Source organism: Peromyscus leucopus, chromosome 19 (assembly GCF_004664715.2).
Source record: "Peromyscus leucopus breed LL Stock chromosome 19, UCI_PerLeu_2.1, whole genome shotgun sequence".
Taxonomy (NCBI): Eukaryota; Metazoa; Chordata; class Mammalia; order Rodentia; family Cricetidae; genus Peromyscus; species Peromyscus leucopus.
This window is the reverse complement of record NC_051079.1, coordinates 67,180,740-67,252,828: the sequence shown is the minus strand read 5'-3', so window position 1 is coordinate 67,252,828 and position 72,089 is coordinate 67,180,740. Positions and strand designations below refer to the sequence as shown.

Genomic DNA, 72,089 nt, shown 5'->3' with positions numbered 1-72,089 from the left:
AAGTTACGTGAACAGATACTTTCAAAACAGAAAAGGAAACAGAAGAAAAGTACTTGAAAACACAATGAATAAAATACTCAAGAATCTTGGAGCCTTTTGGGCAACTATAAAGAATTAGTCGATTGTCAAATATGTAATGACAATACTGAGAATAGAGAGGTGGGGCATCAGGAAGAGCGATGACTGAGAGTTTACTCACCTTACTATCAGACATCAAACTCCAACTCTGACCACACAGAGAACACCATGTGACATAGATCTCCAAGCAACAATAATAGCAAAATAATAAAAATACCTCAAATTAAACACTCATGTATAAATGCTTCAAAATTTGTACAAAATAAGAAAACTACAAAAGTACAATAGATGAAATCAAGGAAAATTTAGATAAATGAGGTGTTTTATGCTCATGAGTAGTATAAAGACTCAACTTGTTAAGATTTTGGTTCTCCCTGGTATAATCCACAATTTTAAAGCAATAAATGTTTTTATGACCATCAGCAAAATTAATTTAAGCTCTACATAAGGAAACAGAAGAAGCAGACTAATAAAAATAACGTGGAAAGATATCAAATGGGAGGCCTGGCATCAATCAGCCTTCATACTTAGAATAAGCTGTAGACTTGAAGCCAGTAGTTGAGAATAAAGAGCCCCAAACAAGCAAGCACAAATGTAAGCAACTGGTAGTAGAGGGTAAGACAAGACACAGTGAGTGAACAATAGCACCTCTACCTTCAAATGAATGAATCTAGGCACAGTTCTTACACTTCTTACAAAATTGCATCACAGCAAAATTACACAGCCCCAAGATGATGCACAGGACACATTCAGAATTCTTTAGATATGGTGAAAACTTATATTCATTTACTACCAAAGGCTCATTCCATTAAAGGAAAGAGTTGATAAAATGGGATCTATTACAATGTCAAATTTTCTACTCTGTCAAAGATAATGTCAAATGAGAAGACAGAATAAGAGAGAAAAGCGTTCTTTAAAGTCATAGGCAGTAAGTACTATCTAAATACAGAAACAATTCATAATAGTTCAACAGTAGGAAACACTAAAGTCAAATATAAAGGAGAAAAGGCCTTACTAGAGAATTTGCCATTGATGACAGATAAAAATATAAACATGAAAAATGCTCAACATCATACAGTATTCCCTTAAATTCAGACAGGACAGGAAGGTACAGATACACCAGAACAGCCAACTATCCAAAACACAACAAATACTGGCAAAGACATGAAACAATGGGACTTTTATTTCATTGCTGAGTAAATGCAAAGTGGTACAACCACTTTGGAAGGCTGTGTGGTCCTTTCTTACAAAACAAACTTATGATCGCCAGTTGACTGAGGAATCGACCTGCTTGGTAGTTATACAAATGGGTTGAAAAGTCACATAGCACAGGCCTTGACACACACAGAGCTGGGGAGGCGGCTCAGTGAATCAAGTACTTGCTGCGTATGAGTGAGAACCTGAATGTGGACCCCCAGAACACATAGAAAGCTGGTGCCAGCTGCACATGTCTGTAATTACAGCACTCCTGTAGTGAGAATCACTGGGTGCTTTCTGGTCAGCAAGTCTGGAGCATGGAGCAGTGAACAACGGAAGATCCTGCTCCAGAAAGGTAGCAAGCAAGGATCAACATCTGAAGTTGTTCTGTGAATTTCACACATGCACTGTGGCAGAGGCACACCACACACACACACACCCACACACACACACACACACTCGCATGCACACACAAGCACACAGGCATATGCACACAGAGAGCAGAATTTTTAAAAAGAGTTTTTCTATAGATGCTTATGGCAGTATTATCCATAACGACCTATACTTGGAGCAAGGAAGACACTTTTCTTTAGGTGAATGTTTAACATGGGGCACACACAGACAGTACTCAGTGCTGAAAGAGATGCAATAGTGAGCTATGAAAAGATGTGAAAGAACTCTAAAAGCATACAACCAAGTAAGGTGAGCCCGTCAGGAAGAGGCACAGTTTGTGATTCAGACTTTCGACATTCTGAAAGTTACAGCTATGGAAACAGTCGATTGTTCACTGGTTTCCACGAAAGGCAGCACTGGGAAGGATGTGGAGGTAGAGCATAAGAGCATGTGAGGTACTGAAAGTGTCCTGTGGGGTGCCATTCATGTACGCAGACATCAGCATACATTTCCAAGCCATACAGGTCAAAGGTGAACCAGGGGTGACAATGGAGTGTCTGTATAGGTTCTCTAATATCAATTAACATTTCAGTTTGTTGTGGAGTGTTCACTGTGGGGGAAATTGAAAGGGAAACACTGAAAAATTCATGCGCTTTCTGCTTGATTTCACCGTGAACCTAAAACTTCTCTGAAAACTATTATCTATTGCTGTGGGATGGTCTGTATGTCAAATTACTCTGACTGGTCAATAAATAAAACACTGATTGGCCAGTGGCTAGGCAGGAAGTATAGGCAGGACTAATAGAGAGGATTAAAAAAAGAACAGGAAGGTGGAAGGAGTCACTGCCAGCTGCCACCATGACAAGCAGCATGTTAAGACGCCGGTAAGCCACGAGCCACATGGCAAGGTATAGATTTGTGGAAATGGATTAATTTAAGATATAAGAACAGTTAGCAAGAAGCCTGCCATGGCCATACAGTTTGTAAGCAATATGGGTCTCTGTATTTACTTGGTTGGGTCTGAGCGGCTGTGGGACTGGTGGGTGACAAAGATTTGTCCTGACTGTGGGCAAGGCAGGAAAACTCCAGCTACAATCTATTTTCAAATATATTTAGAAAGGAGGACTGGGGTTTGGAAATATTTAAGACAAACACTACTCTAACTTAGCTCTCTTGTCATGAGAATTTAGTCTCCATACACTGGCCACTAAGTGTTTCCCCTTAATCTCCCCATCTCCTCCCTAGAATTGTGATTCCCACCTGATATGATCCTCCAAACTTTCTCCCCAGAGAGCCTATGCCCATTCTGCAGCTCACTGGACCCTGCACCTGTCTGTTACTGCTATGTATTATTACCGATTTCTTTTTCTCCTCTGGAGTTCATATTCTTGAGGACAAGAATCATGTCTTCTTTTCTTTTACTTTGCTTTTCATCCTATTCCATTAAGCCAACATAGTGTACTGATACACTAAAAACAATACAAATTGTTTAGATTTGCATCTCAGTTCATACATTGGCTGATGGAATGACACAGGGCAAACCACTTGTGTCTTATTACTTGTTTCTTCCTCTATTACATGAGGACAATAATTAGACCTACTCCAGAGAGCTGCTGAGGAAAGTAGGAGTGATGATGATGATGATGGTGGTGATGATGATGATGATGTAATTAAAAGATTATCTGGGAAATGAATAAGCCACAAGTTATCAAAATATATACATGGCCAACATTACTTTCCCCAGACAGACTTAGATTGTCATTTTCTCTTATAAAGGAAGGGTCCTGTCCTCTCTTAAAAAGATTATATACATGTGATGAGGAGAATTTGTCCATAGAAGGGCTTTCCCTGAAGCCTTGAAATCATATTACCAGGAAGATTTTTTTCTCCGAACTCTATGACTCTGCCCTGGCCTGAAGATTTGAAAGGAGATTAAATTCCTCACAGCCTAGTATTCTCCTCTGCCCAACTCAAAGTCTAAATTACTCATAATGGTCTGCTCTTGTAGAAAAGAAATCACTTCATACGTTCAGATTTCATCAAGTGGAGAGCTGTGGTTGCTCCCAGCTGTGATTGATAGGAGCAAGAAAATAGGACCTGGAGAGAGGGTTTCGAAAAGTCATAGAGAAACAGAGTCTTCATATAAAAGATCACGTGCTGGCTGTGTTCAAACCCCAGGGCTGTAATTCAGGACACAGGTGGCTGTGGGCAGATGTGGTCAGGAGAAATATGACCCTGATACAGACTGAGCAGAGTCAAGACCAGGGGTCAGAGATTTAATCTTTAGTTTACGTTATGCTGCCTTTTAGCTGGCAAGTTTTGCTAATTCCTCAAATCAGAGACATATCAGGTGCATGATAAATTTCTGAAAAGATTAACTAATACATAATTTGTTGAAATGATTTAAAACCCATAAAGAAAAAAATTAGTTTACAATGATATTAGATTTCTCATTGACTCATTTGATTTCCCAGTGCATATCAAGTTGTGTTTATACTCTGCAGTTTTCTAGAAGGATGCAGCAACACTATGACCAGACAACAATATGCATATATTAATGTGAGAATGCATTTTTTTTTGCTAAAAGTGCTAATGTCCCGCTGATTTTTTAGGAAAACAATTCCAATAGATTTACTCAGCATAGCAGTCTGTGCCTTTAACTCACACAAAGCACAAATGGCAGTGTGATACTGCTACAACAGAATGTCGTCTATCAGAATACTGATAATATGCCTCTACTAGGTGCGTGCTCCTGACAGGAGACATTTTGAAACAGTTGAACATTGAGACTGCAATAGTAAAATATCATTGTCTTAGTATCTTGAAATATTCCAGTTCCATTCAATTACTGAAAATCTACAGAGCAAAAAGGCAACTGGAAGGAACTCTCCTATGGAACACAAATAAATAAAACACATTTGAAGTCTATAATTGCTTGATAATGTAAAACGAAGAGCAAATTTTCATTATTTATGGATCTCTAAGTTCACAAAGCCAGCAAGCAAAAGACACTAGCTTAAATGTCAAATTCCTGTATCCTTGTTACTTCACAACAGACTAGAATTTATCAAACATCAGCTTTTCATTCCTGAAGGTCTGCGTAATGTCAAACACCTACCTATACTTAGTATTCATTAAACTGATGTGAGTGAAGAATTCATTTACTACAAGAGGTTTTTAAAAAGAAAACAATAGGTCTTCAATTCTGTTCCATTGATCAACATGTATGTTGAAATTTTTGTCTCTTAATTCTTTGTCTGGACATGTTTTCTCAACCCTATAGGTCTTTTGCTTATATAGTTATGGATTCTGATGTGTCTGTATAGGATTTCTGTCTCTCTCTCTCCCTCCCCCCTCTATGTATATATTTTATTTCCAATACTTGGGAGTCATTCTGTATGTTAAATGTGTTGCTCTGATTGGTTAATAAATAAAACACTGATTGGCCAGTAGCCAGGCAGGAAGTATAGGTGGGATAAGGAGAAATATATATATATATATATATATATATATATATATATATATATTTCTTGTGCTTTTTTGACTCTTTTTTTCATGTTCATTTGTTTTGTTCTATTCAGGTTTGTTTTATTTTATTTTATTTTCAAAAGATGTCTGTTTTTTCATAAGAGAGAGCAAGAAAGGGTATAGATTTGGATGAGTGGGAAGCTGGGAAAGATCTGGGAGAAGTTGGAGGAGAACCATAATCAGAATGTATTGTATTAAAAAACTATTTTCAATTAAAAACTGACACATTATGAAGTCTAAAATATAAAAAAAGAAAAATTTTGTAGTTGGAACTAAGCTGGTAATTGACAGGTTGTGGTAATATAGTATGTACCCTAATAAAATTTGCGTGAAGATCAGAGGAGGACAGAACAAGCCACTAGATTAAACATAGATGCCAGGCAGTGGTTGCATGTAGACAAATTTCTAATCAGTCTTATTAAATAAGAAACACAGAGCCAAATACAGGGGTACTAGCCAAAGAGATCAGAGAACTAGCGAAGAGCCAAGACTACCTTGCCGCCGTTGCTTTCCCAGAGAGAGCTTCTTCCTGTGTAACCTGTATTTTTATTGCCTTTCTGTTCTGCTTTCTCATTGGCTCTAAGCCCAGCCACATGACTTCCTCGTCATTGCCTGTCTATACAGACCTCCAGGTCTCTATGGTTGGTACTGGGATTAAAGGCTTGTGTTACCACACTTGGCTGTGTCCTTGACCACACAGAGACTCTGCCTGCCATGTGATTGGATTAAGGGCATGTGCTACCATTGCCTAATTCCTGTTTATGGCTATATGACCTTGCTATGTGACCTCTGATCTCCAGGCAAACTTTATTTATTAACATACAAATAAAATCACATTTCAGCACAATTAAAATATCACCATAGTTGCACACAACTTTAATACTAGCACTTGGGAAGCAGAGTTTCATCTGGATCTTTCTAAGTTCAAAGTCACACTGGACAACATGAGATTGACTCAGTCTAGGAGACAAACAGAGCCAGGCAGTGGTGGCACACACACTTTTATTTCCAATACTTGGGAGTCATTCTGTATGTTAAATGTGTTGCTCTGATTGGTTAATAAATAAAACACTGATTGGCCAGTAGCCAGGCAGGAAGTATAGGTGGGATAAGGAGAGAAGAGAATTCTGGGAAGTGGAAGGCTGAGGCAGAGAGACACTGCCAACCACTGCCATGAGAAGATATTAAGATACTGGTAAGCCATGAGCCATGTGGCAACTTATAGATTAATAGAAATGGGTTAATTTAAGGTATAAGAACAGCTAGCTAAAAGCCTGCCATGGCTATACAGTTTATAAATAAGTTTCTGTGTGTTTACTTAGTTGGGTCTGAGCAGCTATGGGACTGGCAGGTGAGAGAAATTTGTCCTGACTGTGGGCCAGGCAGGACCAGGAAAACTGTAGCTACAAGTCACATGCTTTCAATCCCAGCACTTGAGATTTCATGCTTTTTCTTGGAAGCACACACGTCTTTAATCCCAGGAAGTGATGCCTGGGCAGAGAAAGGTACATAAGTTGCAAGGAGACAGGAACTGAAGTTTTTTCAGGCTGAGGATTCCTACGGTTAAGATGTGGCAGTGGCTTGTTCCTTTGTCTCTCTGATCTTTCAGCATTTACCCTAACATTTAGCTCTGGGATTTTTATTACAAGGCATTTAGAAATTCATGTTACAGATGTAGATTTGGGTAGATGAGAAGGTGGGAAGGATCTGGGAGGAGTTGGAGGAAGGGAACCATAATTAGAATGCATTGTATTAAAAACTGTTTTCAATTTAAAAACATTGACACATTATAAAGTCTAAAATATATATAAAAAAAAAAGAAAAGTGGATTTTTGGGACTAATTTGGTATTTGGGTGATTGGCAGATGGCTGACATTTTTGTAACCAGGAACTTTATCAGTTGCAAACCATTGAACAAGATGACAAATAAATATAAAAATTATGTTTTTAATAATCATAAGGCAGTTGTCATCTATGTCTGCATTTCCAATATATAAAACAATTAAGTGTAAGTCCAATTTGAGAATGAGATAATAATGTTTCTTTTCCCTTGTCATTATACATCCATGTAGCTCAGCTGTAGCATGAATTTTAGAGAGTCTTATTAATAAAATCAAACCCAGGGCCAGTTATTGGGGTGAAATGCTGGATGGTCAGAGAGACAGAACAAGCCATAGCTAACCTCACCTGGCCAACTTCTCAGCTGGTCTTGTTTCCTCAGACTGGAAGCCTCTGTGTCCTCACATCCGAATGGCTCTCAGCTGAATTGTGCTGCTAGAAGCCTGAAAGCTTAACCAGCCAAATGCTTCTACTTTCTGGTCCTCACGCCTTATATACTTTTCTGCTTTCTACCACCAACCACTCCCTGGGATTGAAGGCTCACTTTCTGGGATTAAAGTCATGAGTCACAATGCCTAGCTGTTTCCATTGTGGCCATGAACTCACAGAGATCCAGAGGTATTTCTGCCTCTGGAATGCTAGGATTAAAGGTGTGAGTGCCACCATTTTCTAGCCTTTGTATCTAGTGGCTGTCTGTTCTCTGACCCCAGATAAATTTATCAGGGTACACAATATTTTGGGGAACACAATACCACCACATTTCCCCTTTTTTGTCTAAAATTAAAAAAGGCTTATAACTAATACAAGAAAAGTTATATCCAATAAGTATATGCAATATACACAGTCAAGATTACATTAATGATGTCTAGTCCATAAACATTTGCCAGATTCAGATAAAAAACTCCATTATATATATTAACAATGTCCAGTCCAGTAACATTTGACAAATTCAGACAAAAATTTTCATTACTTATCTTATCTAGAACAAGTAATTCCTTTTTTAAATTATTTTTTCTTTTCATAGTAGATTCAGTAGTCTACCTTTTGTCATTTTTATATCTTCCTCTTTTTCTTTTTAGTGTAGATTCAGTGATCTACCCATTTATCCTGTTATTCTTTATCTTTTTTTTTCAGAATAGATTCAGTGATCTATCTCATATCTATATTCTTTTCTCTGTTTTCTTTCTTTTTTAAACAAAACCTCTGAATCTAATCTCCATATTAAGCTTTTTTCCTGACAATTAACAATTAATAACTTATAACCAACCGTCATAAACAATAACAATATCCATAACTCATTAAACCTCCCATCCTACCTCTTGGGAATGTGAGCGTCATTTCTAAAATTACTTCCTCTTTCTAGGGGATCCTGAAAAGAAAATTTTTGGGTTAATTGTCAAGTCCTGTATCATTTGTCCAGTCTCTGCATAATAGGAAAGTTCAGGGCTTGTCACAAGTCCTTGTTCGAGTAGTCTGTCAGACTGGATCATCTCAGCTAGTCCTCTCGAAATTGTCCTGAGTAGTTTGTAGTCCAAAGCAGATCTTTCCGTGGTGTTGATCAGCTTAATGGCTTTATCAAAGTCTATGTGGAATCAGCTTTCCACAACTGACTTTATAATATGTTAACTTGGCTAATCAGTATAATGATATAATAAACTCCAACTTAGATAACATTATCTTACTATTTAAACTATATGTTATCTTGTCAACTACTGACACATATGCTACTACCCTCCTTCACCACTGGGTTTCTTTCTTTCTTCCATATAGCTGGCCCTCTTTCATGTTATCATTCCCTTTATCATTTTACATTTCATTTTTAAAAATTTATAGCATATGCTTACTTTAGACAAAATGCCATGCTGTATATGATATTTTTGGAGATGATTGGCCAATTAATACTTTGTTGTGAGCTTTGTCTTTTATTATGACACGTTGCTCATTTGCTTGGCATAGTTATATTCAGATCAGACAAAGTAGACTTTGGAGTAAGTTATGAATATAATATTTTCTAACAAGAGATGGAAACACTCCTTACAAGGGAGACAGAGGAAGAGTGGATTTGGGAAAAAGTGGAGCCGAGAACTAGGAAGAGTGGAGGGAAGGGAAACTGCAGTCCAGATGTATAAGAGAAAAATAATGGAAGGAAAAAAAAAACCTCGCAAAATATTCCAATCACACACAGACAGGAACAAGCACACATTTAGAGCCACCAAATAATTGAGCTCAAATTCATGAAACAAAACTAATAGAACTAAGGTGATCCAAAAATTCATAACCATACTTGTATATTTAACATCTTTCTCTCAGTAGTTAATAGAAAAGGGACCAAAATCAAGTAGAGACAGATATGATATGACTTCATGGTTTTCTTGTGTCTTATTCTCACATCATAACAGTCGGGGCGTCTCCTATGCACCACAGTGGCTCTGCCAGGCCGTCTGACTCCTCGTCAGGCAAAAGAACCCCACCCTACACCTGAGACCCCTGCCTACTCTACACCTTTTCAAAAGCTCCTTCCCATAGAGCCTCCAGCCCAGGCCCTAGAGAGGAACCCTGCTCCTGCTGTGGCCCCAACCTGCTCTTTCCTTGGGCCCACATGCCACAGGTGCTCCATGTAGATCCTGGTGAATAACCCCATCACTGCTCAGAACCCCAATCAACTACACCTTTGGTTTAGCACACCGTAGAGGCTCAATGTGCCTCTTAGGCTCAAGCCTGGTGCTCTGTGCCTCCAGACCCACCTGCCAAAATCATTCCACATAGTATTCACTCCAATCTAACTGAAGAATTAGTTAAGAGAATACCACCCATCCTGGATCCTGGTCTGGACTGCTTTCAGACCAGCCCCAAGTCACAGCATCTCCATGCAGATTTTCTATTCCTGATCAGAGATTCCTCTCTATTCCCCATTGCCTCTCAATCCCTGGCTTCCTGACCCATTCTGCCTCTGTAGATTCTCTCAAGCCACCAGACCCACCAACTTGCTTTGGGATTCTGGCTGGGTACTCTGAAAACAAATATCCTAAATTCAGATGCTTAAATCAATTACAAAATCACAAAAGATATGAAAAACAAAGACAATGATTCTACTCCAAACATCACCAGCTCCACAATATTCCTCAAGGGCAGCTAGATAAAATGAAGGATACAATTCAAAAGATCTATTACAAACATGTTTAGTGAGTTCAGGGCATTAAAAGAGGACATAAATACCTAAATGACTTGAAGAGCACAGGAATAAAATAATTGAAACCCAAGAACACACAGACAAATGGTTGAATAACAAGGACAATTCAAGATATGAAAATGTAATCAAATAAAGAGAGAGAAATTCAGAACGAAATGAAGCCAGGAATGCCTAGTAGTGGAAAGGTCCACTGGCAGCATGGAGGATGTAGAAGATACAATATCAAGGCTTGAAGACAAGGTGAAAAAACCATCACTCGATCAAAGAAAGTGATTTAAAAATAAAGAGAATATGAAGGAGTTTTGGGACACCATGGGGGCTCAAATTTATGTATTATGGACATTGAAGAGGAGAACTCCAAAGAAAAAGGTAATATTTATAGTGCACTCATCAAAGAAAATTTTCAAAATCTGGAGAAAGAGATATCCACAAGAGATCTAAAAAAATACCAAATATAAAGGACTAAAAAAGAAATCCCTATGACATGCAAGTTACAGTTAAAACACTAAAAACACAGAATAGAGAAAATGTTTTGAAAGCTGTGTGAGGGCATAATGAATTCATATGAAAGCAGGACCATCAGAGTGACAGCTGAACATTTGTTTAACTTTGGAGTTCCTTTCTTCGCATACAGAACACACATATCAGCACCTACTGGAAAGATAGGTGGCAGATTATGGATTACAAGCAATGAAGGTGCACCAAGAATTCAGTAAAGAGTAAAGTGTAGGACTGGAGAATGGCTCATTCTGTAAAGTTCTGGCCAGACAAACATGATCCTTTCATTATTAGTTTCTGGCACACGCCTTTAATCCCAGCACTCGGGAGGCAGAGGTAGGCGGATGTCTGTGAGTTTGAGGCCAGCCTGAACTACTACAGAGTGAGTTCCAGGAAAGGCGCAAAGCTACACAGAGAAACCCTGTCTCAAAAAACAACAAACAAACAAAATTGTCCTTTTATTGGAAATAGATTTCTTTCTCACATAATCTATACTGATTATGATTTCCCTCCCACCACTCCTCTCGGCTCCTCCCCACCTTCCCTCCCACCCAAGTATATACACACTTTATCTCTCATGAGGAGGTAAACAGGCTTCTAAGTGATAATAATAAAACAAAAACTAACACATCGGAAAAACAAACAAAAACAGACAGAAGGAAAAGAGCTCAAGAAAAGGCACAAGAAACAAATATGGACATAAAAACCCACTTGTTTACACATTCAGGAGTCCCATAAAAATACTAAACTGGAAACCACAATATATTTGCAAAGGACCTGTAGGATTAAAAAAAAAAAGAGGGAAAATATATATACATCTATAATATAGAAATAAAATAAAATAAAAAACACAAAAGAGTAATTTTTTTTTTTTTTTTTTTGGTTTTTCAAGACAGGGTTTCTCTGTGTAGCTTTGCGCCTTTCCTGGAACTCGCTTTGGAGACCAGGTTGGCCTCGAACTCACAGAGATCTGCCTGCCTCTGCCTCCCGAGTGCTGGGATTAAAGGCGAACGCCACCACCGCCCGGCTAAAAGTAATTTTTTTAAAGCCCTGACATGACATTATGAGACAAGGAACCTCTAAAGATGCCCTTAAGTTTGTTTTCTGTTGGCCATCTCCTGCTAGACATGCAGCCTATCCTTAAGTGCAGCTTGTTACCCCCAATGAAACTACCTTGGAAAAGAACCCCAAATATTCATTTGCAAGTGGATATCAATTGGAGATAGCTTCTGGGTTAGTGTGTGTGTGTGTGTGTGTGTGTGTGTGTGTGTGTGTGTGTGTGTGTGTGTGTGTCCACTTCTCCTCTCAGTTCTAGAACTCCAACTGGAACTGACCTGTGCAGGTCCCGTGCATGCTGCCTCAGTCTTGAGTTCATATGTGCATTGATCCTATTGATTTAGAAGGCCTTGTTTCCTTGGTGCCCTCCATATCCTTTGGATCTTATACTCTTTCTGTTTCCTCTTCCCCATGGGGTTTCCCGGGTCCTGGGGGAGGGATTTGATGGAGACATCCCATCTAGGGCTAAGAATTCTCAAGTCCTCTCATTCTCTTCATAATGTTTAGCTGTGGGCCTTTATATTCGCTCCCATTTGCTACAGGAGAATGCTTTTCTGATGATAGCTGAGCAAGACACTAATCATATTTGTCCTTCTGGGTCTGGGTTACCTCACTTGGTATGATTTTTCTAGTTCCATCCATTTATCTGTGAATTTCATGATTTAATTGTTTTAACGTTTGAGTAATACTCCATTGTGTAAATGTACTACATTTCTTTATCCATTCTTCTGTTAAGGGACATCTAGGTGGTTTACAATTTCTGGATATTGTGAATACAGCAGCAATGAACATGGTTGAGCAAGTTTCCTGGTGGTAGGATGAAGTGTCCTTTGGGTATGTGCCCAGGAGCAGTATAGCTGGGTTTTGAGGTAGATTAATTCCCATCTTCCCAAGGAACCACCTCTCTTAGGGATTCTGTTGCTGTGGAGAGATACCACCATGCATGGCAACTCTTATAAAGAAAAACATTTAATTGTGGTGGCTTGCTTTACAGTTCAGAGGTTTAGTTCATTATTGTCATGGTTGGAATCAATGCAGGATACAGGCAGATGGTGCTGGAGAAGTAGCTGAGAGCTCTTACATCTTGACTCACAGGCAAAAGGAAGTGGTCTGAGACACTGGGCATGACTTGAGCATATATGAGACCTCAAAGCCTGCCTCCAAAATGACACACTTCTTCCAACAAAGCCACATTTCCTAATAGTGCCACTCCCAGTGAGCTTATGGGAACCATTTACATTCAAACTACCACATTCCACTCCCTGGCCCCATGAGCTTGTAACAATATCATAATGTAAAATGTCCCCATAGTCTATCATAGTCTCAACAATGTTTTAAAGCCCAAAGTTCAAAGTCTCTTCTGTGATTCATGCACTCTCTTAACTGTAATCCTCTTTTAATGACTATTCTTGGTTGTCAACTTGACTATATCTGGAAAGTACTATAATACAGAAATGCAGGGCATACTTGTGATCTGGGTCTTCAGGCAAGAAGACAACAAGCCTTTAATCCAGACCTTAAGGGTGGAAGACACATATCTTTAATCCAGACCTTGCAAGGGATTTATGTGTGCGTGGGTTTGAGCCCTACTCCTGGTACCAAATTCTGTCTTAGGGTTACACTGCTGTGAAGAGACACCATGACCACTGCAACTTTTATAAGAACATTTTTTAATGTTCTTTAACCTACAGTTTCAGAGGTTCAGTCCATTATCATCCTGATGGGAAATATGGCAGCATGCAGGCAGATGGGGTGTTGGAAGAGCTAAGGGTCCTACATCTTTCAGGCAACTGAAAGTCACATTGAGGGAAGCTTGAGCAAAAAAGACCTCAACCCCCCCTCCCCCCATGATACACTTCCTCCAACAAGGTCACACCTCCAAATAGTACTACTCCCTTTGGGGGTCATTTTCTTTCAAACTACCATACCCTATAAATATGTGTGAAATAAAAAAAAGTGAAATAAAAAAATATATCACATACTTCCAGCATATGATGGTACATGATATACATTACTATTCCAAAATACAGGGAAGGGGGCATAGTGAGGAAATACTGTACCAAAGCAAGATTGAAAACCAGCTAGGCAAATTCCCAACTTTACATCTCCAAGTCTTTTCCTATGCCAATAAGTTCAAGGCTATTTCCTACTTCCTCTTCTATCAAGTTCAGTGTTTTTGGTTTTATTTTGAAGTCTTTGAATCATTTGGAGTTGAGTTTTGTGCAGGGTGATAAGTATGAATCTATCTGATTTTTTCTACATGCAGCCATACATTTGACCAGGAACATTTGTTGAAGATGCTGTCTTTTATCCAGTGTTTATTTCTGACTTCTTTACCAAAAGTCAAGCATTCATAGGTATGTGGATTTAAGTCTGTGTCTTCTTAGATTCCATTGATTGATGTGTTTGTTTTTGTGCCAATACCATTCTAGGGCAATGGTGGCACAAAGCTGATGGGAGTAACTATCCAATGTCTGAGTTTACTTAAGGCCCACTCAATGAAATAGAACCCATACTTGACACTGCTTGGGTGACCAAGAACCAGAGACTAGCTGTCTCAGAAACCTAGGGTAAAACCAAATACTACTTGTCTAGAAAAGATAAACAGTAACAAAAAAATGACCTCTCATGACATTCTGCTCTACTCATAGATTGGTGCATTATTCATCCACCATCAGAAAAGATTCCTCCTGCAGCAGATGGGAACAAATATAGATACTCGCAGCCAGATATTACACAGAAAGAGAGACCTTGGACTCCATAGCTCTAAATAAAATGTCTCCATCAAATACCTCCCCTCAGAGCTCATGGAACTCTGTGGAAGAAGAGGCAGGGGTGTGGGAGCCAGAGCAGACAGAGGATACCAGGAGAACAAGGCTTTCTAAATCAACCAAGCAGAGCTCCTATAAACTCACAGAGATTGAGGCAGCCAGCACAGGGTCTACATGGGTCTTCACCAGGTTCTGAGTATATATTATAGTTTTCAGTTTAGTGCTTTCTTAAAGAAAGAACTAACAATAGGATTGTTCCATTACTCTAATAAAAGACAAATTTCTAGGTAAAAATTAAAAAAGAAGCTATGATGAAAACTAAACCATTCCCAGAATCGAATAGAAGTGAAAACACAACACACTGAAATCTATAGGATTAAAGGAAAGCAGCTTTAAGAGGAAAATGTACAGTCCCCACGTACCTACATAAAACATTTGAGAGATGTTGAATAAAAACCTTAATTGTGAACCCCAAGGCTTTGGAGCAACAAGAACAATCCAAATCTCAAAGCTATATTAGGGAAGTAATTAAAATAAGGGAAGAAATTAATGAAACATAAAAATAAAAGTCAATTAAGTGAAGAATTGGTTATTTGAAAATATTAACCAAATTGAAAAAATTGCCTAAACTGCCAGACAGTGGTAGCACATGCCTTTAACCCCAGCACTCAGGAGGAAGAGGCAGGCAGTTTGAGGCCAGCCTGATCTACAGAGCAAGTTCCAGGACAGCCAAGACTACACAGAGAAACCCTAGCTTGAAAAATTTTAAAAAAATTATTTAAACTAATCAAAAGTAATAGACAGAAGACCAAAATTAATAAAATTATAAATGAAAAGAGAGATATTCCAACAGATACCAATGAAAGACAGAAAAATTTTAAGTCATATCTTAAAGTTTTACATTGTATTAAACTGGAAAATGTAAAGGGAATACATCAATTTTAGATACCCAAGAAATACCAAAATTAAGCAAAGATGAAATATGTATTTAAAGATATCTATATTCTGCAATGATATTGAAGCAGTAATAAAGAATCAACTAAATTAAGCACAGGACCAGGATTCACCGCAGAACTCTCCAGCACAGATAACACCAACGTTACTCATCTTTTCCATAAAATAGAAAAACAGTGAATGCTTCCTGTGGTGGTTTGAAAGAAAACGGCCCCCAAAGGGAGCAGCATGATTAGGAGGTGTGGCCTTGTTGGAGTAGGTGTGGTCTTGTTGAAGGAAGTGTGTCAATGTGGAGGTGGGCTTTGAGGTCAAGCCACTCCAGTGAGACAGACTGCTTCCTCTTGCCTGTGCGACATGTAGAACTCTCAGCTGCCTCTCCAGCACCATGTGGGTCTGTATGCCTCCATACTCCCAGCTGTCACGTTCCCTGCCATGATGGTAATAGATTAAACCTGTCAAACTGTAAATTTTTTTTTTTTTTTTTTTTTAGAAGAGTTGTTGTGGTCATCGCGTCTCTTCACAGCAATAGAAACTCCAACTAAGACACTTCCAAACTCTATTTATGAAGCCAGTATTACAGAGATGCCAAAAACAGACAAAGACAAAATGATGAAAGAAAATCAGAGACTGACTTCCATGGTGAGCATAGATGAAAGCATATTCAATAAAATGCTAGAAAATTGAATCCGAGTCACTCATCATATCCACACTGACATCATTAGCAAAGAGATGGAAATAAAAGACACATAAATAGGAAAACAAGAAGGCAAGTATCACTGCTTGCAGATTATGCTGTTCCATACAAAAGAGACGCTATAGATCCTACTAAACTCTTAGAGCCAATAAACACTTTGAACAGAGTAGCTGGATATAAAACCAACACAAAAAGATCAGTAGCCTTCCTGAACACTGACAATAAATATATTGAAAAGAAATCAGTGAAACAATCCTACTCACAGTTGCTGTCCTTGCCTAAGTACCACGGAATAAATCTAAATTAAAGACCTCTAAAATAAAGACACTGAGACACTTCAGAAACAAATTGAAGGCATGAGAAAATGGAAAAAACTCTCATGTTCATAGATGAAAATAAAATCAATATTGTGACAATAGCCGTCCTACCAAAGGTAATCTACAGATTCAGTGCAACCTCAGTCAAGATCCCAGGGGCAGCCTTCACGGACATAGAAAAAACATTCTAAAATTTATGTGGAAACATAAAAGACCAAGGATAGCTGTAGCTAGAGTTTTCCTGCCTTGCCCACAGTCAGGACAAATCTTTGTCATCCGCCAGTCCCACAGCCGCTCAGACCCAATCAAATAAACACAGAGACTTATATTGCATACAAACTGTATGGTCGTGGCAGGCTTCTTGCTAACTGTTCTTATAGCTTAAATTAATCCATTTCCATAAATCTATACCTTGCCACGTGGCTGGTGGCTTACCGGCTTCTTCACATGCTTCTGGTCATGGCGGCGGCTGCAGTGTCTCCCCGCGTCCGCCTTCCACTCCCAGAATTCTCCTCTCTCCTTGTCCCACCTACTTCTTGCCTGGCCACTGGCCAACCAGTGTTTTATTTATTGACCAATCAGAGAAATTTGACATACAGACCGTCCCACAGCACTTCCCCTTTCTTTTTTTTAAAAGGAAGGTTTTAACTTTTATACATCTCCAAAGTCAGCTTGGTGTATTTGGGAATTTGGGCGTAGCATCTCTTACTACTTCCTGCTGGAGGGGGGCGCTGTATCTTATGGGGACACAAAGAAAATTTTAGGATCATGGAGTAGTCCGTGAGGCTGTATCGTCTGAGCCAGTTGTCTTGAAACAATTCTGGATGTTGGATCATCTGGACCATGGTGTCATCGGAGACCTTTCAGGTGGTCTTGGCTGGTCAAACCTGATGTATCTTAATCTGGAACAAATCCATAGTCTCTGGCTTTCTGTGGAAACAAAAGCAGAGCCTCTTTTCCAAAGCAACATATCCTTATAGTCAAATTTTGAAGTCAAGGTACCTTTAAAATATACATTTTGGCATAACTCAACAGCTTTTGTAATCAAATATTTTTCTTCAGTTACGAATATCAAAGAGAACATAATCCAGATTCTCTGTGTGGTAGCCATCTTTATGTGGCTTATTTTTTATATTACCTTAAGTCTATTGCTTTAAACTGCAGCCTTTTAAGCCTGAAACGGCGCTGTGGCTGCTGGCTCCGCCCACTTCAGCTTTCCAACATGGCGGTGGTACGTTTTCCGCCAGCTCTGGGAGCCCTCCTGGGTCTATGCTTTTATCAAAGCAGCGTGTAGCCCAGAAACCTCTTTTTTTTTGTTTTGTACTAGCAAAGGCTAAATCCACCATGCAGCTTAATGTGCCACTTGCAGAGGCCTCATTCCCGCCATACTGCAGACTGAGCTCGCACGCTAGGAGCCCGCCAGTAGCTCAAACCGGCAGGCTGCCGCTCATTTGAGAGAGACAATTAGGAAGCTGTTTTTAGTTCCGTTTTGGAATCTTTTCTCAGGTTTTAGGTGGAAACTCTTGCCCCACGTTGGGCGCCATTTGTAGCTAGATAGCACAGCAGATAGCCAATACACGAAGTTGCTACAGGAGAATCAGCATAACTGGATTCAGCCTATCATACAAAGCCGTAGCACAAAAAACAGCGTGGTATGGGCACAAAAACAGACACAAAGATAATTGAAGTATAATAAAGGACCTATTTATAAGTCCACGAAACTAGAACAACCCAACTTTTGACAAATACGCCAAAATCAACACTACAGAAAGAACAGTATCTCAGGCAAATATTGGTGGATATTTACATGCAAAAACTGGAATTCAAACCTCATCTCCCACCTTGCACAAAATTCAACTTCAGATGGATCAGATACCTCAATTTAGGGCCTGATGCCTTGAATCTGCTAGATGAAAAAATGGGGATTATGACTCAACTGACAGGCGTAGGTAAGGACCTTCTGATTAGGATGCTATTAAAAAGAACAACAATTGACACGTGATCTTCTGAAAATAAAAAGTTTCCATTTAACAAAGGAAAGTGCCAAGCGAGTGAGGAGGCAGTTCACAGAGTGGAAGGGAATCTGCCAGCTATGCACACGACAGAGGACTAGTGTCTAAAACACACAGAGTCAGAAAGCCAATCAAGACAAAGTTTAAAAGTGGCTACAAGTCCTGCAGCTGCCATTCAGTTGAAAGGATAGGGATTAAGTTAATTTAAATTTACATGTAAAGAGTTCTGCCTCAGGCCAATCTAAAATACTAGATTAATATCCCTCAGGTTTATCACTACTTAACAAATTAAATCTAGGGAATCATGTTTTATATTCTTCATCATGAAACAGTAAATGCTTATTTTGTGTCTAGTATCCAAACATAAAGATTTTGAAGTTTTTTTCAATCTGTTTGCATTCATTGAAATATGACATACTTAGGGAAAATTTGGCAAAGTTTAAAAAAATAAAACTCTGCAGTAAAGAGTGATGTGCTTTTCAACACTCAGTATATTGAGATGGTTCTTCATAAATTAAGTCTCACTTAAGATATTAGTAATTTCATCTTATTTGGAATTGATGGGCTGGTTCCAAAATTGATGAGGAAATTCTATTACAAATAACCACATAGTTGGATGAAGACCTACGGTGCTAAAGGGCTAAGAAAACCTTTAAGATGCAGTCATCAGCAAGGTGTTGTTGTTGGCACAGTAATATACACAAACAGCTAATAGAAGCAGGATAGAGAACTCAGAGTTACTTAAGACACAGGCAGCTCAGATATAGACACTTTGGGTTTTAGAAAGTTTTAAAGAAAATTGTAAGAAATACTTCTAAATACTACTGAACAATTATGTACCTACATGTAAAAATTACTTACAGTCTTATTTTGTGTGATATAAAAAGATTACACTGGATCATACAGTATTATATAAAACCCCAAACCCTAAAACTTAGGGAAGAAAGCAAAAACCAGGATCTTTGTGAATCTGGAGTTTTCAAAACTGTCTTAGATGAACAGTCAGAGCATTGCTGGTGGGAGAGCACTCAGATGACAGAATGTCCCACATTTTGTATGGGCGACAAAGGACCAGATATTAACACTCCACTGGTGGGAGAGTCAAGTGCTATGTCCACTGGAAAGAGTTTGATGGTTACTGAAAATAAAATTAACATATTTGTATCAGATCGCCTACCACTGCAATCCTTCCTTATTAATAGATCAAGAGGAATGAGGTCTCGTGTTCCTGTAAAGATTCTATAACCTTTACGCAAGTGTGTTTGGGGCATGATAATAGGTGAATCCTAGAAATAGCCTAAACATCCATCAATGAATAAACAAATAGCCACTTAAAGGAATGTTCCTCCCCAGTCTGAGGGAGTGAAACATTGCTACATGCAATAATATAAATTAATTTCAAAACAAGTATTCTGAAAAAAGTGAGACATACCATTTGTGTATATTTATGTATGTACATGTATGTATGTATGCATATATGTATATCTGGGAATACAAATTTGGGGATACATATCCCCATTTCCACAAATATTTGGGAAATAAAGAGCTAAATTTATAAGTGCTTGACTGACATCCTCAGAAAAATCAGTCTGAATTATCTTGACATGTGTTTCCACTAATAATGAAATGTTTGGAAAAAGGGAATTAATTTAGTAGGAAAGATATAAATCTTCACTAGACTCTTCAATAAATTACTGAAAAGCAAAAGACAAAATGGAAATTTACCAATCAAACAGACTTGAACACATACACACACATACATATATATATTTAATTTGATAAAATTTTAAGTTATAGTATAGGGTTGTAAATTTGTATAATCAAGGACAGAAAGTAGCCTTATTGTGTGCAATTTGGAAGTAACAGAGATGAAACACAAGGTAGTAATTATGTAACTAGTGGCAAAATTCTATTTCATGATCTCAATGCTAACACCTAGAATATCATCTCTGATATGACATAGATGTTGTACTTGTAAATTCACTGCAGCTGTGGTGCAAAATGTGTGCATGTATACACACACAATACACCCCCCACACACACACCCACCCACACACAGTGTAAAATAAATTTTAAAAATTCCCAAGATAAAGTTAATATGTATCTTATGAGAAAAAATGCATGAAGATCACAAAACACCACTGATCTAGTTGAGATCACAAACAAAGAAATCACCAACCTATGTGCAATGAAGATATATTTGTACCATGTGACCTAGAAACCTCATTATGAAAATTTAATTCCAGGAAATGATATAATATGTTTCTGTAAAGATTTGAACATGACTATGAACAAAACTTTATTAATAGCAATAGTAGAGATTGTCAAAGTATTCAAATGTTTCTTAACAAATGAATAAATAAGCAGACTGTGATATGCCCATGTCAGAGAGCACTGTTCAGAAGACACACACATAGAAAATCATACACTAGTATGGTACATTTTTCTTAATATTAAATTCAGTCAGAAATTTATAAAATCTTTGTTGTTTATTCATGGAAGCTAATTATGGGGGAAATTGACTATAAAGCGTATGGGTAAGTAATTAATAGATATGTTGTGTCTTTAATACATTTAAAAGCTGGTCAGATTAATCAATTAAAAACTAGTCGTATTAGTTCATTTTTCTTTATGGTTGCACAGAATCCCATTGTATACATGCACCACGTTTTCTTTAGCCATACATCTTTCCTAGACAGCTAGGCTGTTTCCATTCTCTCACTCTTGTGAACCATGCAGCTATCATTATGAATGTCAGTTTTCTCTGTGGTTAACCAATTGTTTACTGCTCTATAGGAGGAAAAGAAATTCTTATCCATAATAAAATGAAATTTGATTTTCCCTTCACTTCCTATTTGGGGATGTATTTTTCTTAATAATAAGAACTTGAGTTATAGGTTTGAGAGATGATGACTCAGTAGTTTAAAGTTCTTGCTGCTCAATCTTGAGAACCTGGGTTCAGATCCTAGAACCCACACTGCGGGGAGGTTGGTTCACAAACACCTGTAACCCCAACTCCAAGGGATCCCACATCCTCTCATGGCCTTTTCAGGCCCCTGCACACACATGCAGGGTATATATACACTCACACAGATACACACACATTTTTAAATTAATAAACCCTGAAAAATCGTACTTGAATCAAGAACAAAAATTTAAATTTAGCAGAAATTAGTTCCTGTGAATTCGTGAAACAGAAGCCGATGTTAGCAGGAAATGAGTAGAGTCATAAAATAAAACCTAGCAGTTCCTTCACAGTGACCAGTCAGTTATTGCCGCTATTGTTTTCCTAGAGAGCCCCACCATGACTGGCTTACAACGAGGGCCTGGGGATTGAAGCCAGCAGAGGACAGTGACAAGAGACAGTAAGGGGGCAAGGCAGCAACTTTAGAAAATAGCTTTTAAATTTTCTTTTTCTGAAACTGGCATATCTTTAAGAATCCTTGTACATGCAGCTCTTACTGAAGTCGAGCTGTTGATTTTGCTTATACCACATGAGCTGTTTTTCGGTTGTTTTGAATTTCATGTTTTAGCTTCATAGTACCAATCGGCAACTTATTATTATTTAACTGTTCAAATACTTTTCTAGCTCCTTGATATGACTCATTAACTACAATTCTCTTTTCCTGACATAATTTCTTTGACATTGTATTTTACATCCACAATTCCTTCACATTGTAAGTTGATTTATTCTATATTGATTTCTTTTTCCTGTTGGTTTACATTAGTGTATTTACCATACGGTATGAGGGCACTGTTCTGGTTTGTTTCTCTGTTGCTATGATAAAACACTGACCAAAACCAATATTGGGAGGAAGGGGTGTATTTCAGCTTACACTACCACATCCCAGTCTGTCTTTGAAGGAATCCAAAGGAGGAAGTCTAGGCAGAAATGTAGAGGCCAGGACTGAGGCAAAGATAGCAGAGGAAACTGTCTTCTGGCTTGCTTCCTCCGGCTAGTCCAGCTACCTTTCCTATACACCCCTGAGCCCACCTACTCAGAGATAGTGCTGCTCACAGTGGCCTTGGCCCTTCCACATAAATTAGTCTCAATCAAGAAAATCCCCAAAGACTTGCCTACAGGTCAGTCTGGTGGAGGAAATTCCTCAATTGAGATCTTCTTTTCCAAAGTATGTCTAGGTTGTATCAAGCTGTCAAAACCATAACACTATGACAGGCTTTGAATTCCCTTATTTTAATATATGAAGACATTTGCATAGTATATAGTATAGTATTTTTGACTATAAATATAAGTACATTGCTCTCTAGATTTGTAGGTGCTGTGAAGAAAGACAATTTTTGTGGATGATTTGTGGCTGACTCTCTTTCATTCTGGGATACCTAAGGAATTTAATAAAGTGTCTTAGAGGTTCAAACATTTCTGAAGATGAGATTGCACCTTTGATGTATAAATTCAATTATTCTGTGCACAGAGGTGTTTATTTGGGTACTTTCCATTTTGAATTCCTGTCCTGACCTGATCTTCAGTTTTCAATGACTATTGCTTTCAATTGAGTCAACTTTGCTTTTTTTATTGCTGTGTTTATCTTAATATTTAATGCCTATATTTGCTTCTTCAGTTTTTTTTTATGTTTGTTTCAAAACATTATTTTTTCCAATATTTTATTATTGAAACATTTAATCTACTGGAAAATGTATATGATTTTGAAGTAAATATATACCTACTTATTACATTCTGAAAGTAACAATTATTATTTTTTCAACATTATCTATTTGATACTTTACTTTCATGAAAAAGAAAAGCCCTCTTAGGGTTATTATTTGGATTGGCTCACATCTCAACATCTATATATTAATTTAAAAAGATAAAAATCTTGTCTGAGAGGGTTGTCATTGTACTTCTCCATTTATTCTGGAAGTATCAAGATGTGGCAGCAGTTGTAGATAGAATCTCAGACAAGTGTTTCATTACTTCTCATCCTTCTGTGGGGGAACTGTTAACAACTTCATTGTCATAGAATCCATTACCACTGCATTGTTTTACTTAGATTGCCATGACCACAGTACCAGAGTATTCTGTACGTTCCTCACAGCAATCCCAGCCAGTGATATCAGGTGATTGAATGTCATGCTATACTCAAGGGAAATAGCTATACCACAATGAGGTCTTCAATTCTTTCTTTCTTTCTTTCTTTCTTTCTTTCTTTCTTTCTTTCTTTCTTTCTTTCTTTCTTTCTTTCTTTCTTTCTTTCTTCCTTCCTCCCTCCCTCCCTCCCTCCCTCCCTCTCCCTCTCCCTCTCCCTCTCCCTCTCCCTCTCCCTCTCTCTCTCTCTCTCTCTCTCTCTCTCTCTCTCTCTCTCTCTCTCTCTCTTCTTTCTTTCTTTCTTTCTACCTGTGAGAATTTGGTGCCATTCTAGTTGTGTGAGTAGCAGTAGTTCTTGCAGAAGTCTAACAGGAATTGCCAGTCCACTGGGGTAGGTGTTTCCCCCCATTTAACAACAACATTTTGTCTCAGTTTTAAAAAAGAAAACAAAAGAATGGTTGCCATATCATTCTACCACATCAAGATACGAAAAATATAGTCACCCAATAATCACATGATGTAAAGTGTTTTTTTTTTTTTTTTTTTTTTTTTAGCTTTTACATAGGGTTTAACTTGATTTTGGTTACACTTACCAATATTTCAGTGTCACAAGTTAATACCCTGAAGGATTATGGGTAACATTTACCAGACAACTGCTGTGGGATGGTCTGTATGGCAAATGTGTTGCTCTGATTGGTCAATAAATAAAACACTGATTGGCTAGTGGCTAGGCAGGAAGTATAGGCAGGACTAACAGAGAGGAGAAAAGAAAGAACAGGAAGGCAGAAGGAGTCACTGTCAGCCGCCGCCAGGACAAGAAGCATATGAAGATGCCAGTGAGCCATGAGCCATGTGGCAAGGTATAGATTTATGGAAATGGATTAATTTAAGCTATAAGAACAGTTAGCAAGAAGCCTGCCACGGCCATACAGTTTGTAAACAATATATGTCTCTGTGTTTACTTGGTTGGGTCTGAGTAGCTGTGGGACTGGCGGGTGACAAAGATTTGTCCTGATTGTGGTCAAGGCAGGAAAACTCTAGCTACAGACAACTGTTTAGATTCATCCATTGGAAAACATAAAAGGGCTATAGAAGTGGGAGAGTGTAGGGTCTCATCTGTGAACCAAAGCCAAGGGTCCTCTGAATTGAAGGAACAAACCAATTAGCCAATTAAATAAATAACTATGTTTTCACCAACAAAATGAGCCATCATTGTTTGGTGCTCATGGAAGTATAGGCTGTTAAAGAGCCTTGATAGCGCCAGTCTCCTGCTCACCAGAGATGTGTTTGTCATTCTCCTCCATGCCTGAGGTGCTAGGATTTTGCTGCTGCCCCTTCGTCTGATTTCCTCCAATTTTACATCTCTGTTCTCTGTAGGCTTCAGTGCCCACTACAATGAATACAAATATATTTTCTACACTAATATTGTAAAGCCCACCACCATTTGGTAGTTTCACTGCTCTGCCCAGCGGGCTGTGTCTCAAGTGAAGCTGTTTAGTGAACTATCATCATGGAATGGCAAAATGACAATAAGCATCAACAAACCCTGGATGTTAGCCACCTTCCAAGTACTAATCAATGTTGGCGTTAGCTAATAAGAGGAATATTTGCAGGGAAGTTTTGCTTCATTGCTGACATATAAACTCAAGGGGTCACACATTTCTGAAGAGTTAAATTAAAACAAGAAAACTGTCTATTCCTTTAAAACTAGATTGTCCCTTTCTGTCTTCATCTGTGTGACCTTTTATTTAATCAGCAACTGTTCTGAGTTTATTCCAGACTTTATTGTGAAAGGTAGGAAAAAAGACACCTTAGACAGAGGTCCAGATAACAAAGAAAGCGGAAGTGGGATGTCTGTTCCTGTGAGTAGTCTCTATAACCGTCTTCTAGGTTACATTTCAATACAACTATTTGCTTATTACTTGCTTGAGTTGTGTATTGTTACATCTTTAGAAAATAATGCAACCTTCTACTCTTGGGAATATACCACTAAAAGGACAAATGTAATTTCTCTATAAATTTTTTTCTGTGAAGTAACAAATACCAACCAGGTATTACTACCATACAATTATTTTATGGTTGCTCTTTAATTGGAAGCAAAATGGAGTCTATAGAACCAATTAGTGGAATGTTTTCTTGAAGACTTGGAGTTGGAAATCAGCATGGAGAGAGGAACACTGATAAGGTAACATCACAGTCAAGGAAAATAGCTTCGTATAGATTCTAGGCCAGAGAAAAATAAACATAGTTCAAGAGCTGAAAGAATTCTAATGTGCCAGAAACAACAAACAGAGCGTTAATCCTTAAATTTGCCAGAGAAAAACCAGATCCACATTTTGGCCAAATTAAAGTAAGCTTTTATTAAAATGTTAAATACTTACCAGGATGAAATTTGGGCAGCTTCTTTGAGCCTAATTCAAGGGAATGAGACTACTCTAGCACCATGAGTGGCAGACTAGTTAGAATCACATCATACACATATAACACTGCTTCCTGCTTCCATTGTAATCCACATCATATCACAGTCACCATTTTGCTTTATATAGTACTAATGCTGAATAGGATAGAGATTGATGTATGAAAGGCTGCAAAATTAACATCTAAAAATAGGTTGGATGAAAGAAAGGATGGAAACTTTCAGCCATAGTTGATGTGTAATAGAAAGAGCACACCTGAGAGGGCCCTGACTAGGCACATGACCATAAAATGTAACAGTTCTGTGGGTATGGGCTATGGAGTTGCTAACCTGCCCTCTGCTGTGGCCCACTTCTTCCCTTGATGGTACTTCCCTTCCTAATAAACTGTCTCTGTCTTTGCTACTATCCGCATGTTCTTGCTGGTAAGGCTTTGAATAAGGAGTGTCCTCCATAGTCTTGGGAATTTGAATACTTGGTCCCCAGTTGGTGGTGCTGTTTGTGGAAGATTACATGATTTGGCCTTGCTGGAAGGAGTCTGTCACCAGGGACAGGGCTTGAACATAAAGCACTCTAGCCTACTTCCAGTTTGTTTTCTCTGTTTCCTGCTTGCAGTTCAAGATGTTATCTCAGCTTCTTGCTCTAGTCACCATGACAATTGCCTGCTGCCGTACTGTGCCAGCCATTATGAACTCTAATACCTTGTAACTCTAAGCCAAAATTAACCACTTTCTTCTATATGTTGCCTTGGCCATCACGTTGTTTACTTTCTTATTTCTGGGACAAAACACTATGGCCAAAGGAACTGATTAAAGGAAGCATTTAATTTGGGGCTCAAGGTTCCAGAGTATAGAATGTATGATCATTAAGGTGGGAACATAGCAGCAGACAGGCAGGCAGTCATGGTGCTGGATCACAAGAGCTTTCATGTTGAGACACAACCGCAAGGCAGAGAGCGCTAACTGGGAATGGTACGGGCTTTTGAAACCTCAAATCTCACCCCTAGTGACACACTACCTTCAGCAAGGTCACACCTCCTAATCTTCCCCCAAACAGTTCTACCAGTTGTGGACCAAGTATTGAAATATATGAGCCTATGGAGTGTAGCTTGAGTTTTCCTGCCTTACCCACAGTCAGGACAAACCTCTGCCACCCGCCAGTCCCACAGCCGCTCAGACCCAACCAAGTAAACACAGACACTTATATTGCTTTCAAACTGTATGGCCGTGGCAGGCTTCTTGCTAACTGTTCCTTTATCTTAAATTAACCATTTCCTTTTATCTATGCCTTGCCACGTGGCTGGTGGCTTACCGGCGACTTCACATGCTTCTTGTCATGGCGGCAGCTGCAGCGTCTCTGGTCATGGCGGCGACTGCAGCATCTCTGGTCATTGCGGCGGCTGCAGCGTCTCCTTCTGCCTTTCTGTCCTTTTATTTCTCCTCTCTGTTAGTCCCGCCTATCTTTCCTGCCTAGCCACGGCCAATCAGGTTTTATTTATTGACCAATCAAAACAACTTGACATACAGACCATCCCCCAGCACAGCCAAGTGCAGACCATCTCAAACACCTGCACTCAGGCCCATGGTCCTAATCATCCTCTATACGGACCTGCTGGGTAACGCCACAAAGAACCCAAGAAGGGCTCCCACAGGACATACAAATCATCCCACAGCAATGGAGGCCATTCTTATTCAAACCACCAATCATGGTACTTTATAACAATAATAGAAGAGTAATTTGCCAGTGGCCATGTCAGAGGAGCAGCAGGTGGCAACTGAAGTTCAAAGTGTCAGCCCACCAGGAGGAAGCTTCCTGATGGGTGAATCTCATTTAGGCAATGCCACGGGACCACATGCCCTGGGAGGTCTTTGCTTTTGCTTCAGCTGTCTTTCCCTGGTACCTGGCATGGTGTGAATGGGTGTGGGGAGATCCCCACTGCCTGTGATGTACTGTTTATATCATGGAAACATCCCATTCTACTGGGTATTTTTATCTGTGGATTGTCATGAAGATGATTCCTCCCTAAATTGTACTGTCTAATTGATAATAATAATGATAGCTTATACAGAGTTTTGATAAATAAAAATTTATACAAAGATATGTTTCACAGCTAAGGCCTATGAGTTTTACTTAAGGAGCTGCATAGATCACAGTTCAAGGAAAACAATTGAATCCCCAGGAGCCAGGCTGGCTCTAATTCTCTTAATGCTGAGAAGCAGCAGTCACAGGTTTCATTGTGCACCATTAGCTGAAACAAAGCTTCAAAATAACTTCAGGTTAGACCAGATGCTTTGATAATAGTTTAAGATGAATATCCCCAGAAAACAATCTAAAGTTCACAAGGACACATAGCTGAGCTGTCTGATTCATTAGGCCAGGGTCGAAAATACAGAACAACCTGATTGTTGCTAGCTGACATACTTCCCTTGCTAGGTCTAGTTGATAATCAAAGGTGATGATTAATTCCTTGTACTCATTCCTGACCTCAATTTTCTGATATAAGAAACTACTGATGAATGGGTATGTACTCTAAAGATTCAAAGTTCAGCTGACTGACTGTTTTTTATGTATAAAAGTTTAGGTTTGTGATTCCTTTAAAATCCCTTATAAGATTGTCTTTCAAGACAGATAATAAAGTGATTGATTCTTTCCTTGTAACTGCAATTTTCACTCTCTCAACAAAAGAGTTGACTGAGAAAAAATGCTCCTTGCTTGCTCATGTTCTATTAATATGTGACAAGTTACTCAGATGTATTGTATGTGGGTTATCAAATGACTGTTTTTAATTATGTAAGAGGAATGAAAAACATGTTTTTACCTGTATTTTCATAACCACTCACTTGAAAAATGGAATGTAGGGGGCTGGAGAGATGGCTCAGAGGTAAAGAGCACTGACTGCTCTTCCAGAGGTCCTGAGTTCAATTCCCAGCAACCACATGGTGGCTCACAACCATCTGTAACGAGATCTGGTGCCCTCTTCTGGCCTGCAGTCATACATGCTGTATACACAATAAATAAATAAATAAATCTTTTTAAAAAAAAAAAAAAGAAAGAAAAATGGAATGTAATCTCATTGTGATCCCTGTATTGCCTGAAAGATTTTGTTGGGGTATATAAGCTGTGGAGGGAAAAGAGAAAGGAAGAACAGAATGATAATAAAGAAGGAAACCATCATGAAAGCATGCGAGTGTCTTTTTCCCTAACCCTCTCAGATAGAAAAGTCTTAGTTTATATGACACTGTGGATTCCTTTCAATCTCTGAGCTGCCTGGAGACTGGTCCCCCAGGTGGCTATAGCAGTTAATACATGATTCCATTTCTTGTTCTGGAAGACAAGAACTAGAATCATAATAGGGGCCTACTAGATCTTAATATCTGCCAATATCAACACCAACTGAAAAAAAACCATCTATGCTAGTATTAAAAATGATGGAATTCAATGAGAAATGTCCATTAGAATAGTAGCAAGACAGTCTCAGTAGATTTCAAAGTAAATAACTCCTCCTTGGGAAGAAAAAGAATGTAATGATATTCAAATATATGGTAAGACATCATATGCCCTTTGTTCAAACCACAATGAATATTTTATTGTACACATAAATAATGATAAAAATTTCTAATCTGCACCTTAAAATTTCTCCAGCCTGCCACTTGCACTTCACATGTCTTGTGACTTTCCCTCCCTCACTTCTGTTTTTGTTAATTCAAGGACCTCTATCAATTGGTACCACAGCTGATTGTTACACTTTGAGACTCATTGTTTAACTCTCAGGTTTGTACCTGGATGATGAGCATTTGCTAGTTTTTGCCTTACAGCTTGACTCCCTCCTTCTCCTCTAAGTAACATAACATGTAAATAACAATGCCCTCACTAGTTCATTCTTGATCTTCAGCAGTTGCTTTAAGTCTGCACAGCTCTCAAGCAGGATGTTCTGTAGCTTCAGATAACAGGGACATCCATGTTCCATGTCAACTGAGTGTGCAAACCTATGGGTTTCCCCAAATCATTCAGAAAGAACAACTAGCTAGGAGTGGTTACCTTGACAGTCTCTGAGGATGAAGTGGGAACATAGAATGGTAAATATCTATCAAAATGAGAAATATGGGAGAAAAATAGAGAAGCAATACAAGTTGAAAATAAAAAGCTTGCTTAAACACAAAGCATGATCACTCAGACACAAAAGTTTTAGAAGAGAAGAACATGGAATATAGCCACAGGCACAGTCTGAAAGAAGCCAGAATGACTGGGGGAGGATTTTTAACTATTCTCTCCAGTTACTGTGATGGAGAAAAGACATGAGCAATGTAGATCACAAGTGTACTTAGAGAAATAGAAGAATTAGAGAAGGTTCAGACAAGGCATTTTTTACAGAGACCCAACTTCACTCAACTGCAAGGACTGGTACAGCATCGTTGGCTCAGCTGTGTCTGCATCCAGCTCTGAGCTTAAGGTCACAGAGCTGGCAGTTAGGAAAAAAGATGCACTTGAAATAAATGGTGGCCAGGATGTATGGAATCTACCCATATCTCTTTCTAATATTTATGGAGGCCTCTCTCATCTCCAGGTCTCATACTTTCTTGCTAAGAGGATTTGAAGAAAAATATCTTTGTAAGGGTGCTTCACTCACACTGCCCCTAGGATGTTGTCCTAGTTAGGGTTATCATTGCTGTGATGAAACACCATGACCAAAAGAAACTTAGGGAGGAAAGGGTTTATTTAGTTCACAGTTCCAAATGACAGTTGATAATCAAAAACCTTGAGGCCAGAATTCAAGTAGGACAGGAACCTGGAGGTAGGAGCTGATGCAGAAACTGTAGTCAAAAGGTTTCTCTGATCCTGCCAAACTTCCACAGTCCCAGAGCCCACTTATAAGATAATCACTCAGAGGCTTATATTAATTATAACTGCTTAGCCATTAGCTCAGGCTTATTACTGACCAGCTCTTACATAAAGAAAAAAAAAACATAATTCTTATCTATATTTCATCATGTGGGTTAGTACCTTTTCTTAGTTCTGCCTTGTCATCTTGCTTCCTCTGTATCTAGCTGGTGACTCCAGACTCAGTCTTTCCTCTTCCCAGAAGGACTCTTCTGCTCCTCATCTGCTCTCCCTGCCTGTACTTTTTGCTTGGCTACTGGCCAATCAGCATTTTATTAAACCAGTGTACAAAAGCATTATTCCACAGCAAGAAACCATGGAGGAATGCTGCTTACTGGCTTGCTCTCCATGGCTTGCTCAGCCTGGCCTCTTATAGAACTCAGGACAAGCAACCCAGGGTTACCACCCACAGTGGGTGTTCTACCGTGAATCACAAATTAAGAAAATGCTCATTTTATGGAGACATTTTCTCAACTGAGGCTCCCTTCACTCGGAAGTGTCAAGTTGACATAAAACTAGCCAGGACAGATGTGCATAAGCTGTAAGAGCTCAATGAGAGTGCAGGGGACCTGAGTCCTGCTGTTGCCCTCAACACAGCTACAAAGCATATAAGACTGCAAAAGGTCCTGGCCTAATCTGGACTCAAAGAATAGACATAGCCTCTGTTTCTGTTGGCTCATCTTCAGCAAATTTCTCTTGTGCCAATCCTGTGGAGACTATGAAGGAAAACTCTGTAGGGATTTGGAGACATTGCTCACTTGAATCGGGTTAAAATATTGTGAAAATGTTGGCATCTTCTAGCAACCATTACATGGTGTATAGTTTACTTTTGTTGAAAACAAAATGAGATTCTTTCCTGCCAGAATTCATCACTGTACAAGTGATGCCAACAGGCTTCTGATGCCCTTGTCCTGACCTCTTACTTCTCACAAAAAACTTGATGATAGAGGTTAAGAAGAGGCTGGGTAGGAAAACATGGGGGTCTTGAAAAGACGGATGTTTGCGTGGAATAAAATACATCTGTGTTCTTAGTATTAACGAGCAGTAGTCTCAATTCTGGAAAATTTTCTTCCATTTTTATTCAGCTTAAAAACAAACTTGTAAGTATTTACTAACCTTTTTGCTTTTTGTAGTTACTTCTATTTGTTCCTACTTCATTCTTTTATTATGCAATTAAACAGATTTAAAGAGTTGTCTGTATTTGAATATACAGTTAGCATATAGAATTTAAATAATAGGGATTCAAATCACATTAATCCAGTTTCACCCTCCATTTTTCTATTGCCTGAAATTCTACTGGTGGTAATTCTTTTTTTCTTTTATAAATATATACCATTTACTATAATTTATTAAATAAAAAAGTGGCCAACCAATTAGTCACTATAAGTTTAGTCAGAATCAATTTATACATGGACATTTTTTCAACTACAAAAATTAAATAGGGAGCCAGGCGGTGGTGGCGCACGCCTTTAATCCCAGCACTCGGGAGGCAGAGCCAGGTGGATCTCTGTGAGTTTGAGGCCAGCTGGGACTACCAAGTGAGTCCCAGGAAAGGCACAAAGCTACACAGAGAAACCCTGTCTCGGAAAAACCAAAAAAAACAAAACAAAACAAAAAAAAAAACAAAAAATTAAACAGGGAAACAGGTTAGCTTGTCTAAAAGTAGCATAGACTTTAGATATACAATAGATGTAGTTTTATTCAATGTACATTTTGCTCAGTGCAGAATTTGTCCCGGGAATATTGTTACATAGCTAGACAGGGATTAACAACTTTGGATGCCATTGACAATGTACTTTCCCTTATCAGCAGGCTTGGACTTCATGTCCTGTTTCCCTGTTAATACTCTAAGAGAAACATCACTGCTGCCCCTTCTAAGGATTTAAAATATTACATAAAATGGTGATACCACAAGGACTTCATTGAGGCTCATTAAAGGAAAACTACTCCTCCTGGTCAAACACCTGGAACCTGAGTTCTGCCTCTGGCCCTGGGTGTGACATTCTGTCCTGCTCCAAAGATTAAACCAGTACATCCTCTTGTTTCCTTCTTTAAGACTTACCTGACTTTGAGCCTGTCAATCACCTGGCCTAGAGATCACTCCTCAGGATGACTGATTCACCTGGAGACATACTAAGGAGGTGGGAGGAATAATTGTTCCTTGGATGAGGTAGTACTTACCTAGAAGCAGCCCCCCCCCCCCCCCCGCCTGCTGCCTCGATGTTGCTGCTCACAGAGCTTCTGATGTGCATCACTGCCAGGCCTGCCTATTTTCCTGAGTTATATCTCAGAAGGAATAAGTTTTTTCTCTATCTTTTTTCTTCTTTCTTTGGATACAGACCTATGGTGGTATTTTATTTGTACTGAAATGTGATTTTAATTGTATGTTAATAAATAAAGTTGCCCGGGGGTCAGAGTTATTAGAGCCATAGCAAGAGCGTGGCAGTGGTGGCGCCACACACCTTTAATCCCAGCACTTGGTAGAAGAGCTAGGTAGATATCTGTGTGTTCAGGGATACAGCCAGCATCGGAGACATACGCCTTTAGGACCTGGAGGGCTGTACATACAGGCAGTGACGAGGCAGTCATGTGGTTGGGTTTACAACCAATGAGAAGGCAGAACAGAAAGACTATGTAAAGACATACACACAGGAAGTAGGTCTCTTTCAGAGAGGTAGGAGCACCGCAGGAAGGGTAAGGTTTTAGCTCTGAGCTCTGACCTCTTGGCTTTCTCTTTTACATTGGTTCTGTGTTTCTTATTTAATAAGACGGTTGGTTACATCTACACAGACCAAAAGCCTTGGCATGCTTCCTCTGACGTTCTGGACTTCTTTACCCTTTCTCCACAACCATTCCTCTCCATTGCCCCATGAAGACAAACATGTCAGTTTCCTTGACTTTAACTCAAAATACATGATCTGTCTTTTCTGTCTCCTTCCACCTTGTAGTTACTGATATTTAAGCCTTATCTGCTCCACTGTTTTTCTTCCAAACTCTAACACAACAGTGTCAAGCTTTCTTCTGAGTCCGTTTTTAAATTCTTTTATTAATGAGGCTACAAACTTAAAAGAGAACTTCAAATCTCCAGTATCAATATGTCATACCAATAACAACACACCATTTTATCAAAAGACATGCAAAAATAGAATTCAAGTATACTGAAAGTTCACTGTGATGGTTAATGTTAATTGTCAATACAGCAGAATCTATAATTACCTGGGATGGGGCCTTGGACATGCTTGTGAGTCATAATATTACTTCCTTAATTTAAGTGAGAAGATCCATCCACTGTGGGTAGTATCTCTGGAGGGAATCTGAGACTGTATAGCTGGAGAAAGGAAGCTTCCATGCCGCATACATTCATGTGTCTTTGCTTCACAATTTTGAATGTGATATAACCAGTTGCTTCAAATTCCTATCACCTTTACTGTCCTACCACTGTGGATTGTACCTAGTATTCTGAAATAGAATAATTTCTTTCTTCAAGTTGTTTTATTAAGAATATTTTATCACAGAAACAGGAAAATTGATTAAGACCATCACCATCTAGTAGTGAGCAGGGGTCTCTGAGACTACTATAGCCAGCAGAGTAATGATCAATGGGAATCAAGAAGGTAGTTTGGTTCAATGCAACTCAATATCCCATGTTGGTTCAAACTTCTAGAGTCTGACCCTGAGTTTGTTTTAGATATATTTAAACATAGCACAATTTGGTAAAAAATTTCCTGGTGATAAAAACTCAATCCCATATGTACAATAAGGCTTAAGACATAACTACATAGAAATACTTTGTAAAGTACATGTGATACTAAATATTGACAAGCTCAAGATAAAGGTCTGACGGAAGATCTGGTGTGGTCTTGACAACACAGACACTGGTCTTGGCCACACAGATATGACAAAGGTCACCAGGTTATTAACCACATCTGCTCCTAGCCTTCTGGGCAGAATCAGGTCATACATACTTCTCTTTGAAGGGACAGCCCTGTGTGTTTAACACTCCTCTTACCCCTTGTGCTTGTCTGTGAGCACAAAGACCTCCATACCTCCCACACTGTAGTAATCGTGCTTCTGGGCTGAGGGTTTGTGCCTCACCAAAATTCATATGTTGAAATTTCAACTCCAGTGTGATAAAACTTGGAGATAAGGATCTGAGGAACACTAAAAGTCTGTTTTCTAAGAAAAATAATGTTATTTTGTTAAGATAGCTTAAGTTGACTAATATAGTCATCACCATTTAGTGAGAACACAATGTGTGCCTAGCATCATTCCATAAAAGAAGAAATGAGGTATTAACAGGCTTTAGGGTCACTGAGGCACCAAGCTCTCCCTTGTGATCAGCTTTGGATCCAACATCCCATGTCCATGGTAACACATGAAGGAAGGGAAAGTACCACAGTGGGCCTCAGAATGTGAAAGGCCCAGAGAAAGGAGGGAGGAAGCACCATAATTTTCCTCATATGAGCGAAAATGCAGTATGAAATAAAGTAAGGTGTTAGAAGGCTATTTCCTCTCAATAAATCCTGATTATTTAATAAATTTGTTTTTTTTTCGGTGTGTTTATTTTGCTTTCCCACTGTGTGTTTTGTTAATGTATATCTCTGTAGCACAGAATGCCTGGTGCCCAAAGATCAGGCACTTAGGATCTCTACATGATATTTGATGAATAGACTCATTCTTAACCCAGAGCTCCATCCCTTGATAGAGACATAACCTTCTAAAATGCCCTAAATATTGTGAGATCATGAAGGCATACGATTGTTCTCTCTCTTAAGAGTTAACTCAAATGGGCCTGTCAATCACATGGATAAGAAACCACTTCCAGGAAATTTGTCTGTTGCAGAAACTTCAAGAAACATGATACAATTAAAGACATTAAAATATTTGAGAACTATTACCCTAGTTAAATATGTACTTATCCACCCCAGAAGAACCTTTACCTCTTGTCTAACTCTGTTCTCTGGGCATTTGGCTACTGCTTTCCCCTTTACAATGACAGACCACAGTCCATGCTGAGCCTGCTTGATTTCTGGATCTGTAACTCAGAAAGTATAATTTTCTCTTCCTCAGAAGCTGCAAAGGTCTTCAGTTTTCCTGTTTTTCTTTCTCTCCAACTCCTCAAAAATTGTCCTAAGAGTTCCTTCTGAGTTTGTTAGATTCATTTATTTTGCAAAATTGACCTGCAAAATGGACCCTGTGTTCCAAGGTGACAATTCCAAAGCCTGTACTTCCCAGCTTGACTCACTCCAGCACAACAGGAGAGTGACTGGGATTGCTGTCTCTTCACAGACAGGACAGGCACTGTACTGCAGTTTGAGTTCAGAAAAGTCAGGTATTAATACAAAATTCTGTAACTTTGTTAATTTAGTTTTGAAATCAATAAATTAGAAACATCATGATCAAAAGAAGGGACATTCTTTTTTTTTTTTTTTTTTTTTTTTTTCGAGACAGGGTTTCTCTGTGTAGCTTTGCGCCTTTTCCTGGAACTCACTTGGTAGCCCAGGCTGGCCTCGAACTCACAGAGATCCGCCTGGCTCTGCCTCCCGAGTGCTGGGATTAAAGGCGTGCGCCACCACCGCCCGGCTAAGAAGGGACATTCTTAACCAAGTAATTGGGAGTACATAAATGAGTTTTCAAATACTAGTACTTTCAAATATTAACAGAATATAGACTAGAAGGATGATTTTTTAAGCAGAAACTTGAAAACCAAAGTAAGCCACCAGCTGTGACATACTGGAAATTTGAATCCATCTCCATACACTTGACCTGCTCTTCAAGTATTTCCACTAGAAACAGTCTCTATTTTTCTACTTTTCTGAATTTAGCTGTCACTGTCATCCAAGTCCAGATTGAGAATACAGATTTAGGACTCGATATCAATTTCCTGGTAACATTCACCGGCTCCAAGAAGATTGTGGAATAATTACGGGATGATGATTCATGGCTTCAGGTGAAGTAGCAGAACTGGCCAGTTGAATGACCACTTCCCCTTGTCCCTAGAATATAGAAGCCTGCTTTTGTTCATTGCTGTACAAATAGGTCCAAGAGCAAGAAAGTCCACTTTCCCCCATCTGCTTTGATGAATTACATAAACTAGACGTCAGTGGTGGCCAAGGAAATAGTAGCCAACATTTGCTGTGGATCCAAGAAAAGTCACTTTTTGTTGAGGAGAAAACACTGTTATCTGCAGTTCCTACTGTAGTTAGAGATTTGTGGGAGTCTCTCTCTGCTCACCAAATGATGCCAGAGAAATCAAGTCCCCTCAGGAATTTTAGCCTTACAAAAAAAAAAAAAAATTTAAGCCTAAGAGCAAGAGAGCTGCCCCCTACAGCAATTGGGAGACACTGCACCTCACCTGAGCAGAACAGTAGAGCTGGCCCTGGTGTTGTGAGTGTGGGTGACCTGGATCTGAGGACCTGAGAGCAGGAGAACTGGCCCTGCTCCTTGCTGCAGGCTACATTGGGTGAGCTAGCCAAGGCATCGCTGGAGAGCTTACCCAGGTATTGACTACGAGGGAAAGCTGACCAACCCAGCTACCACCCAGGTCCTTAACCAGGGCTATAAATTGGCCTACCGCAAAGTCCACCTCATCTATGAACTGCTGGAGCAGGTGAAGGGGACGAACCTACAGATCCCACGACAAAGGACAGTAACAGGATATCCAACAGGAGCCCCGGTGAGAGCCCATGATCAGTGGCACCGCAGAAGCCAGAAGCCTCCTGTCAGACCAATGATTCGTGGCAATGAAGACTTGCAAGTGAAGATGGATGGACTAAAGGACAAGTTCTGTGACTCAACGGGCCACACCACAGCATCCATTACAAGATTCTTTTCTCTCTCTCTCTTTTTTTTTGTTTGTTTTGCTCTGTTTTTTGGTTTTCTTTTAAATTTGCTTTTTTGTTTGTTTGTTTGTTTGGGGGGGGCGCATTTGGCAAGGGCAGAGGGTGGATGTTAGGGGACTGGAAGATGAGTTGGATCAGAATGTGTGTGGGGGCCCAAAACAGCTTGACCTCACAGCTGCCATGACAGGCTTAGAGGCCCAGACACAGTTTCTGTGACGGGGTTACTGGCAGGCAACACCTGGATCCAGGAGAAGCCATGAGCTGACCCACCCAGAGAGAGCCTGCATCTAAGGGAAAGTACTTGACATTCCAAACATTCCCAGTACGCCTAAACAAACGCCAGCCAATCAGGGTCCTGAACCCTGGAAATTCCCTCACCCCAACCTCTGCTATGATAAAAAAAAAAAAAAAAAAAAAAAAACCCACCCTGCCCAGGCTCGTTCTCACCTGTGTATTGGACAGACAGGGAGACCAAGCTCCAAGCTTGAAATAAAGGCTCTTTGCTTTTACATATGGATTTGGTCTCCATGGTGGTCTTTTGGGGGTCCCTGCAAGCTGATCATAACAAAAGAATGATGTAAAATCCACAAACAATAACTGTCAAAGAAAAAAAATTAAGAAAACACTCCAATATTAGCTCCAGAATAATTTTATTAGAGAGTTAAAAGAAAGTAAAACAAAACAAAAGAAAAAACTTAAGGTTGTAAATCTCAGCAGCTGCCTGGAGGAGGAGAATGGAGAACAGTAGGAATAAAAGCCATGTTGCTTGAATGAAATCAGCACGCAGGCCAGCCAGGCAAGGGGTGGGGTGGGGTGGGGGGTAGGGGGTGGTGTTAGCAAAAGAGGGTGGGGGTTGGGGGAGGAGCTTTAGAGAAAGCGCAAGGAGGTCCTAAGTTCCAGAGAAAGCATGCTTCATCAGAGATGGGAGAAGAGAGAGAGAGAAAAGAAAATCAAGTTTCTGAGTAATCCAGAAAGAGTATATAGACTTGGGAAGATGCAAGGCTGCTGTGCTGGGGGGCAGGAATTGTAGGAAGGAAAGGTATACGTTATCTTATTAAAAGGATAACTGCTCTGTATCTTTAGCTTGGCTTAAAGTGAATCTGCTTCCTAGGGGTGGTCTCACCTTCCCAAGCAGAGGTTCTTAGCCAGGTCATTGACCTGCCCAGCTGGAGTGTCATGTCCCCACCCTGGCCAGATATTTGTCCTCTTCACCAGAAGGAAATAGCTTTCCCTTAGTGGACCTTCACTGCTGCTCAGTCACTTTTACTCTTGTCTTAAAGGCAGCTGCCATTCTTGGAACCACTGCAGCCACATTTTAATGGCAAGAAAAAATTAAAATATATTCATTGTAAAAAAAACTTAACAGTACCTTGCACTGCTAGTATTAACGGATGCCACAACCAGTACTGACAATATTTGGAGTTGTTTGGGAAGGGAACAAAATAGTTCTTAATATTTTCTTGACCAGTTTTGATATTAGTTGTAACAAATGCATTTTTGACTTTTATTTCCTCGATGGCTCAACAGAGATGTGCTATGACTAGTGTAGGGAGTGGAGGAGGGAGGAGGGTGGCACAGGATATTATGACCTCTCACTTAACTTCCACCCTGGTGATTATATGTTGTTCCCAAGTTTCGGTTTGAATTAATTGAAGTAACCTTCAGATATTAAGAAGTGTGTAAAGAGCATTTGCCTGAATGACTTAGCATCCCCTCCAGCTTCAAATGACCCATCTGGCATTCTTTCTTAAAACCTTCATATGTCTCAAAGTGCTATTTATTTTTAACAGGCAGAGTATTTAGTTCATATTGTATTTCTCAGTTTATTTTGACAATTTATCTTGTGCATTATCCTTAATATGTATTGCTTGACAAATTTTTACTTTTGATAGAATTTATTAAGGAACATCAATCAGAGAGGAGGGTGTCTTACATGCCATGGGGTTGGAAGTAGTTACAGACATGCAGCAATGCATATATTCTAGGGATGCAATGAAATGCATTCAGTTGAAATACATGTGGTTCAAAAACTTCGAACCCTTGATGCTTACAAAGCAGACATTTCAAGACTACATTATGGATCACCTTCAGATGCAATGCAAGGAAATTCAAAGCTTTTGAGAAGACATTCTTCCTGCCTAGAAAGCATCCATCATGGAATGAATATTTTCTTCAGGTTGAACACTTTACTTCAACTATAGAATTTCCCTTTTCCTTAGTCTGACTTTGTGTTTCTCCTGACATAAATGGCGCTGTGAACATGGAGCTATTAGGATTATTCCAGCATATTAAGATTTTTTTCCCCTGGATTTCAACATTAGTGTGCCACTTTTCATCCTAACTTCTTACTTCATATTTATCAACAGCACTGAGAATTGTTTTCACAAAGAAATTCATGATAATGAATTAGTAGTTGGCTTTCCTTCCTCATCTGAATAAATGTCAGAGTATCTGCAAGAGGCATATGAAGAAAGACATTCATAGACTATGGAAATAGTTTTCACCCATAATTTTACATTGCGTGGTTTTTTTTTTTTTACATTTTATAGTTTTTCTCTGAATTGCTGAGTTATGAATGCATAACTGTGGGCACAGGGAAGGACAGAAAATCTACCTACAGTTGAGATGATCCAGGACAGTTTGGGGATAGCATGCCCAACCAGCGTAGAGAATTCAGTCTAGAGCTTCAACTATTTCTGTTGTTTGTCTATATGAAACATGCTGATAAATGTCTTCTTATGTATCAATCTGGAGATCCAGAAAACCAAAACAAAAATACCCTAAAACCTTTACAGAACACACTCATAAAAATGTGGAAGGAAAAATGAAAACATATAATAAAACCCTTCTAAAGACGTTGTGTATCTAGCAGCACTGTGGCCCAGAGAGTTTGGTTAACTGGCAGTGTAGTTTGGTGATAAAGGGCTTGTCTATCATGTGTGAGACCATGGGACTCAGTTTGCAGCACCACAAAACAATGAGCTAAAATTAATACAAATAGAAAGAATAAAAACCCTAGCGCTAACCACTGGAGCCTAGAGATGCCCCAAGATTTTTGAAGTATAGTTTAAGTGTACTTTTGAAATATACTTTGATATAGTCAAGTATAGCCAGTAGTCCAATGGCAGCCCAGACAAGGATATGTCCTGTGACTTTGTTCAGATTAGAAGTGAGTAGAATTAATGGAAAGGGAAGAAGTGAACAGAAAAATAAGTTTACCACTCCAATAGAGATAGGAGTTATCAAAAAATGAAGAAAAAAAAAAGAGCCTACTTGCAATTACAAAACAAATTTTGAAAAAAAAAAATCCTGTAATTGGCAGAAGATTGTTAGCGTAGAGCAACTGGTACTGCATAGCTCTGGACCTGCAAAGGAGACAAAAGGGTCATGCATAATAGATGAATCAACTAGTATTTGAGTTCTGGGGATTTTTTCACGTTTATTTCATTTATTCCTCATACAGACCTTCCTGAAGGAACTCGTTCCAGTTAACAAATGAGGAAATGAAGCCTCCAAGTAATCAAGAAACTTATTCAGTATGAATCATGAATATGAAGTTCAAGATGTTAAGTTAATTTAAATATCTAATTTTGATTACATCTTTGACTTTCAGCGCTGCTTGGGAAGCACTCCACTGAGGGGATGTATTATTATGTATCTGTAAATGGCATTCAAGGGCTTCCTAATGCTCTAATCTTATTATAGACAAGATACTCCTTATTTAGAGAACAGATAATTTGGCCAAATTCAAATACATAAAGAAAGAAAAATCTGTCGTGTGTCCTGCTGGGGGATGGAAAACTCTCTTGGATTCCACTTCTGAATCTTGACAATGCGGCAGACTCCCAAGAAAGACTCTAACCTTAATGTATATGTGAATATAATATTTACGTAACTATAATCTTAGGCAAGAATGGCTGCTTTGTGGTCTGGTTTTTGTTTAACAGTCAGTCTTTACATGCTGTCTCCTTAAAAACAGGAAAATATTCATGGTGAACTCTTGCCCTCTATGACCATGGCTGTGCTCTTTTTTCCTCGATGCTGGGGATCCAAGCCAGAGCACCATATATGTCGGGCAGATGATTCCTACACAGGCTTTATTTTTTTTTTGTTGAAGCAAAATTTTGTGGGGTAACTCAAGCTGGTCCTAAAGTCTGCACATACCTCATTCTGTCCTCCAACTTTTGTGATCCTCTGGTCTTAACTTCTGCTTTGTGGATGCTGGGAACACAGGTCCATGCCACCACATCTGTCTCCTTTTGTCTTTATTGCCCTCAACTTCTTCCCTCCTTATTTCTCCTTGGAGCAAAATATCAGCCTCTGTTCATGTCCCATCCCCCTCCACAATGGTTATAGGGAAGCATTTTCCTGTCCAAGAGACTTTCTACACTAGAATGGTGAAGTCACACAGTGCTGAGGTTTTCCAAATAGCTCATATAGACTACAAACAATCCTTAGACATATTTTTCACTTGTTTTGTTAGACAGTTACTCTAAAATCATCTGAATCTATGCTTAATAGATACAATGAAGTCTCTTCCTTAAAAAAAAAAACTTCGATGTTTTTAATGCTCAATTTTGTTATGCACTGAAACTGGCTTAATTTTACTCGCTGTTTTGAAATTTATTTCCTGTTGCATTGACTATGTCTCCCTGTCTTGGACTAGTTTGTGCTCCATGTGTGGGGCTTTGAGAAGCCTAGAAGGGAGCAGGAACTCAGTGACACATACCTGTGCCTGGCAAAAAAGAGCAAGGGATGGAGTGAGCTATGCTGAAGCTGAAGGCCTTGGACAATTTGCTTGACATTGCCACACCTCAGACTTCATTTACAGAAAATGAGCAATATTTACCTTTTAGTTTTGTCAAAAAGTGATACAATGTAACTTACTTAAAGCAGCCACATCTCAATGAAGAATACTAATTTTATCATTTCTACTCCCTGGCACAATGTGCAGGTTAATAAAGCAATCAGTGGCTTACTGATAATACAATTTAAAGACACCAGGATTCTAATTCTTAATCTGAACTACATTAGCTCATAATATTCGTTGTTCCAATTCTCAGAAGTTTCTTCCTTTGCTTTTGAGTTCAGTATGATCTAGTCTGAGGCGCTCACTGGTAGATAAATGATGACTCAGCTCAGTTCATGCCATGCTTCCTCATTTCGCCTTCCAGGTTTCTGCTCCCTCTCCTCTCTTCCACGCTGAGTAAGGTGGCTGCAGCAGGAGTCCTTCTCATCTATCAGTATAAAAAAGACGCTGATCACAAAATCAGGAAGAAGGACTTCACCGTAAGCTGTTACAAACTAGTGCTGTGACTCTAAGTGAGATCAGTTGCCTACCTGTGCATTGGGAATATATAGTTGCAAAATTCAGTAGCGAGCCTTGCTTTAACTAACATAAAATTTATAGATATCCTGCTGTGGGATGGTCTGTATGTCAAATTGCTCTGATTGATCAATAAATAAAACACTGATTTGCCAGTGGCCAGGCAGGAAGTAGGTGGGACAAGGAGAGAGGAGAATTCTGGGAAGCAGAAGGCTATGGCAGAAAGACACTGCAGCCACTGCCAGGACAAGCACCATGTGAAGACGCCGGTAAGCCACCAGCCATGTGGCAAGGTATAGATTTATAGAAATGGGTTAATTTAAGCTATAAGAACAGTTAGCAAGAAGCCTGCCACGGCCATACAGTTTGTAAGCAATGTAAGTCTCTGTGTTTACTTGGTTGGGTCTGAGCGACTGTGGGACTGGTGAGTGACAGAGATTTGTCCTGACTGTGGGCAAGGCAGGAAAACTCTAGCTACAAACGGCGCCCAACAAGTTGGTAGAGTTTCCACCTAAAACCTGAGAAAAGATTCTAAAACAGAGCTAAAAACAGCTTCCTAATTGTCTCTCTCAAATGAGCAGCAGCTGCCGGTTTGAGTTACTGGCAGGTTCCTGGCATGTGCGCTTGACCTGCAGTATGGCGGAAATGAGGCCTCTGCAAGTGGCACATTAAGCTGCGTGGTGGATTTAGCCTTTGCTAGTACAAAACAAAAAGAGGTTTCTGGGCTACACACTGCTTTGATAAGAAGCATAGACCCACTATTTCTGAGAGTTGATGGCTCCCAAAGCTGGCGGAAAAACGTACCACCGCCATGTTCAGAAGCTGAAGTGGGAGGAGCCAGCAGCCACAGCGCCTTTTCAATCTTAGAATGGTGCAGTTTAAATCAATAGGCTCAAGGTAATATAAAACATAAGCCACATAAAGATGGCTACCACACAGAGAATCTGGATTATGTTCTCTTTGATATTCGTAACTGAAGAAAAACATTTGATTGCAAAAGCTGTTGAGTTATGCCAAAATGTATATTTTAAAGTTACCTTGACTTCAAAATTTGGCTCTAAGGATATGTTGCTTTGGAAAAGAGGCTCTGCTTTTGTTTCTACAGAAAGCCAGAGGCTATGGATTTGTTCCAGATTAAGATACATCAGGTTTGACAAGCCAAGACCACCTGAACGGTCTCCGATGACACCATGGCCCAGATGATCCAACATCCAGAATGGTTTCAAGGCAACTGGCTCAGACGATACACCCTCATGGACGACTCCATTTCCTAAAATTTTCTTTATGTCCCCATAAGATACAGCGCCCCCCTCCAGCAGGAAGTAGTAAGAGAAGCTACACCTAAATTCCCAAATATACCAAGCTGGCTTTGGAGATGTGTAAAAGTTAAAACCTTCCTTTTTAAAAAAAGAAAAGGGGAAGTGCTGTGGGATGGTGTATGTCAAATTGCTCTGATTGGTCAATAAATAAAACACTGATTGGCCAGTGGCCAGGCAGGAAGTAGGTGGGACAAGAAGAGAGGAGAATTCTGAGAAGCAGAAGGCTAAGTCAGAGAGACACTGCAGCCACTGCCAGGACAAGCAACATGTAAAGACGCCGGTAAGCCACCAGCCATGTGGCAAGGTATAGATTTATAGAAATGTGTTAATTTAAGATATAAGAACAGTTAACAAGAAGCCTGCCATGGCCATACAGTTTGTAAGCAATATAAGTCTCTGTGTTTACTTGGTTGGGTCTGAGCGGCTGTGGGACTGGCGGGTGACAAAGATTTGTCCTGACTGTGGGCAAGGCAGGAAAACTCTAGCTACAATATCCAATGCAATAAATACTTTCTGTTTGTGCAAATGAAAATGTCCTCAATATATATGTTGTGTAAATGTTAGACATTCTATGACATTCCAGATTACACTTTTGTGACTGTCCTGCTTTCATATTGACCCAGTTCAATGCACAATCCTTCAATTTCCAGATAATTATTTTATGTATCCCATGAAATATTTAAAAGTATTCTTAGTTATTTTATTCTAGATATTTACATAATCTACACAAATTGTTTGCATTTTGAGCGAAGGCTTCAAGGTATACAATGTAACTATAAAAATGGGTCTAAGGAAAATACTTCTTTGGGGGCTTAAACAGGAAAATCTTGGGAAACATTTGATATAAGTGGGGCCTGTGGTATCATTCCTTGGTTTGTATTTTCAGCCTCTTTTCTTTGTGTGTGTGTGTGTGTGTGTGTGTGTGTGTGTGTGTGTGTGTGTGTATACATATAATTTATACATAAATATGCTCATATTTATATATAAATAGATGCATAAATAGGTTATAAAGATTTTATAATCATCTTGAGAAAGGAAGGTGGAGTTAGAGCACACACCACCATCAAATAGTAGGACAAAGCTTGACTTTAAGTAAGATTTAGATAGAAAATTTAAGATGAAAAAAAATTTTATCATTGTAAGAGTAGCTTGTATCTATTGAAGTCACCCCGTTGGCCACTAGGGGTCACAATTACACAGCGCACTCACACAACACAGACCACTACCGGGCCAAAGAGGAAGGACCAGAAATTACCATTTGGAAACGGTTTTGAGCTTTGTGTGCAGATAGCACACTGAAAAAGCATCTGCCACATGCCTGCCAGCTCTAATTACACGTTAGCGGGAAGAAGATACAATGGCACCGAGACTCGTTCCAGCTTATTTTTCCAGTCTTATTTCTCCCTGTTCCCACGCAAGACACCACTCAGAACTAGATTTGAAAGAGCTTCTCCCCACCTTTAGGGGTCAGTTTTCTGATGGCCGTGATGGCAGGATGATTTGACATTAAGGAACTTAAAGTCTTCCCAGGGAAGATAGGATTAAGGCAGGCAATGTGTGTGGTTGACCTACGGAAGAAGGCTTTAAAAACATATCTATTTTCCCCTAAAGCAAAATAATGAAACCGCTCTTACTTTCTACACCACCCCCACAGTTTCAAACGCGGCCAGGCAATTGTTTCTATGCGAAGCAAATAAGCTGCTATTAATAAAAATGTTAGGCGTGTTTGTCGGTTGGTCCTCCGTAGCTTTCAGTTTAATTCTTGGAGAGTGGTCCACATGTGTCCTGTCCCTCAAGGTTCTAATGCTAGTCCTCCCATGCTTCTTCTAGCATCTCTGCTTTGGTCCAAGCACTCTCCCTTGTCACGAAAAGGAGTCACAATGTGGGGAGAAGGAGGCCTTTTGAGAGGTAACTCAGGTCCTGTCTTTATCTGCCTCTTTCAGGGCATTTTTGTAAAACTTTAACCTTTTGACATTTCTTCTTCCTTTTTTTTTTCTACCACTACCAATTAACCCGACTTGTTCTCTAGTTTACTTAAATCACATTGTGTGTGTGTGTGTGTGTGTGTGTGTGTGTGTGAATGAATGAAACTAAACTTTCACAGTAGCACAAAAGTTATTGACAAGGAAGTGTTGTTAAACTGGTGGGCTTGTGGTTGCAGCTGAAAATCTGTCTCTGTGTAAAAAGGCAACTGTGGATTTTCAGTGCGGAGAGGCGTAGGTGTAGGTAGAGAGAGATCGATTTCCAAATATCACCAAGTAGTAAATAGACAGATCATAGCTAAGCCTACGCTGCTTTCTTTCCTAGTGTCCTGTGCGACAATTCTTCTCTCTAGCTAAATCAGGACGCTAACATCAATAGAAAGTGCTCTCCTTAGGGAAGGCAGGCTACCACACCACAGTGGAAACGCACTGTGCGTTCCTTCGCAGTGAGTGCAGCCAGTGGAGTAACTGCAGACAAACAGATGCGTGATGTGGAAGCTGAGAAACAGCTTGAGTTTGGGATTTTTCTTTTTTTTTTTTTGAGGTTAATATAATTTTGTCATTTTTCCTTTCCTCCCTCTAACCATTCCACGTGCCCTTCACTCTCTTTTGAATTCATGGCCTCTTTTTCTTTAATAGTTGTCACACACACACACACACACACACACACACACACACACGTCAGTAACTTTTGGGTGATTATGAAAATTTTGTTTTCAATGTATCATATGCTGTGGGATGGTCTGTATGTCAAATTGTTCTGATTGGTCAATAAATAAAACACTGTTTGGCCAGTGGCCAGGCAGGAAGTATAGGTGGGACTAACAGAGAGGAGAACTGAGGGAACAGGAAGGCAGAGAAAGACACTGCCAGCCGTCGCCATGACCAGCAGCATGTGAAGACGCCGGTAAGCCACCAGCCATGTGGTAAGGTATAGATTTATGGAAATGGATTAATTAAGCTATAAGAACAGTTAGCAAGAAGCCTGCCATGGCCATATAGTTTGTATGCAATATAAGTCTCTGTGTTTACTTGGTTGGGTCTGAGCAGCTGTGGGACTGGCGGGTGACAAAGATTTGTCCTGACTGTGGGCAAAGCTGGAAAACTCTAGCTACAATCATATATGATATATATGACATAAATATATTTATATGATTCTAATAAGTTCTAGGAAAACAAAGGAAATTTTTAGTACAAAAGGAAGGGAGAAGAAATGTCAAAAGATTCAAGGTTTACAAAAAAGCCCTGAAAATGGCAGAGGAAGATAATGGGACCAAAGTTGCCTCTCAAAAGAGTCCCTTCAGGGGTGGGGTTCTTTTCCCTTTTTTTTTTTTCATTTGAAATTTTGTCCTACAATATATTTTCTTTGTGGTCCCCCCAACCACTCCAGATTCCACGCCCCCATTCCCAACCCATGTAACTTCATGTCTTTGTCTCTAAAAGAGAAACAACCCTAAACACTAAAATCAAAACAAATTTAAAAAATAAGACAAAAAATGCTAAAACAAAGCAAAACAAAACAACAACCCACAAAAAACATGGAGTTTGTTTTATGTTGGCAAGTGACTTCTGGGCAGAGGGCCTGCCCTGAAGTGCGGTTGATGTGTCCAGTGACACTACATTGGAGAAAAATGATTTCCCTTTTGCTGTCAGGTTTCAACGGCAAACAACTTCTTGTTTAGGGGTGGGAACCCATGTTAAGTCCCCTCTCTCAGTGCTGGTACCCCTTCTTGATAGATTCTGTACAGGTCTTGTGTGTGCTGACAGTCTCTGTGAGTTCATATGTGCATCAGTCCTGTTGTGTCTGGAAGACACTGTTTCCTCAGAGTCATCCACAGCTTCTGGCTCTTCATTTTTCCACCTCCACTGCCTCATTGATCCCTGACCCTTGAGGGTAGGGATTGGATGGAGACATTCAGTTTAGTACTGAGAGCTCCAAAGTCTCAGTGTCTGCACATTGTCCAGCTGTGAGTCTCTATGTTAGTTCCCATCTACTGTAAGAAGAAGCTTCTCTGAAGAGAGCTGAGAGACACTGATCTATGGGTATAAAAATATGTCATCAGAAGCCATTTTGTTATTGTGTTCATTTATCAATAATAGTAATAGGCTTTCTCTTAGGATACATATCTAGTCCCAGGCTCTTGACTACCTTAGTAGTGTCAAGTATGAGTTCTATATCATGAAGCATACTTTAAATCCGGTCAGAAAATGGTTGGTTACTCTCATAATATTTGTGCCACTATTATGTCAGTGCATCTTATAGGAAGGTTGCTCTTGTAGATTGTAGAGTTTGTGGCTAGGTGATACTGATGATTGCCTTTCTCCTCTGGTAGTATGCAAAGTACCTTCCAGCACAATAGCATTAGTCTATAGGGGCTAGGCTTCTAGTTTGGCATTTGTAATTGCCTACACTTACTAGGCCAAGGTCACCTGATATGGCAGGGCAGTAAGTAATAAAATCAGACCAGGTTTGAGGGTCCACGGTACAACTGAGGCTGTGACAATTTTATTGAGAGCAATCAGACTTTTTATACCTTTATCAGAAACAGAATGTAATGGCTATTGCCAGATTCAATATATGTAGTTGGTAGGATACAATGACACTTACAAGCTATACAGGGTACACAAGATTAATGCCTAAGACCAATTGTACTGTCAAGTTTCCAGGCTTCCTTGACTACTAAGAGAACATACGGAGAAACACTGCCTGAGGAGTGCATTGGTCTCTCAGGAACTAGAAGGCAATTGTGCCCCAGAAGCCATGGACCGTAACCTGAAAAAGCTTTGATGCATGCCTCTCAAGGCAGCTAGACCAAGCCAATTCCATGGTTCCCTGCAGGCACTGGCTTGATTTCTCTGTGTTTGATGACATGAGTAAGTATTGTCTTCAAGAGTAAGGCCTTACTATCAGGTTGTGGGGAGAAACCAGTGGCCTTGGCAATGGCTTGTGATGTTTTGGATGGGGTCATTTTGCCAATGACTCAAACATTATCTAACCCATTCTTGGCACTGGAGGTTTTACTTGGTTATATAAGATGTCTAGTTGTGGCTTTGTCTTCTCCATTCTGTGGTGACTTTCTTCATATTTATTTCACATATATAAACATTTTAGGAATCTTCTGCACTAGTAGGTCTTCATATATTTTCTAAAGGCCCTTGGTGTTCCTTGTTCCTTCCCATATTCCCTCCTTTACCCTTTTCTTCTATCCTGCTTCCCATTTAATTATCCTATTTCTAGTTTATTCTTTATTTCTCCACAATACCATATTCTATCTCTACTTTTTTTGGGAGATCCCATCCTCTTCTCTGGTCCCTTACTTGGTACGTAAGCTCTGTGGTTATTCAGATTTTAGCACACATATTGAAAGCTTATAAATTAACATATACATATAAGAGAAAATATGCATTATTTGTCTTTTGGGGTGTGAGTTATACCACTCAGGATGATTTTTCTACCTCTATCAATTTACTTGAAAATTTTATAATTTCATTTTTCTTGACAGTTGAATAATATTCCATTGTATAATGTACCTCATTTTCATGATCCATGTAAGTTGAGAGAAATTTGACTGTTTCCAATCCGGCTATTATAAATAGAGCAATAATGAACATGGGTGAGCAAGTATCACTGTAGTAAGATGTAGAGATCTTTGGAAATATGCCCATGAGTGATACAGCTGGGTGTTAAGGTAAACTGATCCTCAGCTTCCTGAGGAACCACTACATTGATTTCCGTAGTGGCTGTATGGGTTTGTATTCTCACCTGCAATGAATAAATGTTCCCTTTTTCCTGCATTTTTGTCAGCAAATTTTTTAATTTATCTTGGTCATTCTGACCAGGGTAAGATGAAATCTCATAGTAGTTTTAGTTTGTATTTTCCTGAAGGCAAAGGATATTGAGCATTTATTTAAGTGTTTTTCAGACATTTGTGTTTCATCGTTTGAGAACACTTTTCTTAGTCCTTAAGAAGTTTCATTTCTTTGTGGATTTCTGTGGGCCTCTGTAGCACTTTGTTTCTTCCTTTTCTCATGTGGTCTTCATTTACCATGGTCTCCTATTCCTTGTTCTCCCTCTCTGTTCTTGATCCAGCTGGGATCTCCCGCTCCCACAAACTCTCTTTCCCTCGACACTCACCCTTCATTACTCCCACTCATGTCCAGGCTGTTCATGTAGATCTCAGCCATTTCTCTGTCATTGGGTGATCCCCATGTCCTTCTTGGGGTCCTGTTTCCAGATAGCCTCCCTGGTGATGTGAGTAGCTGTCCAGTCATCCTTGTTCCACATCTAGTATCCTCCTATGAGTGAGTACATACCATATTTGTCTTTCTGAGTCTGGGTTACCTAACTCAGGATGATTTTTTCTAGATCCATCCATTTGCTTGCAAACCTCATGATGTCATTGTTTTTCTCTGCTGAGTAATATTCCACTGTGTATATGTGCCACATTTTATTTATCCATTCTTCAGCTGAAGGGCATCTAGGTTGTTTCAAAGATACCCCCACAATAGACTGCTGGCAGTGGTCGAGAGACAGCCCGAACTGACCTACTCTGGTGATGGGATGGCCAAACACTCTAATAGTCGTGCTAGAAACCCCATCCAACAACTGAGGGATCTGGATGCAGACATCCATGGCTAGGCCCCTGGTGGAGCTCTGGGAGCCTAATTAGCAAGAAAGAGGAGGGTTTGTATGAGCGAGAATTGTTGAAACCAAGGTTGGATAAAGCACAGGGACAAATAGCCAAACGAATGGAAACACATGAACCATGAACCAATGGCTGAGGGGCCCCCAACTGGATCAGGCCCTCTGAATAGGTGAGGCAGTTGGTTGGCTTGATCTGTGTGGGAGGCATCTAGGCAGTGGTACCAGGTTCTGTGCTCAGTGCATGAGTTGGCTGTTTGAAACCTGGGGCTTATGCAGGGATGCTTGGCTCAGTCTGGGAGGAGGGGACTGGACCTGTCTGGACTGAGTCTACCAGGTTGATCTCAGTCCTTGTGGGAGGCTTTGCCCTGGAGGAAGTGGGAATGGGGGGTGGGCTGGGGGGAAGGGGAGGGGGGAGAACAAGGTAATTTGTGGCTGATATGTAGAACTGAATGGTATTATAAAATAAAATAAAAGAGGAAAAGAAGAAATTGCATTTCTTTTCTTTTCTTTTTCTTTCTTTTTGGTTTTTCGAGACAGGATTTCTCTGTGTAGTTTTGGTGCCTGTTCTGGATCTTGCTCTGTAGACCAGGCTAGCCTCGACTCACAGAGATCCACCTGGCTCTGCTTCCTGAGTGCTGGAGTGTGCGCGCCACCCACCACCCAGCAGAAATTTCATTTTTTAGTTGGGTTATTTGTTTTATTCATGTTCAGATTATTTTAGTTCTCTCTATATTTTAGATACTAACCCTCTATCTGTAGCCAGAAGTTTCTCTGGTCCTTCCTGGCCTTGCAGTGGGGACAAATCTTTCCTATTTGCATCCCCCAGCTGCTTGGTCCCAAATAAACACACAAAGGCTTATAATATTTACAAACTGTATGACTTATGGGTCAGGCTTCTTGTTAGCTAACTATTATAACTTAAATCAACCCATTTCTATTAATCTATTCGTTGCCACATGGCTGTGGCATTACCAGTCAGCTGGCATCTTGTTGCTCCTTGGGCAGCAGGCTGGCATCTCCCCCAACTCCATCTTTTTTCATCTCGTCTTTAGTTTGAATGTTCTGCCTAACCTTATCCTGTCCTGCCATAGGCCAATGCAGCTTTATTTATCAACCAATAAGAGTACATATTCATAGCATACAGAAAGTTATTCCACAGCATCTATTAGATGCATGATTGGTACATATCTTTTCCCATTCTATAGGCTGCTGCTTTGCCTGAATAACAGTGTCATTTGCCATACAGAAGCTTTTCAGTTTCACGAGGTCCCATTTATCAGCTGTTGATGGTAGTGTCTATACTATTGGTGCACAGCCTTTTCCTGTGCCAATGAGTTCAAGAATATTACCCACAATCTCTTCGATGAGATTCAGCATATCTTGTCTTATGCTGATGCCCTTGATCTATTTGGAGTTGAAATTTGTACAAGGCAATAGACATATATCAGCTTGCATTTTTCTACATATGGGCTTCCAGTTTGGCCAAAATCATTTGTTGAAGATGCTATCTTTTCCCTAGAGTTTGTTTTTGTGCTCTTTTGTCAAAAAAAAACCAAAAAACAAAAAACAACCAAAAAACAGATGTCTGTAGATGCTTCCTGTAACACAACTGACCTCACCTTGCTAATTCCTCAGCTGATCTTGTTTCCTCAAACTAGAAGCCTCTGTGTCCTCATCTGAGTGGATCTACTGCTAAAAGTGAACTGCTTCTAAAAGCATAAAGCTTAACTAGGCTAGTTCCTGGTCCTCATGCCTTATATACCTTTCTGCTTCCTGCTATCACTTTATGAGATTAAAGGAACCTCATGCCTAGAGGTTTCCAGTGTGGCTTTGAACTCACAGAGATCTGGATGGATCTCTGCCTCCAGAAGGCTAGGATCAAAGGCGTGTGCTACCACTGCCTAAACCTATGTTTAATCTAGTGGCTGTTCTGTTCTCTCACCCCAGATAAATTTATTGGGGTGCACAATATATTGGGGGAGATAATATCACCACAGCTTCCGTAAGTTTATTTTTATTATTCAGGATTTTCATGATTGTTTTAGTGTGTGCGTGTTGGTGTTGTTCTTATATGAAGTTGAAAGTTGATTTTTTTTTAATTTCTGTGAAGAATTGTGTTAGAATTTTGATGAGGATTAATTGAATTTGTAGATTGCTTTTGATAGATGATCATTTTCATAATAATACTACTACCTATCCATGAGCATGGGGAATCTTTCCATCTTTTGGTGTCTTCTTCAAATTCTTTCTTCAGTGTAAAACTTTTATTATACAGGTCTTTCACTTTCTTGGCTAGAGTTAACTCAAGATATTTTATTTGAGATACTGTGAATACTGTTTCACCCATTTCTTTCTCAGTATGTTTGTTTCTTGTGTATTGGAAACCTATTAATTTATCTGTGCTAATTTTGTGTCTTGCTACTTGGGTGAAAGTATTTATCAGCTGTAGAAGTTTCCTAGTGTTGCATTTAGGGTATCATGCACCAGTGAAAGATACTTTGACTCCTTCCTTTCCTATTTGTATCTTCTTGATCTCACTTGTCTCATTGCTTTAGCTAAGACTTCATGTACTATATTGAATAGGTATATAGAGAGTAGACATCCTTATCTTCTTCCAGACTTTAGGATAAATAGATAAATAGCTTGTGTCTAAATACTGATTGTCAATTATTATTGTGAAGATAGACAGATTCTTCTGTCACATTATTCAAAGTATGTTCAACTCTGACAAAGTATGTTGGTAAAAATCAGTAAGTTTCTGTGTTAGTGGAGATACATAAGTGGAGATACAGTAGCCTTAAGTTTCAAGGTTATTTACACAAGTATGAAGAGGGCCTGTTCCTTTAAAAGATGACAGAACTGTTGATGGAGTGGTAGTGCGGTCTTCAGTGTTGAACCAAGAGTTCTGGCTCATAAATTCAAATTTGTAGTGTGTTAGAGACTTACGTACAAATATGCAGTACCTCACTGTCAAGGTTTTAACTATTTCTCTGTATACAGAGGCAGAACACACATGGATCAGAGCCTCAAATTCTAAGTCACTAGATGCTTGCACAGCGTTTCTTAAACTATTGAAAAAAAAACAGTGGAGGAAAAGAATTTGTTTATATGGTCAGCCGAGGAGAAGCAGACACAAAGAAAGACATAAATAAGTGACCCTCCTTCCTCCCACCAGCATGAAAAGCAATCCAGAGCAGACTATGGATTGATAGCTATCCAAAAGCATAAACCAGATTTGGAAAAAATATAAAAATTTGCAACCCTGTATAATAGAAGATGTTTCTGAAGTACAAAATAATAGAAGGTGTGAAATAACTGTATTGTTATATACAAAATTCAAGCACCACAAAGTACACAACAGCAAGATTCAGACAGTGATTTCTGAAAGTGTGTATAGTCAAGAAAAACATCTCACAGAATGAAAAATAGCCAACAGGGAAAGAAGCAGAATTTATAAAACAAAATTGCAGAACAAGAAATGCTTATGTCAATGTTTTAATAAAAATAGAAAGCTGAGAAATGAAAATCAAAACTTCAGTTTACTATTTCATGTGACTTTAATGGTAGCAATAACAACAACAAAACTATGTCCATATAAAATAGCAGGTTCTATATTTATTCCCTCAAAGCAACTGCTCACAGAGAGAAATTGCAATAAAATATAGCCCCCTGCATATTTATCTGTAAATCAACATACATACAAGTGCATGTCCACATCACTGAAATTAAATGTCTGTGGTGATGGCAATTCTTTTATTCTAAGGGGAAAAGAATCATTTGCCCAGGTTTTATCTTTTTTGATTTGTCATGAAAATGTTTTTTTTTAATATTAGCACATGTAAATCTTTCATGTTTTCCTAAGATGCAACCTAGTTAAATATTCCTTTACTGATATGAGTTCTCTGTAACGTAGTACTACAAAACAATATGATACAATAAAATAATTTTGTACAAAAAAATAGTTTTGACACAATGCCAGCTAAACAACTTTTTCTCCTTTCAGGTTGTTGAGAGTGTGAGTAATTGGTGACCCTGCGATAATAGGGACACGGGGAAACAAACATCATGCTATACTGCTGGTGGCTGAGTAACTGGAAGGGGAAAATCAGCTCTCTCCGCTGGAGTGGCACTGGGAATATCAGCCTCATTGCAGGGCAGGCCCCAGGCCCAGCAGTCATTGACCAACACAGGAAAAAGCTTCTTTGGAGGGCAGTTTGTCAGCACTGAAAGAGAAGCAGAACTTGGAAGGAAAGATGCCAAATCTGGAACAGAGGTTATTCCTGGAAGAAGTGTTGTTCCAGGAGATGGAGTGATCTAAACACAATCTTACTTATTATTCCACAAAATGCTATGTTGTGTGACACACTAAAATTAAATAAATTAAAAATATATGAATCCCACACCAAACACTGTTTTCTATATGTACTATATTCCTTATCCACACTCTATACCGTATTTCCCTTTCTCAAATTTACAAGGGTAATTACTACATGTAAGTGCTTAGGAAATGTCCTATGTTATTTGAAGGCTGCACCCCTTGGTCAAGTCACTCCCATTACCATGTCAATGATTATTTTTGCAAAAATCTCTTGAGAAAACACTGCTGATGGTTGGAGAACACTGAGAGGAAAGGGATCTCCCCAAATGCCACATTGCTCAAAATCATGCATGTCAACTGTTGCCACGGGCATTGGGCTCATGCCTTTAGATCCAAGAGTAATCAGACTCTGAGAACAAATGACACTTTCCAAGTTGGCTTCAGTAATTAATTATGTGCTTCAAGAACCTGTGTTTGCAGCAGCTTATACTCCCAGACACAAGTGTGTGGTCCCTGCAGGAAGCCAAGGAGCCCTGGAGTCAAGCACAATGAAAATCACTTACTCTAATATGCTTAAATGTGCCTTGAGCATAAGGCTGGAAGTATGAGCAGGTTGTAGTGCAGTTCCTTCACTTTCTCAAGCCACAGCTTCTTTCAGCCTGCCTCCCCCACTGCAGGCACTGACATTCAAATTGACTTTTCCCATTTATAATAGCAGTTTCTGTCTTGTTTTTAGCATTGTCCACTGAGACCACCGCTGTGATTTTTTTTTCTGCTGATGCACAAGATAGAAGAAAGTGTCCCAGAAAATGATGCGCCACTTACTCCAACCATTTTGCTAAAAGACACTCAAGTGTGGACAGAGTCGTCAGAGAAAATAACAGAGAATGGCAGGCTACTGCCAGGAACACTTCCTCATCAGTGGTCCCATTTTCAGAAAGTAGACTAAAAAGTCATGTGCTCTCCAGCGCTCAGACAAGAAAGACACGCTCTCTATGGCATCTGAGATGGGAGTTCAAGGGTGTTGCTTAAAAAGAAGGGAAGGGGTCCTGGAAGATGGCTCAGCAGTGGAGAACCCTGGCTGTTCTTTCAGAGGACCAGTTTCATTTCCAACATCTAGGTTGAATGTCCCACAACTGCTTGTAACTTCAGCTGCAGGATACCCTCTTCTGGCCTTTTCAAGCACACATATGCAGCACACACACACACATAAAATATAAATCTTTAAAAAAAATTAAGAAAAGATGAGAAAAGTAAAAAGCACTGACAGAAAAAAACAATAAACAAACAAACACATACACACACTGAAGTCAGTAATGTAAAGTCCTCATTGGAAACATTTGGATTTTGAAAGGCAAAATCAAACAAAATTTAAAATGATCCAATGTCAGTCAAGGAGACTGAAATGTTTACCAACTGCTTTCTGCTCACTCATGTTCTAGGAAATGAGAGAAAATGACAAATGAAAGTGCAGAGTGTGGGATGAGGAAAAGAATGGGAAACCAACTACTAACAAGAGAACTATTAACCTCAGAAAACAAACACAAGTAAGAGAGAAAGGAGGGAAACCGAGCCGTCTGAGAGTGTGAGACCGAGAGTGGGAGCAGAAATGAGAAGCTTAGAAAGAAGCAGTTCCACACTCTAAAACTTTACATATGTGTTCATTTAGTTTATATGCGTGTACGTATGCATGTAGGCATATGAAAGGCATAGGGCAGCATGCAGGAGTAACTTCTACTGTATTTGTTCCCGGAACTGAATTCAGGTCACCAGGCTTGGCAGCAAGGCCTTCACCAACCAAGCTGTTTGGCCAGGCCACAGTTCGTATTTCTTGAAGTTGCATTGCACAAAACAACAATTTCTAAGATATCAATAAGTGCTGTGAGAAAAAGTAAAAGAAAACCAATTCCAAACGAATAAAAACAACTCTGTGGTCAATGAAATGTCATGATTCTCAGGACTTTCAGTATGAGAATATGTTGCCTGATTGCAAACAGAAATCTATAACATGCTTCATTTAATATTGGAAATTGTTTTTACTGATAGTCTGCTAATATTGGAAAATGAATCTTTGGAAAATGTTAGTTGTAAGAACTCAGCGAAGTCTAGCTGTACTGGCCCTGCTGTCTAGCTGTAACTTTGAACCATCTTTACCCTCTACTGAACTTTCAAATTTTTGTTCTGTATGATAAAGGAGTTATCCAGAAGAGTCCTAAACCTCATTTTCTCATGGCCCAAACAGGACAATTCATGCCCAAGTCATTACTTGTGAAAAGCAAACTAAATGGGCTATTTATTGTGTATGCAATGCTTACCCAATTCCTAGCTTATCAGAAGAGTCTGTCAGTGAGAACAAATAAGCCACTGGAAGATGACTCAGAAGTTCTAGTGAATTCAGTAAAGAAACCCAGATGTAATAATGACATTCGTTAACGTCTTCTACTTACAGTGGTCAGAGAAAAACTCTAGTTAACTTGCCAGTATACTGTAGGTCATCTATGATGCTGGTTATCTTGCCCAGAGCTATGCAGACATCCAAAACATGTGAATCCTCTGTAAGGTCGCTTCTTCCCCGACCCCCACAATCGATTAGGAAATATTTGCTTGGGACTAGAAGTCTGAGTTTCAAATGTGAAGAGGTAAAAAATAAAATGAACATATTACCTCTGTCTTTATAACAAGAAAAAAAGCTGGTTACAATGAAAACCAATGACTTTATAGACATATCAGAAATGAGAAATTGCAGCGAAAATTGCAACCAAGTAGGGAGGGAGGGAGGAAGGGAGGGAGGAAAGGAGGGACAGAAAGAAAGAGAGGGAAGCTAAGACCAGCTTAGTTTGATAGATGTAGCAGGAATCTGAAACACTTAATGGTAGTTTTGGAAAATTGCTGGAGGCCACACTTAAAGGAGACACTTTTAGAATCATAGTCTTAGGAAATGTGCCCTTTCATTTCCACTAGGAACCCACCATATTTAGAAGAAAATGATCCTAGGAAGAGCTTTCATGACTCTGATAGAAAGCAGGAAAGGGAGGAAATACCCAGAATCTTTTACACCACAGTTTCTTAAAGTGTGGGTCATGGCCACATGTGGGCTTGGGAAATGGAATCATTTCTGAATACTCAATAACAAAAAAATTAATTCAAATCAAATGCATAATGAATCCAACGTGTTTCTGACAGAACTTGACTACATTGCATCACATGGCTTCACTGTAGCCTTGATTCTAAACACACAGTATGTACACCATGTACTGCCCAGCCCTTCCCACCACCCAGTAACAACAAATGCTACCCAAACCAACCTGAACCATCTTAGCTCAGACTGGAGACAAACTGAACTTCAGTGTTTTCATGCACAAGTAAAGTTTTCAGCTTTCACATGTAGAGATCAATTACAGGAAACACAAATGGTTAATATTTTACTACTATAATTTTTCATCCCTTAAATATCAAAAGCAGTGTTTCTCAACCTATGGATCATGAATCCTTGGATGTTGAACGATCTGTTCACAGGGGTCACCTAAGACCATCAGAAAATACAGATATTTACATTACACTTCATAACAGTAGCAAAATTATAGTTACAACAAAATTACAGGTAGCAACAAAAATAATTTTGTGGCTGAGGGTCACCGCAACATGAGGAACTGTGTTATAGGGTTGCAGCATTAGGAAGGTTGAGAACCACTGATCTAAAGAGTTTAGGTTGCTTTTGGTAAGATTCCTATTTTTACTATGTTGATCCTACCTATCCAAGAGCATGGGAGATCTTTTCATTTTCTGACATCTTTTTCAATTTTTTTCTTCAAGGACTTAAAGTTCATGTCATTTCACTTCAGGTCTTTCACTTGTTTGGTTAGAGTTACTCCAAGATATTTTATATTACTTGTGGCTATTGTAAAGGGTGATGTTTAGCAATAGCAGAGAGGGTTCCTGAACTGGCCTTCCCCTGTAATCATATTGGTGACTACCCTAATTGTCATCATAGAACCTTCATCCAGTGACTTGTGAAAGCAGATGCAGAGATACACAGGGAAGCACTGGGCTGAGCTCCTGGAGTCCAAATGAAGAGAGGGAGGAGGGATTATATAAGCAAGGGGGTCAAGCTCATGATGTGGAAATGCACAGAGACAGCTGACCCAAGGTGGTGGGAGCTCATGGACTCTGGACTAACAGCTGGGGAGCCTGCATGGGGCCGAATTAGGCCCTCTGAATGTGGGCAACAGTCATGTGGCTTGGTCTGTTTGTTGGGTCCCTGGCAGTGGGAATAGGATTTATCCCTGGTTCACAACTAAACTGGCTTTTTGGAGCCCATTCCCAAGGGAGGGATACATTACTCAACCTTGATACAGGGGGGCAGGGCTTGGTCCTGCCTCAACTTGATATGCTAGGATTAGTTGACTCCCCATGGGAGGCCTTACCATCTCTGAGGAGTGGATGGGGGGTGGGATGGGGAGAAGGTGAGGGAGTGCAGGAGGAGGGGATGGGGGGGAAACTGTGGTTGGTATGTAAAATGAAAAATAATTTAAAATAAAAAATCCTTAAAATATAATCTTTTCTGTTTGCTTTAATAAAAATTACCATTATCTTTTATTACTGAAAAAAAAAGTTTAGGTTTTATTGTTCTGAAACATTTATTTTTTGTGTGTGTCTGTTACACGTGGATGTGTTCATATGTGTACATGCATGCTAGGTTTGTACTAGCCTGGCTGCCGAGCAAGCCTCTAGAATCTGCCTAGCTCTGATTCCCAGTGCCAGGATTACATGCTCAGGTTCCCACACCTGGCTTTTTATGTGGGTGCTAGGGACTTTTGGGTCCTCACCCTTGTGCATTAGGGACTTGACTGACTGAGTCATCTCCCCAGCTCCAGAAAGTTCTATTTAAAAAATAATCTCTGTTTGAAGGGGCTGGAGATGTAGCCCAGTGGGCAGAGTGTTTGCGTAGCATGCATGAAGCCCTGGGTTCGATTCTCAGCACAGAATAACACCAGACACGGTAGGACAGCCACAATCTCAGGTTAGTCTGGAGGGTTAGAAGTTTAAGGTAACTGTGATAACCCTTAGCTACAAACTGAGTTCAAGGTCAGTCTGAGCCACATGAAACCCAACCCCAGAGAAAATTGAAACATAAATAAGTTGCTGTCTGAGTTGCTGACTTGAGTTTTGTAACAATGATAAATGAATTTTGGTTTAGTATTAGACAGAATTTCCAGCAATTTCTAATCCTAAACGTTTATTTTATAGTAGATATTTATGCAAAGTGACATTCTCATTTTTGATAACTATAAAACCAAAACATTGTTTTGCTTGTTAAAACCTCAAAGATGCCCTATGTTCGGGAGTAGCAAATATTTAGTCAACATTTTATTCGTTCTGTAAAAGTAAATGAAACTCTCTTATTAATATGAAACTCTGCTGTAACATTAAATAAATGATAAAGTTATATACATATCAAGGGATTGCATTAAGTATTTTTTTTTTTTTTGGTTTTTCGAGACAGGGTTTCTCTGTGTAGCTTTGCGCCTTTCCTGGAGCTCACTTGGTAGCCCAGGCTGGCCTCGAACTCACAGAGATCCGCCTGCCTCTGCCTCCCGAGTGCTGGGATTAAAGGCACGCACCACTACCGCCCGGCTGCATTAAGTATTTTTAACTAAATATATTGAATGATTTTACCAGCAAGTGTTTTTATTTATGTCTATTTTATAGAACTGCATACTGGGGTCCTGTTAAAATTTGTTGGGTGCAAAGGGGTCATGAGTGGAAGAGCTCTACATAAACAACATCTACGCTGGAGGAACTGCCAAAGCTTGACTTCAATGTCGTTAAGCAATCCTCCAGCTCTCACTCTGCCTCTTCTAGTCTTTTTTCTAGGTGGGGGACAGTCAAGGCAGTATGAGCCATAATTTAAAGATACACTTTAGAATAACATTAGCAAAGAGAGTAGGAGGCAGACAGTGGGCATTTGTATTCCTGTAGAAACTTTGTAAATATTAGAAGACATGTATAATGTAAATAGGAAAAATGAAATGGTCAGACCACTGTTTTATAATAATGCTAATAATCATTTCCCCTACACACCAGCAAACTGAGGTATGGGCATGATGGTGGCTGAAAAGGTTTTTAACTGAGCTGTCATTACTGGAAGGACCAAGACAATTAGTCTCAAGTGTATGAGAGGAATCTATAGCCAATGTCACCAACAGACACAGAAAATATTAAGATTCCTAGATGAATAAACAAGAAATACCCTACTAAGTGTTTTAGTGTTTTCTCTGACTTCTTTTCTTCAATATCTTAGTTTTGCTTATAGAAGCTTTCCATATTTTTGGCTAGATTTATTCTCCACACGTTTTTAGAACTATTCTGAGTGCTGCCTCATTTCTTATTAGTCAAATAATCATCAAATCCAGTTTTCCATAATAAAATAAAATTACAAGAAGATTCTTGAAGAAAAATATTATTGAAAAGACCAAAGCAAGAATCGAATAGATTCAGTTATGGTATAGATTTTGAAATCACCAAAAAGAGAATTTAAAATTACTAAGACTAAGAATGTCAAAGGCTCTGCTGAAAATGCAATTTGCAAGAACTTAGAGATGATATAAGCAGAAAGTTTGGAAATGGAAGGATGTAAAAGTAGGTGATAGAAATTAAGCACTCTGATAGAAATAAAGAATGCTTTGTGGTGGGCTCAGCAGCAGCAGGAGAGCCTAATGGAAGAGTGGGTGGATTTGAAGACATAGTAGTATAAAGTCCTTGCCCAGAAACTCAGAGTGCAAAAAGAAGACTAAAAAAATTAACAAAACACAATATATGAAAATGGTTAAATAATTACAGGTGGATTACACACACACACACACACACACACACACACACACACACACACACACATATAAAACTACATTTTGTTCATCAGGCTGTGAAAGAGAGGGTACTACTGCCGACAATTTTCAACCTGATTCTATTTCTGTGCTATTTCCACAAACATGTATTCATGTGTTTATTATTCAGGGTACCAGTAAAAAGAAGTAAACCACTCTAATTATTTAAAGTAATATTAACGATAATTCCTCAGGTAGAAGGAAAATCAGTTAGGGCAAAACACTGAATCTACATAAAGATAGGAAGATGAATGGATAAATAATAAATGAAGTTCAAGAAAGGGTCTTTTCTATTAATCTTATCTAAGAGAAAAGTATTTAGAACAATAAGAGTAACAGTGTATTGGGTTATTACATCATATGGACAAGTGAAATGAAGAAACTGTTTTTGTAAAATAGGTGTCTTCATGGGCAAAGGTTGTAGCTGGAGTTTTCTCCAGTTCTGCCCAGGCCATAGCCACTCAGACCCAGGTAAACACACAGAGACTTATATTACTTATAAACTGTATGGCTGTGGCAGGCTTCTTGTTATCTAGTTCTTATATCTTAAATTAGCCCATTTTTATTAATCTATAAATTGCCATGTGGCTTGTCCTTACCAGTACTTTTACATCTCGTGTTCTTTGTGTCTGGCTGGTGACTCCTGACTCAGCCTTCCTCTTCCCAGAAATCTCTTTTTTGCTTGTCCTGCCTATACTATACTTCCTGCCTAGCTACTGGCCAATCAGCGTTTTATTTATCAACCAAATCAGAGCAACACATTCACAGCATACAGAGCTGTATCCATAGCACTTACCTCCCATTTTTTTTTAATCAAAAAGGAAGGTTTTAACTTTAACATAGTAAAATTACATATAACAAAACAATTATCAAGCAAAAAGTATAGTTACAATATCTAGTCTATTTATAATATCTAGTCTATTTGTATATGGCAAAATTAGAGAAGATATCCTATCTATCCTATATTTGTGAGATTAAGGTTTTATATCTAACTTACCTTTTATCATACCTAAGGAAATTTTAACTATCTAGTCTTCAACTACATCAAAGACCTCAGAAAGATATAATATTACCTGAGAAATGGGAGAAGGATGCAAGCAACTTTTGGGAGTCTTGTGAGAGTAGACAGAGACCACTGGTAGCCTGGATAGTTACCCAAAGTTCCTCTGTAAAGTTGGGCTTCTGTCTTTAGCCCACAGGCTTAGAGTCTCTCAGTCACTTCTCTCTGTGTCCTGTAGAATGTCTGGCAGTTTCATCTGTGAAGCAGGAAACTGAAGGACGATTTTACTAAGCAAAGTTCAGTGGTCACCTTTCTATGGGTACTGCACGTCCAGTTGATACTTTTTTTAAAAGCAGTCCAGGTAAGAACAGTTTCTTGCCCAAATGGTTATTTTGGTCAAGAAGAAGATAAACTCCATATGGAGTGTCTTTAGTGCCCATCCTCCTTTCTGAAGTAAATTGGTGCTGCCAGGAGCAGACATGTCTCACTGTCCAGAAAAGTCTAAATTTTTAAAACATTTTAAATGCCATATTCTGTAGGTCTTTGAATGTTTGAAGATTACCTATCTATCTGAAATATATCTATGTATACCTAGAAAACTTAACTAACATGGATACAAGTTTGACTGTCATAGAAGACTAATTATTAATCTGTATTTTTTAATTGTCTATTATAATTTAAATGAGTTACATAAACATAATACCTCTAACAAGAGTAGAAATATATATACAGTATAACAAAATTAAGTTTAAACTTGTATCAATAAACTAAAATCCATAGCAATGTAAAACATTTTAAACAAGTTGTTGTTATTAATCTTATCTAAGAGAAAAGTACTTAGAACAATAAGAGTAACAGTGCATTGGGTTATTACATCATATGGGCAAGGGAAATGAAGAAACTGCTTTTGTAAAGTAGGCGTCTTCATGGGCAAAAGTATTTACTTGAAGGAGGATTTTGGTAGTTTAAAAATATTTTTTATTTGGTTATATTTTAAAAGGAGAAAGAAAGAAAGAAAGAAAGAAAGAAAGAGAGAGAGAGAGAGAGAGAGAGAGAGAGAGAGAGAGAGAGAGGGAGGGAGGGAGGGAGGGAGGGAGGGAGGGAGGGAGGAAGGAAGGAAGAAAGGAAGAAGGAAGAAAGAAAGAAAGGAAGGAAGGGAGGGAGGAAGGGAGGGAGGGAGGAAGGAAGGAAGGAGGGAGGGAGGGAGGGAGGGAGGGAGGGAGGGAGGGAAGGAAGAAAGGAAGGAAGGAAGGAAGGAAGGAAGGAAGGAAGGAAGGAAGGAAGGAAGGAAGGAAGGAAGGAAGGAAGAAGAAAGAAATCCTAGCCACTAGGGTAAAGTTTAACAACTGAACTGTTATTTATATCTCCTGGGAGAGGGAAAATCAGTTTTCAACAGAGTGACACTGGGTACATCAACCACTCCAGGGCAGGCCTCATGAATGGACCCCACAGTTTTTTTGTGTGCTTTTATTTGGCTACAGTTTGTTAGTTTTTTTCTGTTTTTTCTTATATTGTTTTCCTGGTTTAGGGGGTTGTTGTATTAGGTTTTTGTTTGTTTGTTTTGAGAAAGAACTTAAAGTTGGGTGGGTAGGGAGGGAGAGAGGATCTGGTAGGACTTGGGGAGGGGAAAGAATATGATCGAATATATTTAAATTTAAAAATTGTTTTAAAAAATTATAATAATAAAAAACCCTTCAAGGTTAGCCTGATCTACATAATGAGAAATGTCTCAATCACAACAAAACAAAACAAAATGGAAGTATTATAGAGCTTAGGAGATGGATCCATGGGTAAAGGGCTTCCCATGCCTTTGTTTGGATCCCCTGTGTCTATGGAGGTGGTGGATTCGGTGGTCCACTTCTCTAACTCCAGTGCTGTGGAGGCAGAGACAGGCAGATTCTGGAGGTTTACTGGACAGCCAAACAGCAGCATTCAGAATAGCTCTAAAAATGTGTGGAGAATGAATCTAGCCAAGGATATGGAAAGCCTCTAAAAGCAAAACTAAGACATTGAAGAAACAAGTTGAAAAAGACACTAAAAGATGAAAAGACCTCACATGCTCATATATAGACAGAGTTAATACGATGCAAATGCCTAGACTACTGGGATAAATCTACAGATTCAATGCAATGCCCACCATAGTTTTAATGCCATTCTTTACAGAACAAGAAAAAGATAATATTTTTGAAAGGGAGCAAAACCCAACTGTGAAGACAAAGGATGCATATCATGTGAGTAACATATAAAATATAATTAAAACAGTATATGTGTGTGCTCATATGTGCATGTTGTCATTCCTACTGAATCCTTAGTAGCAGAGATATTTGGTGCTATATTTTTTCCTTGCTAAGCTCAGACACAGCTTTTTTTTAAGAGTACTATGATTTAGATACTTAATACTAATCAATCAAAGTTGGCATTGAAGATAAAATCTACTTGCAAACATAAAATTACATTACTGTACAAATGAGAAGTCAGAGACTGCGAGAATTTAAAGAATATTCTGGTTACTTATCAAGACACATAGTTAATGGAAAATTCAGGGCTAATGGCTAACATTTATCTGGCTCTTCAATCTATCAGTCACTCGTCTGAAAGCTCCATGTGCAGAAATTTGTTTAATCCTCAAAACATTCATAAACGATATGAGTTACTATAGTTTTTGATTTTATAGGTGAGGCAACCAGGGAACAGAGATGCAATCTGTAGGCTTGGGATTTGGATAGAGGCACACTTTACCCATAAACCACGATCTTTACCAAAGTGTTAAATTGCTCACAGAATATAAATAAAAGCATTACTCAGTCATTTCAAAAGAACTTAAAAATTAACTTGTGTATGAACTCAGGGTTTTTATCTTTTGACCTCTCCTGGGTACTAAAGCATGTTTCTTGATCTTCAATGGAAACTATTCTCAAAAAAACCCAAAATCCAAAAACCAAAAACATAAAACAACCCCCCCAAAACCCTCAACTATGAAATATGTCTTCCACTAACAATGGCAGAAACCACTCAGGTGGAATCATGCAGCAGCTCTTAGGGGTGGCAGTAACAGCAGCCCAGCCTCTAACAATTCAGTGGATTCTCCAGAGCTCCTTAGGTGTCCAGTCGACTAGGACCTCCCCACAGTGTTAGAGGAACTGATTAAGGCTTCAGAACAGAATCCAGGTGATACACAATATGAATGTCAAAAAGCTTATTGTCTAATTCTTGGGAAATACTGCGATGCTACTGCTGATGTAAAGAAGTCTCATGAATTTAGTCCAAATAATTTTTCTCCTCCCCTGAGGAAGGGACACATAAATACTGTGGGGAAAAAAAACCAACTATGCTTCTGCTCTAGAAAGTTTTGCAGAAGGACAAAAATTAGTGCAGATGTAAATTTCACATCTGGATTAAAAGGTGTCAAGATACTTAGAATGGATCAGAATCTGTGAGGTAACTGTATGTCAAAAATCAAGTATGGCTGGTATCAAATGGAATCTCATGTAATCATTATACATTTGATCAAGAATCAGAAGAATGATGTAGCTGTGGAATTTTCAGAAAAAGAGATGCCTGCTTTGGTGAAGCTCCCTTCTGGGGAGGATTAGAGTTTGAAATTGAGATTTCTTCAACCTGTCAGGCCAGAACAGAGCTTGTCTAAAGCGCTTTCAACAACAATTGAAATGAAAGTGAAAAGCCGTAGGCTGTGAGATGGAAAAAGACAGAGGGGCCAGGAGAGGTGCCCACAAAAACCAAAGAGACAAACAAAAACAAACCAACAACAACAACAACAAAAACCCAGCTCACAGCATTCATAAAGAACCTGCATCCATCACCTCATCATATCAGAAACTGGAATACATTGGTTGGCAAGATCAAAGATGAAGAGAATAAGAAGCTGGAGGGTGATGCAGCTTTAAACAGGTTGTTTCAGCACATCTGTTCAGATGGCTCTGATGAAGGGGAACACGCCATGAACAAGTCACTTAGGGAGTCTGGTGTGCAGTCTTGAGTACTGTCTCAGGGTTTCCATTGCTGTGAAGAGACACCATGACCACCGTAACTCTTAAAAGGAAAACCCTTAATCAGGCCAGCTTACACTTCAGAGGTTTAGTCCATCATCATCATGGTGGGGCATGGCAGCATGCAAGCAGACATGGTGCTGGAGAAGGAGTCTGAGAGTGGAGAAGGAGCTACATCTTGATCCTACAGGCAATAGGAAGTGGTCTGAACTAAGGATAACTTGAGCATAGGAGACCTCCAAGCTCACCCCCACAGTGACACACTTCCTCCAACAAGGCCTAACAGTGCCACTCCCTATGAGCTTATTGGGAGCCAATTCCATTCAAACTACCACAAGTACCAATTGATTTGATGAAGGTAAAAGGAAATCAGTTCTGCTGCTATGATATGGAAACAGAACTAGATAAATTAATTTGCTAAAACTGTCTCAGATTACACGTGAGACATCTTTTTAAAAAGCAACAACAAAAAGCCTTCATTAACTGTGTTCATTGACGATTCATATATATATTATGGCCACCCTCATGCTCTCAACCCCTTTACCATCTCCTATCCTTCCTACAATTTCCATCTCCCCATTCATCTTCCTATTGTTTTGTGGCTCAGAGTTTAACCAGGGTCATCCATTATGACCATGGGTATAAAGCTATCCTTTGGAATTCAGTGGGCTCATCAGTGGGGGTATGCAACTGAAGATAACATCTATCCATCTCTTAGAATCCATCAGTAGCCATAGTTCATCAGGATGGGGTAGAGCACTGTGAGCCTCTCTGTTTCTTGCGTAAATATTCATAGGCCCTGTCTTCTGTGGGTCCATTGCAGGCCATTATGAGCAGCCCTATCTGTTGTAAAATTAGAATTTTATTGGCTGTCATACCCAGCATTCTTCCTATCTCCTGTCTCTGCTCTTGCATTATTTCTATCTCCTCTTGCTTGATGTTCTCTGTGTCTTAGAGGGGATATAAATGTCCTCCTTGGGTGTAAACACTCAATCATCTCTTACTTTCAGTGCCTTGGGTAGCCATGCATCACTGGAGGATTCCATCTTCAACTATACCATGTAATCTGTTCACAATCTTATTTACTATTGGATATAATGAAAATACTGGCCATAAATTTTCATCATTGCATTTAAATAAAAATGCTATTTTTATTCTTTTAAAATTCTTTAAAAATTGCACTTCATGATAAAAAAGAAGCTATCAGACCTCTGACTCCAGTGGAGCTGGGTATCAGTGCAGGTCTAGGGATTAGGCTCCATTTGGACCAGTTATCTGAGAGACTTGGGGCCAAAGGGTCAGTGTCGAACACGTTTTTATTCCTGATGTCCCAGCGGTCGCTGCAGGACCAAGAATTTACAATTTCAGTGTCCCAGAAGGTAACTTGGGTTTGAGATTTTGACTATAGCCCTCAGCCATTTAGTGAAATTCAATGAGACCCACATCTGCACTTATGTTCCCAGAGGGTTTGTGGAGTTCAACTTGACCATGAATTTGACTCCATCAGGGTATCAGGGTGATCAGCACGAAGTACCACCTTGGTCCTTGATCCAAGATAGGATCATGTCAGTGACCCCCACATCATAATCATCACCAAATTTCACCAATCCCCATAGCTGAACTTCATGCAAACATCCCACTAGGAGGATTCACAAAAGAAGTAAAATATCCAGAGTCAGAAGAATGGAAAAAATCAAAACTGAAAGATAAATCCATTCCAACAGATGTGCAAAAAAAAATCATGAATAACCACAGAAAATATGACACAAACACAATCATGATTCATCCCCAACCTCCCAACTCCTGTATAGTGGGAACCTAAATAAATGACAGAGGGAGCCAAGATATGTGAGAAAGATTTGTCTTACTTTTTAAAAGATGTGTTAATTTTTTATTTTATGTTTATGAGTGATTTACCTGCATGTACATATGTGTACCACATGTATGTTCAGTAACTGCAGAGGCAAACGGGGATTGGAAGCCTGGAACTGGAGTCAGAGTTGGTTGTGAGCCCCGTGGTGGGGACTGTGAACTAAATTCTTGTCCTCTGGAGAAGCAGTGAGCACTCATAACTACTGAGCCATCTCTCCAGCCTTAGAGTCTCACATTTTAAAGGAACAAATCATCATACAAAAGAGTCAAACAAATAGATGCATAAAACGAGGAAATATATTCAGGACTTCAGCAAGACAGTTTCCATAGAAAGAAAAAGTTACCAAACTGAAAGAGAGAGTTCAAAATACGAAGAAAAAATTCAGCAAGAAATGGAAGCACTGAAAAAGAAAAACAAACATCTGAAATTAAATAAATGCTTGTGGTGGTATTGTGTTCCCCAATATATTGTGTACCCTAATAAACTTATCTGGGGTCAGAGAACAGAAAAGCCACTAGATATAGAGGCCAGAAAATGGTGGCACTCACACCTTTAATCCTGTCACTTGGGAGGCAGAGATCCATCTGGATCTCTGAGAGTTTAAAGCCACACTGGAAACAGCCAGGCATGGTGACTCACGCCTTTAATCCCAGGAAGTGATGGCAGGAAGCAGAAAGGTATATAAGGCATGAAGACCAGGAACTAGCTTGGATGAGCCTGGTTAAGCTTTTAGGCTTTTGAGCAGCAGTTCAGCTGAGACACATTTGGATAAGGACACAGAGGCTTCCAGTCTGAGGAAATGGGATCAGCTGAGGAACTGGCGAGGTGAGGTAACTGTGGCTTGTTCTGCTTCTCTAATCTTTCAGTGTTTACCCCAATATCTGGCTCTAGGTTTGTTTTTGTTAATAAGACCCTTTAAGATTCGTGTTACAAATGCTCAATCAAATAAATCCACACCAGAAAACATTATCAAGAAGGTGGTCCTGGGCTGCCTAAGAAGGTTAGCCCAGCATGGATCTGTGAACAAACTAGAAAACAGCTTTCATCCATGGTTTCTGTTGAAGGTTCTGAATGATTCCTGTTCTGACTTTATCAATAACGAATGTAAGATGACCTTATTTTTCCCTTTAGCTGTTTTTGATCAGAAAAAATTATCATAGCAAAAGAAAGGAAACTGGAATTTCCTCCCATAATAACCTTAAATGTAAATGGTGTCAATTCACCACTAAAAAGATGCAGACTAATATCCTGGATTTAAGAAATGAAAACCAACTATATGATGTCTCTAAGAAACACACCTAGCATAGGCATGGAAAAACTGAATATGACCAGGCAGTGGTGGCCCACGCCTTTAATCACAGCACTTGGGAGGCAGAGCCAGGCAGATCTCTATGAGTTCAAGGCCAGCCTGGTCTACAGAGTGAGATCCAGGACAGGCACCAAAACTACATGAGAAACCCTGTCTTAAGAAACTGAAAGAAAGCAAAAAAAGAAAAAGAAAAAGAAAAAAAACCCTGAATATCAAAGGATGGAAAACAATCTATGGAATAAATGGAAGCTGTAAACAAGCAGTTGTAGCAATCTCTATAGTTGATTAAGTAGACTTCAAATCAAAACTAATTAGGAAAAATAAAGTGGAACACTGCATGTTAATAAAGGGAGCAATCTATCAAGAAGACATAGCAACTGAATGCATTTATATGCAGAACATTGGGGCCACTTAGCTCACAAAATAAACATTAAAGTGCATAAAAGGCCATATAGATCCTGACATAAAAAATTAGCATGGGATGTCAATCACCCACTCTCATATTTAGATAAATTTTCCAAACTAAACGTAAGCGAAGAGCCATCAGAGTTAAAGTACATCATGGATCAACTGGATTTAACAGATATATGCAGAATATTCTACACAGCAGATAGGGAATAGTATACTTTCTTCTCAGTGGTACATGAAAACTCCACTACTTATAACATCTGAAGCCATCTATAGATTGAGCCTTAGCCAATGAGAGGGGGAGGAGGAGGAGAATAAGAATAAGAATAAGAATAAGAATAAGAATAAGAAGAATCCCTACATCTTATCAAAATAACAATGGAATAAAAGTATAAATCAACCACAAGAAGAGAAACTACAAAAACAAAATAATTGAAGACTGAGCAATGTACCTTTGAATGAACAGTGAGCCTTTGAAGTAGTCAGAGAGGAAATTAAAAAACTACCAGATTCAAATAAAAATCAGAATGCAACCTTCCACAACCTCTGGGATCCAGCCAATGCAATCCTAAGAGTGAATTTTATACCTAAAAGTACTCCTATTTAAAAAGAAAACTAGACTGGTTGCAAATAAACAACCTGATGGTGAATTTCAAGACTCTAGAAACAAATATCCACAAACAACAAGACAACAAAACCAAGAAATAACCCTAAACCCACTAGATGTCAAGAGATAATAATTATTAGGCAAGAAATTTATGAAATAAAGAACTGTACACAAAATTAACTAAAGAGATGGCTATTTGAAAACTTTAATAAGACTAACAAATTGTTCATCAAAAGGACAAAAAGAAAGAGGGAGAAGATCCAAATTAATGAATTAATGACAAAAAGGTGTTACTACAGCAGACTCCACTGAAATCCAGAACATCGTTAGAGAATACTTTGAAAACATACACTTCACAGAGATGAAAAACTAGAGGAAATAAACAAATCTCTAAATGCAAATGACATACCAAAATTAAAGCTAGAAAATCAAAGTTGTAATCAAAAGTCTCCCCACAAACAAAAGCCCAGGACCAGATAGATTCATTGATGAATTTGTATCCAACTTTCAAGGAGGGTCTAATATTAGTCCTCAATTTGTTCCACAAGATACAAAGGTTAAAAAAGGCTATCAGCCGGGTGGTGGTGGCACACTCCTTTAATCCCAGCACTCGGGAGGCAGAGCCAGGTGGATCTCTGTGAGTTCGAGGCCAGCCTGGACTACCAAGTGAGTTCCAGGAAAAGGCACAAAGCTACACAGAGAAACC

The 72,089-nt window shown here is 39.2% G+C and overlaps 1 pseudogene; it reads left to right on the top strand.

Annotated features, from left to right (window-relative positions):
- The first annotated feature begins 36,050 nt into the window (after positions 1-36,050).
- Positions 36,051-67,176, top strand: LOC114694935 (annotated as a pseudogene).
- Positions 67,177-72,089: the final 4,913 nt, after the last annotated feature.